This window comes from Heptranchias perlo, chromosome 29 (genome assembly GCF_035084215.1).
Source record: "Heptranchias perlo isolate sHepPer1 chromosome 29, sHepPer1.hap1, whole genome shotgun sequence".
NCBI classification, from domain to species: domain Eukaryota; kingdom Metazoa; phylum Chordata; class Chondrichthyes; order Hexanchiformes; family Hexanchidae; genus Heptranchias; species Heptranchias perlo.
In genome coordinates this window covers 10,144,334-10,205,208 of record NC_090353.1, presented here as the reverse complement: position 1 = coordinate 10,205,208, position 60,875 = coordinate 10,144,334, and the positions used below count along the sequence as shown (strand labels likewise).

Below are 60,875 nucleotides of genomic sequence, written 5' to 3'. Positions count from 1 at the left end.
AGCTGAAGACATGGCTGCCAATGGTGGAGCAAATAAAATCGGGGATGCACAAGAGGCAAGAATTGGAGGAGCTCAGAGATCTCAGAGGGTTGTAGGGCTGGAGGAGATTACATAGATTGGGGGGGGGGGGGGGGATCGATGCCATCGGTGGGATTTGTAAACAAAAGTTAGAATTTTAAAATTGAGGCGTTCCCGGACCGGGAGCCAATGTAGGTCAGTGAGCACCGGGGTGATGGGTGAACGGGACTTGGTGGAGTTCGGATACGGGCAGCAGACATTTGGATTAGCTGAAGTTTATGGAGGGTGGATGATGGGAAGCCAGCCAGGACAGCATTGGAATAGTCTAGAGGTTCAGGAAGGGCAAAGGGACAGGAGGACAGATTATTTGGAGCTTAGGAGGAATAAGAATGGAAATTTAATCTAACCTCACGTATCTGAGAACAAGACTGTTTTAGGTGTCCTGCCCAGAAGTGCGAGACGGGAGAAACAAGAATAATATTCTAAATGGCCACAGTCAGAGGAAACAGACAGGGATCAAGGTCCTTTCTGGCTCTTCTCCAGAGAGTGCAGTGAAGCCTTAGCAAATAATGGTCATCAAGGATGAGCGGTGGGAATAAAGGATTTTGATCCATTGTCTGAATGCATCACGAAAGACCATTTGTTCAACATGGGGCCAGGAAATTCCACTCAGCATTGTTCAAAGCTTAATTGACCTGCAGGAAGAGCCTTAGATTAGGTGTGTCCCTGTTGTTTCACTACTTTGAATTATCAGCTGCTGTTGTCTACCTAGAACTCGATGGGTCCAGTCAGATGGCCATGACATTGGGTGGTGTTTTACAACACAGTTGAGGAGGGAAATGAGCCTGTAAGACACACAAGGGTTTGAGTCCTCACAGTTTTCGCATAACTGATGTGAAACATATCAAATTTTGCAAGGCCACGTTACTGGCAAACAGAACCCTCATTCTAAGAGAATAATTATTTAAATACACTCAAATTTCACCACATTTGGTGAAGCTCAACTCCCAGCTTCCACCTTGCCGGTATAAAGTGGGTGCGTGACAGCTCAAGGATCCTGGCCTGCTTTGGCCTGAAGCAAGGTTTGAGCTGATGGAGGACTGGAGTTTTTTTGTTCACAGTGAGTAATTTATCTACTTTTGCAGTTAATTATTTCCTCAGGGCCTTGTGCGGACTAGCAGTGTAATCAGGGTGGGCAATGACAGGTGGAGGCAGGAAATGGGGGGATTGGACTTGGCAACTGGGTGTCTGCCCAGAAGATGCGACCGTGGGGATTTCCTCTGGGGGCTACGATGGCCAGTAGTCGCATCCACCCCCTGGCAGCCTGAGGTATTAAAAGGAAGTGGGACTGGTGGGATGGGGTTGTCTCCTGGAGCCCTGCCTCCTGAACCCCAACATCCCGTATGCTGTTAAGATACTGGGGGTGGGTGGGTTGCCCACAAGATTGTTCCAGGCTATCTTAATGGCTTGGAACACTCCAATGCTGAAGTTGTGGCCACGATGAGATGGACCCTCCTATAATAGGGGCTGATTTCAAACCGTCTGAGCTTTTGATACTCGGACCAACCAGCTTCACCCCAAAGAGCCTGGCCAATGACATATTTTGCTGTGCTCCCCTCCAGACCACGTCTGAGATGCGCTGATACTGACATGGGTGTCGGTGCCGTAAATTAACTGACCTCAGGAGCTCGGTGGGGTCAGGCTCTTGGGTCAGTGCACAATTCCCATTCCACCATCGTTAGGGTCACGGTTTGGGATTATGGGCCCACTGTATTTTTGTTTCGTTTTGTTTTGGGAACTGTTCCTTTAAATCTAGTCACCGTACATAAACAGTTTTTAAAATGACTGCTATTCATATTCCAGCACCAAGTCTTTGGGGAGCTCAGATATGGTGATTGGGGGAAATGTAATGGAGGTGGTGTACTTGGACTTTCAGAAAGCCTTTGACAAGATATCACAGGAGACTTTTGGAGAAGATTACAGGATAATGGAATAAGGAGAGGTTAGTTAATTGGATTAAAAATGGTTAGAAGGGAGGAAGCAGATTTTAGGAGCTAAGGGCAGTTTCTAAGAGTATTTGGAAGTGGTGTCTCTCAGTGTTCTGTTCTGGGATCACTTCTATAACGCTAGCAGAAAAAAAACCAAAAATCATAATGAGCACATTATCTTGTCTTCAGGAAAACCCGAAGCACTTTAGAACAAATGGACTACAATGAAGTGCAGTTGTTGTTAAGTAGGCAATTTCATAAACTAATTAATGGTTATTTGTTCCTGCCAGGAAATGAAATATTGGAGGTGTCCCAGGTGGATGCCACTGAAAGCTCATCAGATGATAAACTGCAAGGTTTTACGGTTCATCATTATATTTCTGAACTCTGAGATTTGTTTGCTTGTCCGATACCCCTGCCAGATGAGCAGAAATTTCTTCCAATTAAATATTGGGAAGACCGAAACCATTGTCTTCGGTCCTCGCCACAGACTTCGTTCCCCAACCGCTGACTCCATCCCCCTCCTTGGTCACTGTCTGTGGGTGAACCAGACTGTCGTCCTATTTGACCCTGTGCTGAGCTTCCGATCCCATATCTTCTCCGTCACCATAACCGCTGATTTCCACCTCCGTAACATCGCACGACTCCGCCCCCACCTCAGCTCATCTGCAGCTGAAATCCTCAGCCATGCCTTTGATACCTCCAGACTCGACTATTCCAATGCTCTCCTCACCGGCCTCCCATCTACCACCCTCCGGAAACTTGAGCTCATTCAAAACTCTGATGCCCGTGTCCTAACTCGCACCAAGTCCCGTTCACCCTTCACCCCTGTGTTCCCTGACCTACATCGGCTCCCGGTCTGGCAACATCTCGATCTTCAAATTCTCATCCTGGTTTTCATATCCCTCCGTGGCCTTGCCCCTTCCTTTTTCTGTAACTTCCTCCGGTCCTCCAACCCTCCGAGATCTCTGTGCTGCTCCAATTCTGGCCTGTTGCACATCCCCGATTTTAATCGCTCCCCATTTGTGGCCGTGCTTTCAACAGCCTAGGCCTTAAGCTCTGGAATTCTCTCCCGAAACCTCCCAGCCTCTCTACCTCTCTCTCCTCCTTTAAGAGGCTCCTTAAAACCTACCTCTTTGACCAAGCTGTCCTTATATCTCGTTACGTGACTCGGTATCAAATTTTTGTTTGATTACACTCCTGAGAAGCACCATGGGACATTTTACTACTTTAAAAGCACGATATAAATGCAAGTTTTTTTGCTGTTGAGAAGGAAGGATTATGTAAGGCGAGGCTTTTGTTACGTACATTAGGGATGTCAAAACTGTATCCCATGGGCCAGATGTGGCTCCTGAGCCATTGCATTCTAGCACTAGAAGCCCAGGCAAATCAGTCCTATTTGTGCTTACGTTTCTGATTCGCTGTCCCATTTGAGTGAGCTATTTGACTATGATGTGGAGATGCCGGTGATGGACTGGGGTTGACAATTGTAAACAATTTTACAACACCAAGTTATAGTCCAGCAATTTTATTTTAAATTCACAAGCTTTCGGAGGCTTCCCCCTTCGTCAGGTGAACGATGTGAAACTTGACAGTTGGACTTGACAATCCCAATGCTCTCCTGGACGACCTCCCATCCTCCACCCTCCATAAACCTCAGCTCATCCAAAACACCGCTCCCTGTATTATATCCTGCACCAGGTCCCATTCACCAATCGCCCCTGCTCCTGCTGACCTACAGTGGCTCCCTGTCCCCCAAACGCCTCCAATGTAAAATTGGGCTGTCCGGCACCTTAGTGTTTTAGGACAAGTTGTCTCTTGCTGGATGAAGAAAATAAAGAGTCAACAGTTGATTGATAATCATATGGGATCCTGGGCTTTATTAATAGAGGCATAGAATATAAAAGCAAGGAAGTTATGCTAAATCTTTATAAAACACTGGTCAGGCCTCAGCTGGAGTATCGCACTTTAGGAAGGATGTCAAGGCCTTAGAGAGGGTGCAGAAGAGATTTACTAGAATGGTACCAGGGATGAGGGACTTCAGTTATGTGGAGAGATTGGAGAAGCTGGGGTTGTTCTCCTTAGAACAGAGAAGGTTAAGGGAGATTTGATAGAGGTGTTCAAAATCATGAATGGTTTTGATAGAGTAAATAAGGAGAAACTGTTTCCAGTGGCAGAAGGGTCAGTAAGCGGAGGACACAGATTTAAGGTGATTGGCAAAAGAATCAGAAGCAACATGAGGAAACATTTCTTTATGCAGTGAGTTGTTATGATCTGGAACGCACTGCCTGAAAGAGTGGAAGCAGATTCAATAGTATCTTTCAAAAGGGAATTGGATAAATAGTTGAAGGGAAAAAATTTACAGGGCTATGGGGAAAGCGCAGGGGAATGGGACTAATTGGATTGCTCTTTCAAAAAGCTGGCACAGGCACGATGGGCCGAACGTCCTCCTCCTGTGCTCTACCTACTATGATACTATGAAGTGCCAGGATGAGAAAACAAACACTTTTTTTCTACCAAAATGGCTCAGTAATTGCCTGAAGCTCATACCTATACAATTCACTGACCTTTAAAATGATCTCCCACCTCAAGGTCGGCCCCAGCAACCATTCTATGCCAGAAATAGCCTACTCCTGCTCCTATTTTCTGTTTCCCCACCATACCATGCTAGGCCACCCATTACTTCCCACCCAAAAAGAAAGAAGGAAAAGACAGGAAGAGGAGCAGGAGAGATGCACAGGAGAGACTGCAGCAGAAGAAAAACAGCAACATGAATATTACTGACGCAGCTAAGAGAGACTCTATGTTCTCTAACATATCATGTACAATGCCATGGGAGGTCACAATACAAACCAACAGTTTCACTTGACAAAGCTGCAAATTCCAAGAGTGAAACTCAGATAGTTTGTTAATGCAGCAGAGTTACACCGATTGAATTACTGCATTAACCTCACTGTGTGTGTGGTTTTTTTGGACTGGTTAGTAGGCAGTGCAGATGGTGTGGTGTAGGTGCAAAAGAAAGAAACTCAACAGCCATAACTTGCAGGTTAACCAACTGTTCCAGACAGAGCAATAAAGAAGTGTAAGTGGGAGGTTTTCCTGTAACATCAGAAGTTGGGAGCCAGCACAGGCGATCCGAATTGTTCCTGCTCAATTGGGACACTTGTAAGCTACAACGGGGGAGTGGATAGCATGCAGTGCATTGCAGACTGCAACACAGTAAAACACATTTACATTGTGAATTTATTTCATCACCATGTTTTCTCTGGTTCCTATTGCAGCTCAGCAACTCCCTGACCCTTCAGCAAAACTGCTTGGGCCTTCAGCCGAGACGTACACTAAAGCAAACTGTCCATGGACCTTGTGGACAGCTGGACAGTCGATGGCAGTCTGACGAGCAGTGAATTCCAAAGTAGCGCGGTGTCGCGGAACACGGACAACACTTTCAGTCTCAGCAGTTACCTGAGGGTCCCCGGCACTGACTGGAGCAGTGGGAATGTGCACTCCTCCTGTGCAGTTCAACAAGGGACAGCTTCGCACAGCAGTACGCACAATCCGACTGTTAAGATTGAAGTTTTACACATCTGATTTGTAGCAAAAATGAGGTACTGCATAACCGGAGCTCACATCAGAAAATGTTCATTTAGAGATCCAAAACGGAGTCCTTCAAATTAACTTTTTATTCTCTCTTGTATTTTCCATTATTTTCAGGGTTTTTTGCAATATTTTGGGCTCTTGATGCAATTCTGCATTGGAATATTCAGTAACTCCAAAATGGTGGGGGTGGAAAAAATTAATCCATGCAATGGGCTGCTTCTTATTTTTCACACAATCTTCAGTTATAATCTTTATTTACAGAGTCCTACTTGTTGTGTAGCTGTTATCGATCAGTAAATGTCAACCTTCATTCATTCTCTTTCTCTCAGGGCTCACTGGTTTCAGCCTGAAGTAAATGAGTCACTTTGAATAATCCTGTCCAAGTTGGCCCAATGGCCCAGACTGTAGCTGCATTGTCTGCTGTAGGACCTATCATACAGGAAGGTACCAGGTTGGATCCTCGGTCTTCATCGATTCGGCTGATGGTAGTTGAAGTACTTACTTGAGCTCAGCAGAGGGGACAATCACCCAGGGTTCCTGCTCCAGACGGCTAATGGGAAGACAGGTGAGCACAAGATCAGGCTCAGCAGGGATGGGTGGACACTCGCTGCCTTCCTCACACGTAAGTAGCTAGCACTTGGCCAAGATACTTCAACTAGCACCTGTAGAAGAGTCAGCACCTTCAGGGGAGGAAAGGAGGAAAGAAAAGCTTTGTTTAAAAGGGAGAAACAATTAAAAAAAAATTCAACCCAATCTGGAATGCACTGCATATAAAGGTGGTCAAAGCAGATTCAATAGTAACTTTCAAAAGGAAATTGGATATATACTTGAAAATTTGCAAGGTGATGGGCAAAGAACAGCGGAATGGGACTAATTGGCTAGCCCTTACAAAGAGCCAGCACAGATATGATGGGCCAAATGGCCTCCTTCTGTGCTGTATAATTCATTGATTCTATGATGTGTGGAAGGGTGTCACATGCTGGTGTTCCAATGGATTATGCAACACAGTGTGAGACAAAATTTGAAATCCAGAATTCCCTATCTCAGCTGTGGTATCAGGTGAGATTCCAGGTGATTCCCCATAGGGAGGGAAAATCATCTGGATGTTGTCCTGCATTTCCTAGTGGTGGTCTTGCAACGGGGTCACCTGCCTGGCCTGTCAGTGGAGTTAGATACAAGGACGGGCACAAAAAAGATCCCGCTAATGCCTCAGTTGATAAATGTGGTATCGTACAGACCAGAAGGTGCCACGTTCACCCCTTGGTCTATGTCGAGTTAGCTAACCACACCCAGGGTTTTAAAATTGACATCAGCATCCACCGGTTAGGGAGAGGAGAAATCTCTGGGCTTCCTGCCCAAATTGCTATCTGCTGACCCCTGCTGAAAAGCATGTTTATGGACCTTGGGTGAGGACAGATTGGGCTCGGATGGAGTGCCGGTCATGGAACAGACCCAATGCTCACTGCCTAGACTCACAGGGCAGCCGGGTGAGCTCCCTGGCGGGGGCTGCTGTCACCCGTGGAATTAGTACACCAGCATGGGTCAGCGCCTTCAGGACAGGAGGGGAGAAAACTGGGCACAAAGGACCTGAAAAATGGAAAGGGTGAAAAATGACCAAAAATATGTTCTTTTAAATGATTAACTAATTAAAGGCAGAAGAATTTCAAAATTTAATTCACCTTAAAATGAAATGTTTTAATCAATTTTCTGCAGATTGAGTTAAGAATGCTCTGTACCTTTTAATAGAAATTCACAGAAAACATTGGTGCATTGTTATGCACACTCAAGTATTTGAATATAATTGTGATATTGTGGGGTTCCTTCCTATTCCTCTTTTCAGGGCTCTGTGCAAATTCATTTTTGCTCATTTCTTCGCACTGGGTTTCATTCAAACCTACAATTCAGATGGAAAGTTCCCGAACCAGAGAGACCAGGAAAGCTCCAGGTTCACTCCCCGGTCCGCTTTGTTACTCGAGGTCAGTCAGAGAGCTGCAATTGTCCTCAGCCCCCACAAGGTAGGGAAGGGAAGAATCGGTCAGGGTTCCCATTGACAGTCAAACAGCAGTCACTGCTGGAAATGGGTGAGCCTGGATTTAGGGTGTGATGCTTCCTTCCCACGGGGGAGCAGTCTGCCTAAACCCACAGTCTCGAGCACGAGTAATAGCCTCTCGGGTGAGGAATTGGAGAGCAACTGAGGCATGTCCAAGTGCACGCTTTCAGGAGAGAGAAAAGTAAAATCTGTGTTCATATCTCCATGTCAAGCAGGTGGTTAAATTGAATTATATAGAATTTACAGCACAGAAACAGGCCATTTGGCCCAACTGGTTTATGCCGGCGTTTATGCTCCATAAGAGCCTCCTCCCACCCTACTTCATCTAACTCTATCAGCATATTCTTCTATTCCTTTCTCCCTTGTGCACTTGTTTAGCTTCCCCTTAAATCTATTCTATTTGCCTCAACTACTCCATGTGGTAGCGAGTTCCACATTCTAACCACTCTCTGAGTAAAGAAGCGTCTCCTGAATTCCTTATTGGATTTATTAGTGACTATCTTATATTTATGGCCTCTAGTTTTGGACTCCCCCACAAAACAAGTAACAATTCACACTTTTCCACACATCACAGAAAGGGACATCAAAAACCTACTGCAATCATTTGAAATCATTTTACCAGAGATGTGCAAGAATGTGATTAGTGATACAATAATCTAACACCGTTACCGATAGTTTCTGCACTGGGAAAATATAACAAAAAAAGTCCTACAAAAAATGCACTCAAACAATCCATGGCTGGAGTTTTCGTGGGTGCTCACCAGCCATGATTTTACACCCACTCATTTTCATGGGCAGAAAGTTGTGGGTTAACAAGTGAAGTAGCCAAAAACCCCAGCCCACGATTCACCTGCTGCAGTACGAATTCTCCCATTGCCGTAATGCACTCCAACCTGCAGGTGCCCGGGGTGCCGTGCTGCCCGGTGTATACTGCTAGTGCCTTTGTAACAATGCAGCCCCGTGTATATCGTTCGTGCTTATGTACCAACACTGCACTGCGTATATCATTGGTGCCCCATATGCACAATGCTGCCCTGTGTGTACCGATGGTGCCCTGTGTGCTCTGCTGGTGCCCTGTGTACCGATGGTGCCCTGTGCATTCTGCTGGTGCCCTGTGTACACTGCTGGTGCCATGTGTACCGATGGTGCCGTGCGTACTGCTGGTGCCCTGTGTGTACCGATGGTGCCCTGTGTGTACCGATGGTGCCCTGTGCGTTCTGCTGGTGCCCTGTGTACACTGCTGGTGCCCTATGCGTTCTGCTGGTGCCATGTGTACCGATGGTGCCGTGCGTTCTGCTGGTGCCGTGTGTGTACCGATGGTGCCCTGTGCGTTCTGCTGGTGCCCTGTGCGTTCTGCTGGTGCCCTGTGCGTTCTGCTGGTGCCCTGTGTATACTGCTGGTGCCCTGTGCGTTCTGCTGGTGCCCTGTGCGTTCTGCTGGTGCCCTGTGCGTTCTGCTGGTGCCCTGTGCGTTCTGCTGGTGCCCTGTGCGTTCTGCTGGTGCCCTGTGCGTTCTGCTGGTGCCCTGTGCGTTCTGCTGGTGCCCTGTGTATACTGCTGGTGCCCTATGCGTTCTGCTGGTGCCATGTGTACCAATGGTGCCCAGTGCATTCTGCTGGTGCCCTGTGTGTACCGATGGTGCCCTGTGTGCACTGCTGGCGTGTGTATGTCACACATGTGGCCACTTTTTATGTATGAGCCTAAAAAAGTTTCAGCAGGCTATTTGACCCAGTGGGGAAAGAGGGCACCAGAGGCATGCCCAATCCTATCCTCACCCCTATCCACATAGGCACACATCCAACATAGCTTTTGCCAAGGAGGTGTGGGCGGAGCGGACTATCTAAGCTGTGTGGAGTCCCGACCCCTTCCTGTCTATACCGGGCTCTTCTTTCCCTGGACAGCAGCTGAGAATAGGAACTCACCATACAGGAAACAATTTCACACCACACTAATGATCATCTTCATGAGTTTAAAACTTGAGTTACATCTCCTTCCCTCCATGGTATTTTTTCTAATGAATACCATGTTCTCCCTACTAAACAAGCTGATAAAGGTTAAGTTCCCTTTTGCCCTAGCAATTCAACACTAAGGGAGAAACTGAAGTGTTCTTACAATCACAGAGATGAGCAGATTGGGTGCATAGCTTCCTACAATAACACATAACACACTTGATTAGTTGAGTGATTTTTTCTCTCCCCTCCTCTCCTGAAGGCACTGACTTATATAGTGAGCTACAAATTGACAGGCACCAGTAGCTCTCCAGTATCTTACCCGTTGCCATTCTTCACGTTTGATAGACAGTGATTGTCACCAGGCTATTTCAATGTAGGAGTCATCATAGCCGAGCCTGATCCTATCCTCACTCAATATCATTACATAGAATTTACAGCACAGAAACAGGCCAGTCAGCCCAACAGGTCTATCCCGGTTTTGATGCCCCACATCAGCTCCCTCCCACTCTATTTACTTCATCTCACCCTAACAACATATGCTTCTATTCCTTTCTCCGTTATGTACTTATCTGGATTCCCCTTAAATGCATCTATGCTATTCGCCTCAACAACTCCATGTGGTAGTGAGTTCTACATTCACACCACTATTTGAGTAAAGAAGTTTCTCCTGAATTCCTTCCTGGAATAATTAGTGACTAACATATTTATAGCCCCTAGTTTTGGACAGCTCCACAAGTGGAAACACCTTCTCTACGCCTACCTGGTCGACCCCCTTTAATTTTAGAGACCTCTTATCAGGTCAACTCAGTCTTCTCTTCTCGAGAGAAAAGAGCCCATTTAGCGGTGCCCAACCCAAATCCTACATTTACTGGTGCCCACCCCCCCAATTCCACTGTTTACTGGTGCCCTCCCCAATTCACCTATTTACTGGTTGCCCTCCACAATTCCCCCATTTACTGGTTGCCCTCCACAATTCCCCCATTTACTGGTTGCCCTCCACAATTCCCCCATTTACTGGTGCCCTCCCCAATTCCCCCATTTATTCGTGCCCTCCCCAATTCCTCCATTAACTGGTTTCCTCCCCCAAATACTGATGCCCTTCCCCCAATTTCTCCATTTACCGGTGCCCTCCCCAATTTCCCCATTTAACGGTGCCCTGCCCAACTCACCCATATACTGTTGCCCTACCCCCAATTTCTCCATTTACTGTTGCCCTCCCCTTCCCCCATTTATTAGTGCCCTCTCTCAATTCCTCCATTAACTGGTCCCCTCCCCCAAATACTGGTGCCCTTCCTCCAATTTCCCCATTTACTGGTCCCTTCCCAATTTCCCTATTTATTAGTGTCCTCCCCCAATTTCATTTACTGGTGCCCTCCCCAAATTCCCCCTTTTACTGGTGCACTCCCTCAATTTCTCCATTTACTCATGATGTGGAGATGCCGGTGATGGACTGGGGTGGACAAATGTAAGGAATCTTACAACACCAGGTTATAGTCCAACAGTTTTATTTGAAAATCACAAGCTTGTGATGGAATACTCTCCACTTGCTTGGGTGAGTGCAGCACCAACAACACTCAAAAAGCTCGACACCATCCAAGAAAAAGCAGCCCGCTTGATTGGCACGCCATCCACCACCCTAAACATTCACTCCCTTCACCACCGACGCACTGTGGCTTCAGTGTGTATCATCCACAGGATGCACTGCAGCAACTCGCCAAGGCTTCTTCGACAGCACCTCCCAAACCCGCGACCTCTACCACCTAGAAGGACAAGAGCAGCAGGCACTTGGGAACAACACCACCTGCACGTTCCCCTCCAAGTCACACACCATCCCGACTTGGAAATATATCGCATTCCTTCATCGTCGCTGGGTCAAAATCCTGGAACTCCCTTCCTAACAGCACTGTGGGAGAACCGTCACCACACGGACTGCAGCGGTTCAAGAAGGCAGCTCACCACCACCTTCTCGAGGGCAATTAGGGATGGGCAATAAATGCCGGCCTCGCCAGCGACGCCCACATCCCATGAATGAATAAAAAAAAGGAATCCCACACTCACCTGACCACCCAACCTCAAACAGACCATCGTTCGCAGCAAATTACCCAGCTTGCAGGAGAACAGCATCCACGACACCACACAACCCTGCCACGGCAACCTCTGCAAGACATGCCAGATCATCGACACAGATACCACCATCACACGAGAGGACACCACCCACCAGGTACATGGTTCATACTCCTGTGACTCGGCCAACATTGTCTACCTCATACGTTGCAGGAAAGGATGCCCCGGAGCACGGTACATTGGCGAGACCATGCAGACACTGCGACAATGGATGAACGGACACCGCGCAACAGTCGCCAGACAGGAGGGTTCCCTCCCAGTCGGGGAACACTTCAGCAGTCAAGGACATTCAGCCACTGATCTTCGGGTAAGCGTTCTCCAAGGCGGCCTTCGAGACACACGACAACGCAAAATTGTCGAGCAGAAATTGATAGCCAAGTTCCGCACCGATGAGGACAGCCTCAACCGGGATCTTGGGTTCATGTCACGCTACACGTAACCCCACGCGAAAGAGTTATCTGTTTTTAATACAACTGGTCATTCTCTCTTTTTCTCTTCCTTTCGGATGTTTCTCTCTCTCTCTCTGTCTTTGGGTTCTGACCGTTTGTATATTCAGTAGTCCTGTATGTAATGTCTCTCTGTCTGAACACTTTGATTGCCTTGACAACGGGCAGTTGGAAAGATTATCTGTAATCACCAGGCATTGTTTTCTGACTATAAATGCGGTAGCCTTCATGGAATCCCACACTCACCTGACGAAGGAGAAAGCCTCCGAAAGCTTGTGATTTTCAAATAAAACTGTTGGACTATAACCTGGTGTTGGACTATAACCTGGTGTTGTAAGATTCCTTACATTTGTCCATTTACTCATGCCCTCCCCCAATTCTAACATTTACTGCAGCCCTCCCGCTATTTACTGGTGCTCTCTCTCAATTACCCCACTTCCAGGTGCCCTACCCCAATTCTGTCATTTACTGGTCTCCTTCCCTAAATCCCCCATTTACTGGTGTCCTCCCCCAATTCCCAGATTTACTGCAGCACCCCTTAATTTTCCCCCATTTACAGGTGCCCTCCCCCAATTCCCCCATTTACTGGTGCTCTCCCCCAATTCACCCATCTACTGGTGTACTCTTCCAATTCTACTATTTACTATTGGCCTCCCTCAATTACCCCATTTGCTGGTGCTCTCCCCTATTACTGGTGCCCTCCCCCAATTCACCCATCTACTGGTGCCCTCCCTAATTACTGTGCTCTCCCCCAATTACCCCAGTTACTGGTGCCCTCCTGTAATTCCTCCATTTACTGCAGCAATCCCCCAATTCCGCCATTTACTGGTGCCCACCTCCAATTCACCCATCTACTGGTGCCCTCCCTAATTACTGTGCTCTCTCCCAATTACCCCAGTTACTGGTGCCCTCCTGTAATTCCTCCATTTACTGCAGCAATCCCCCAATTCCCCCATTTACTGGTACCCTCCCCCAATTCACCCATTTATTTCTGCCCTCCAACAATTCCCCCATTTACAGGTGCCCTCCCCCAATTGCCCCATTCATGATGCCCTACCATTATTCCCCCATTCATTGATGGCCTCTCCCAATTCCCCTGTTTACTGGTGCCTTCTCCCAATTCGCCATAGACTGATACCCCCTCAATTCTCCCAATTACTGGTGCCCTTCCCCAATTTACTGCTGCCCTTCCTCCAATTTCCCCATTTACTGGTGCCCTTCCCCAATTCCCCTTTACTGGTGCCCTTCCCCAATTCCCCTTTACTGGTGGCCTCCCACAATTCCATTTCATGCTGCCCTCCCCCAATTCCTCCATTTACTGGTGCCCTTCCCCAATTTACTGCTGCTCTTCCTCCAATTCCCCCATTTACTGGTGCCCTCCCCTAATTCCCCCATTTACTGGTGCCCTCCCCTAATTCCCCCATTTACTGGTACCCTCCCAAATTCCCTCATTTGCAGATGCCCTCCCCCACCTCCCTGTTACCGGTGTCCTCCCCAATTCCTCCATTTACGTGCCCTCTCCCAATTCCCCCATTTACTACAGCATTCCCCCAATCCCCCATTTAATGGTGCCATCTCCCAATTCCCCCATTTACTGGTGCCCTCCTCCAATTGCCCTATTTACAGGTGCCCTCTCCCAATTCCCCCATTTATTGGTGTCCCACCCCAATTCCCCCATTTACGTTCCCTCTCCCAATTCCCCAATTTCATGGTGCCATCTCCCAATTCCCCCATTTACCGGTGACCTCCCCATGTTCTCCCTTTTAATGGTGCCTCCCAATTCCCCCATTTACTGGTGTCCTCCCCCAATTCCTCCACTGCCGTGCCCTCTCCCAATTTACCGATTTCTTGATGTCCTCTCCCAATTCCCCCATTTACTGGTACCCTCCCCAAATTGCCCTATTTATGGGTGCCCTCGCCCAATTCCCCCATCTACTGATGCACTCCCAATTCCCCCATTTACTGGCGCCACCCCACAATTGCACTATTTGCAGGTGTCCTCCCCAATTCCCCCATTTATGTTTCCTCTCCCAATTCCCCCATTCACTGGTGCCTCTCCCAATTCACTTGTGCCCTCACCTAATTCCACCACGCACTGGTGCCCTCCCCTAATTTACTGGTGGCCTCTGCCAATCCCCCCCATTCACATGCCCTCCCCCAATTCCGCCATTTGTATGCAGTCTCCCAATTCCCCCAATTACTGGCATCTTTCTCCAATTCCCCCATTTACTGGTATCCGCCCTCTATTCTCCCACTTACTGGTATCCTCCCCCAATTCACCCATTTGTGTGCCCTTCCCCAATTCCCCCATTTACTGGTGTCTTCCCCAAATTCCTCCACTTACTGGTGTCCTCCTCAATTCTCCCATTTACGTGCCCTCTGACAATTCCCCGATTTCTTGATGCCATCTCCCAATTACCCCATTTACTGGTGCCCTCTCCAATTCCCCCGTTTAAATGCACTCTCCCATTTCCCCGATTTCTTGGTGCCCTCTCCCAATTCCCTCTTTTACTGGTGTCCTCCCCAGTTCCCCCATTTACATGCCCTTTCCCAATTCCCCGATTTCTTGGTGCCCTCGACCAATTCCCCAATATACTGGTTCCCCCGTCAATTCCCCATTTTTTGGTGCCCCTATTTACTGATGTCCTCCTCAATTCCCCCATTTACTGGAGACCTCCCCAATTCCCCCATTTACTGGTGTCCTCCCTCAATTTCCGCATTTACTGGTGTCCTCCCTCAATTTCTCCATTTACTGCTGTCCTCCCCAATTCCCCCATTTACTGGTGTCTTCCCCAATTTTCCCACTTACTGGTGTCCTCCCCAATTCCCCCATTTACGTGCCCTCTGCCATTTCCCCAATTTACTGGTGTCCTCCCCAATTCGCCCACTTACGTACCTTCTCCTAATTCCTCGATTTTATGGTGCTATCTCCCAATTCAACCATTTATTGGTGCCCTCCCCCAGTTTCCCCATTTAGTGGTGCCCTTCCCAATTCCCCCATTTACTGGTGTCCTCCCCAATACACCCATTCACTCGTGCCCTTACCCAATGCCCCCATTCACTGATGCACTCTCCCAATTCCCCCATGCACTGGTGCCCTCCCCAAATTTACTGGTGGCCTCTACCAATCCCCTCATTTACATGCCCTCCCCCTATTCTGCCATTTGCATGCAGTCCCCCAATTCCCCCATTTACTGGTATCCACCCTCTATTCTCCCACTTACTGGTATCCTCCTCCAATTCACCCATTTGTGATTTCTTGGTGCCCTCTCCCAATTCCCCCATTTACTGGTGTCCTCCCCAAAACCCCAATTTCTTGGTGCCATCTCCCATTTCCCCCATTTACTGGTGTCCTCCTCGTTTTGTCCCTTTTAATGCTGCCCCCCAATTCCCCCATTTACATGCCCTTTCCCAATTCCCCAATTTCTTGGTCCCCTCTCCCAATTCCCTCATTTACTGGTGTCCTCCCCAGTTCCCCCATTTACATGCCCTCTCCCAATTCCCCGATTTCTTGGTGCCCTCGACAAATTCCCCCAATATACTGGTTCCCCCCGTCAATTCCCCATTTTTTGGTGCCCTCCCGCAATTCCCCCATTTACTGGTGTCATCCCCAATTCCCCTATTTCGTGGTGTCCTCCCCAATTCCCTCGTTTACTGGTGTCCTCCCCAATTCCCCCATTTACTGCTGTCCTCCCCAATTCCCCCATTTACTGCTGTCCTCCCCAATTCCCCCATTTACTGGTGTCTTCCCCAATTTTCCCACTTACTGGTGTCCTCCCCAATTCCCCCATTTACGTGCCCTCTCCCAATTCCCCAATTTACTGGTGTCCTCCCCAATTCCCCCACTTACATGCCGTCTCCTAATTCCCTGATTTTATGGTGCCATCTCCCAATTCAACCATTTACTGGTGCCCTCCCCCAGTTTCCCCATTTAGTGGTGCCCTCCCCCAGTTTCCCCATTTAGTGGTGCCCTCCCCCAATTGCCCTATATGCAGGTGCCCTCTTCCAATTCCCCCATTTACTGGTGCCATCCCACAATTTCTCTATTTCCAGATGTCCTCCCCAATTCCCCCATTTACTGGTGTCCTCCCTCAATTCTCCCATTTACTGGTGTCCTCCCTCAATTCCCCCATTTACTGGTGTCCTCCCTCAATTCCCCCATTTACTGGTGTCCTCCCCCATTTACTGGTGTCCTCTCCAATTCCCCCATTTACGTGCTCTCACCCAATTCCCCAATTTCATGGTGCCATTCCCAATTCGCCCATTTACTGATGCCCTCCTCATATCCTGCCTTTTAATGGTGCCCTGCAATTCCTCCATTGACGTGCCCTCTCACAATTCCCCAATTTCTTGGTGCCCTCTCCCAATTCCCCATCTACTGTTGCCCTCCCAATTCCCCCAATTACTGGTGCCCTCCCCAATTGCCCTATTTACATGCCCTCTCCCAATTCCCCGATTTCATGGTGCCATTTCCTAATTCCCCCATTTACTGGTGCCCTCCCCATATTCTCCCATTAATGGTGCCCCCCAATTCCCCCATTTACTGGTGTCTTCCCCCAATTCCTCCACTGACGTGCCCTCTCGCAATTTCTTGGTGGCATCTCCCAATTCCCCTATTTACAGGTGCCCTCTCCCAATTCCCCCAGTTACTGGTGTCCTCCCTCATTCCGCCATTTACGTGCCCTCTCCCAATTCCCCGATTTCGTGGTGCCCTCTCCCAATTCCCTAATTTCTTGGTGTCCTTCTGCAATTCCCCAAAATACTTGATCCCCCCTCAATTCCCCATTTATTGGTGCCCTCCCGCAATTCCCCCATTTACTGGTGCCCTCCCCAATTCTCTTTACTGATGCCTTCCCCCAATTCCCCCATTTACTGGTGTACTCCCCAATTCCCCCATTTACTGGTGTCCTCCCCAATTCCCCCATTTACTGGTGTCCTCCCCAATTCTCCCATTTACTGGTGTCCTCCCCAATTCTCCCATTTACTGGTGTCCTCCCCAATTCCCCCCTTTATTGGTGTCCTCCCCAATTCCCCCATTTACTGGTGTCCTCCCCAATTCCCCCATTTACTGGTGTCCTCCCCAATTCCCCCATTTACGTGCCCTCTCCCAATTCCCCCATTTACGTGCCCTCTCCCAATTCCCCCAGTTACTGGTGTCCTCCCTCATTCCGCCATTTACGTGCCCTCTCCCAATTCCCCGATTTCGTGGTGCCCTCTCCCAATTCCCTAATTTCTTGGTGTCCTTCTGCAATTCCCCAAAATACTTGATCCCCCCTCAATTCCCCATTTATTGGTGCCCTCCCGCAATTCCCCCATTTACTGGTGCCCTCCCCAATTCTCTTTACTGATGCCTTCCCCCAATTCCTCCATTTACTGGTGTACTCCCCAATTCCCCCGTTTACTGGTGTCCTCCCCAATTCCCCCATTTACTGGTGTCCTCCCCAATTCCCCCATTTACTGGTGTCCTCCCCAATTTCCCCATTTACTGGTGTCCTCCCCAATTCCCCCATTTACTGGTGTCCTCCCCAATTCCCCCATTTACTGGTGTCCTCCCCAATTCCCCCATTTACTGGTGTCCTCCCCAATTCCCCCATTTACTGGTGTCCTCCCCAATTCCCCCATTTACTGGTGTCCTCCCCAATTCCCCCATTTACGTGCCCTCTCCCAATTCCCCCATTTACGTGCCCTCTCCCAATTCCCCCATTTACGTGCCCTCTCCCAATTCCCCCATTTACGTGCCCTCTCCCAATATCACAATTTCTTGGTGACCTCTCCCAATGCCCTCAGTTACTGAAGATGGAACACATACACAATATAAGTATTAAAAGCATGTTCTTACCTGTCACAAGAAGTCCTCAATCAAGGCATGCAGGCTTTTGCCAAATTAGTTGTTAGTGTGGTTCACAGCGTCAGGCTTAGTTAATCCTTTCTACCAGCTCCACTGATAATGTCACTGTTTACTATTTATGCAACAATGTTCAAAAAAATCAATAGAAATAGACAGATTAAACCACAAGAATATTAATCAGAAGCATTGTCAGCGGTTTAATTTTTAAACAGTATTGTAATGGGGAGAGTCCTTCTTTAAGGGGATCTGAATTCTGAAATGTCAGATAATCCTTATTTTAAAGGAAGGTATCTGTACTTACAGATCTCTCTCAGCATCCACACTCCTGTTCACCCTCAATGCTTTAAACCACTGACTAGGAGCAGCCTGGTGGTGGGTATCTTGTGTAGAACTCCCCTCTGTGATATGATGATTTGAGAGTGCCCACTTAAGTTGTCAGGAGGCTCTGCACTCCCAGCTAACACTCTCCTCACTCTAAGCAGAACTTGTTTTCAATAGTGTTGAAAGTTCAAAGGGCATCTAGCATCCATGGATCCGTACCACAACAAGGCCTTCACTAGAGATGGGGAGGAGAAAATAATCTTTAAAATGATGGCAGGCAGTGGCAATGTGAATGCAATGATGTTCATGTTATTTCCTAGATACATTATTTCCCCACTCCAATGACTCCTACTAAGGCTTCACAGGCAGCAGCCACTTTCCAGTAACTTGCTAATGTGGCCACTCCCTCTTTGTGAGACTAGATGTGAGTGTTAGCAAACTATTCAAATAAAGAGGGGCATCACAGCTGACACAATTCTACCTTCACTTGATGTTCATACATGGGTCAACTGTCACTGCATAGCAAATGTCTCACAGCAAAAGCTGATAGTTTATGTAGAAAAGAGCTGGATAAACATCTGGCTGACGGGGTAAGTGTGGTTCTGAGCCACTTGGACTAGGAACTTACCAGGTTCGATCCCTAATCTCAGTGCAGTACTCCAACGGGCTTTAGCAACCCTGGACTGGGGAGGAGAGAAACAGCCAGCGGTCATCTACTGAAAAGTGGACATTGGATGAAGGCATGTTTGGGTTTGGCTGTGATGCCCCCCCTTTCACCACCTAGACATGAAGATTGGCTATATGGACAAGTCCCTTGATAACACCCATAGACCAGTACCCAGCATAAGTCAGTGTGTTCAGGAGCAAGACGGGCAAAGATTACGGGAGAAAGGAAACTTATCAGACTAAAGATCAGTCAAGTACCTTATGGAGCAAGATGGTTCATGGACTGCTAGGGCTATGAATGAGTCATCCATAGAATGTAACAGGCTCAAATTTTACTGGACTACCAATGTACAATTGTTGTTAATTAAATTTAAAAAGAGTTTGGGGATATATAGGTGGGTGTTGCAATGCCATGGCCGGTAAAGCCAAGGCCTGCAATGCCAGTTTGTGATGCCACGATCTGTAATACCATGTTCTCCCTACTAAACAAGCTGATGCGAGGCCAAAAAAGTGAAATGGCACTAACATTTTTACTATCTCTAACTATAAGTAACAGGAATTATGGGGTGCTACAATTAGCTTTAGTAGATTTGAGACCAGGAAGAAAAAATGGTCTTGGAATCCTGCTCCTGGTTACTATTCACTGACCTTTGCTGGCAGAGTGTGTGTATGGGGTTTGAAGAAGAGGGATATCAAGTGAACACAACAGGTTTAGCTGTGTTTCCTTTGACGATCGAAAAACCTGTGCCATTCACTATTCAGCTCATGCATAAAGAATTGACAAGATGAGGCTACAGTTCTACCCTCTGGTACCTCAGGCAAGTATCAAAAACTGCAGGAGGGACAAGAAAGCCATATTTTACTGCAATTTGTCTCAGTTCGGATTCAAGGAATCCGACATCTGTGAGTTGGCTCCTGTGTGTACACTGCTAGATGTGATTCCCTTATCCCAGCAGCAGACTCAGACATGAGCCTATGAGCTACGGGAACGGGATTTGGCAGTGTAATCATTGGGAGCCAGTTTACTGACACTGAAACTCATGGAATTTGAACTAAAAGTATAAAAACAGCATCATTACAAACACAATAACAGCTAATACATTGGCAGCTTAGGAGACACAGTTTTTTAAAATAACAAAGGGATTAGATCCTATCCAGTTGGATAGGTTATGTGAGATGGATAGGATGATAGGCAGAGGAAATAGGCAAAAAACAATCCTTAAGCAGAGTTAGGTTAGATGTTAGGAAGTGACTATTTTCACAGAGGTTTTGCCCTCTGGAAAATTACTGCAGCTTGCAGCAAGTATGGATTCCCTACAGTCTTCCAAAAGGGAGCTGGACAAGTTCCTGGTAAAGGTAGGAAGGCATTTCCAGTGATAGAGGGTAAGCTAAGGGTTAGCTCTGAAAAGAAGAATTTATGGGTTACTGCAGTCTTCTGAAGCTTTGCTTGATTGCCTTAGGGAATTGGAGAGGAATTTCCCAAAGTTTTTCCTGAATTGGCCTAAACTTTTTGCGCCTCCCCAGGAGACTGCCTGACTTGACAGTGGGTGAATGGAGTAGGTGGCTGCACCATTGTGGATGGGGCGCATTTGGTGGACTGTACTCTTTGTATATTCGCAACAATAAAGTTACAGAGCTGGCCTATCAATAACCAATTGTTCTGCATGCTGATGCCGGACTTAATCAAGGTTCTTGGAAATCTTCAATTTGAGCACAGAAGTAGCTGCTGGAATCACAGAATGTTTGGTCTAGGAACAAATGTCATTCCCTATATTTTTTACCCCAATTTGAATCTAATTTTAGGATTTAAAAGGTACACTGAGCAGGAACCCAATTTTCCCTAGAAGTTTAGCTCCCACTTGTGACCATAAAAGGAAAGCTGAAACACACCATCATGAATCTCCCTTTAGAATACTTGAGGATTACAGGGCAATTTAAATGAAACTCCACATTTACTGCCATTTCTTACTTGGTCAACAGTGCATGTGGTGGGACATAATCGAAATAACCACCTGACCATCTAGAAACTTAAAACATTAACATATGAAAGCACCAGAGCTTTGGAACTGAAACCTATGATCCATGACCTGTAGATCATAGAAAGGTTACAGCACGGGAGGCCATTTGGCCCATCGCGTCCGTGCCAGCTCTATGCACGAGCAATCCAGCTAGTCCCACTCCCCCGCCCTATCCCCGTAGTCCTACAAATTTTTTCCTTTCAAGTACTTATCCAGTTCCCTTTTGAAAGCCACGATTGAATCTGCCTCCCCCCACTGGCAGTGCATTCCAGGTCCTAACCACTCGCTACGTAAAAAAGTTTATCCTCATGTCACCTTTGGCTCTTTTGCTAATCACCTTAAATCTATGTCTTCCGATTCTTGACCCCTCCGCCAATGGGAACAGTTTCTCTCTACCTATTCCGTCTAGACCCTTCATGATTTTAAATACCTCTATCAAATCTCCTCGCAACCTTCTCTGTTCCAAGGAGAACAACCCCAGCTTCTCCAGTCTATCCGCATAACTAAAGTCCCCCATCCCTAGAATCATTCTAGTAAATCTCTTCTGCACCCTCTCTAAAGCCTTCACATCTTTCCTAAAGTGCGGTGCCCAGAACTGGATACAATACTCCAGTTGTGGTCGAACCAGTGTTTTATAAAGGTTCGTAGATAGGGAAGCAACTCAAGTCTGAGGCAATGGGCTCCCTCTGTTCTACATTAAATCAATTTAAACAGATGCCCCGCCTGTGAACCAGCTGCAAACTGGCCGTACATTCTTGTGGACAGCACTGATATCTCATTTTTAGCTTGTCAATTAAAAAATGAGGATCTCTAAACATTCGGTGATCTTTACCTGCTGAGTAACCAGAGATCAGGAAAGTACAAGGTTCAATTCCTGCTACGCGCTTAGTTAGCTCGGGCACTGATAAGGGGTTTAAAATACCTTGGTTAGGAACTGGTGGTGGGGGGGCGGGGGGAGACGAGAATCAGCTAGGGTTTCTGCTTCTGATCAATGCCCAGCGATTCCTGCTGGAAGTTACGTAACATGTGAATATCAGGCTCACCATGATGTCCCTGACACTCACTGCCAAGGCTCATGCATGAAGGATGTCCATTTGAGTGAAATAGCTTGCTACTCATATCCCAACAAGGAGCCAGTGCTTTTAGATCAGAGGCAGGGAAAACAGTGGAGAGAGATTTTTTTAAAAACTGATTCTACATAACCCAACTGTGAGATCAGTGTGGTGGTTACTCAGGAGCCGTGTTAGCTTCCCTTCTACAGTTCCTGCCTTCATGCTCACTAACTGTTCCAGAGATTTCATGGAAATGATCATCTGCAGCCTGAAGTACAAGCCCGTGCTGCTGTCAGGAGTCCCTGCCTCAGCTGCTGGCAGTGCACATCGAAAGATTGTGGCACCTCGCCTGCCGGCAGCATAGACCCAAACATCTTTTAAAGCACCTTTTACGACAGCACCTCCCAAACCCGCGACCTCTACCACCTAGAAGGACAAGGGCAGCAGGCACGTGGGAACAACACCACCTGCACATTCCCCTCCAAGTCACACACCATCCCGACTTGGAAATATATTGCCGTTCCTTCATCGTCGCTGGGTCAAAATCCTGGCACTCCCTTCCTAACTTAAGGAGTCTTACAACACCAGGTTATAGTCCAACAGCTTTATTTGAAATCACAAGCTTTCGGAGGCTTCCTCTTTTGTCAGGTGAGCCCTGACGAAGGAGGAAGCCTCCGAAAGCTTGTGATTTCAAATAAAGCTGTTGGACTACAACCTGGTGTTGTAAGACTCCTTACATTTGTCCACCCCAGTCCATCACCGGCATCTCCACATCATCCCTTCCTAACAGCACTGTGGGAGGATCTTCACCACACGGACTGCAGCGGTTCAAGAAGGCGGCTCACCACCACCTTCTCAAGGGCAAATAGGGATGGGCAATAAATGCTGGCCTCGCCAGCGACGCCCACATCCCATGAACAAATCATTTTTAAAAATGAACAAAACATGCTGAACCATGGTGTGAGATTTAGGAGAGGTGACCAAGAGCTTAGTCAAAAAGATGGGCTTTGAGAAGGTTTTTTTAAAAAAAATGACGAGAAAGTGAAGAGGCAGAAAAGTCCAGAAAGTAAGCAGTCCCAAAGCAGCTGAAGGCTCCGCCACCAATGGTGAGACGGTAGGAAGGGTGGATGCATAAAAGAGGCCAGAGTCAGAGAGCTGAAGTGTGAGGGAGGAAGAGGCACAGCTGAAGGAGGTTGTGGAGACAGCGATGAAGTGAGACCATACAGGGATTTGAAGACAAGGGAAAGGATTTTAAATTTAACGCTTTGGGCACAAGGAGCCAATATAAGACTTGTAAAACTGCCTCACACAAGCTGATCAAAAGTCAGAACCAAACATGGTCAAAGAATGTTGTTTGCCTACTTTGCACAAGGCCTCTTCTAAATTTCACATCTCCTTGACACCTGTATATACTGTTCTGGGATCCAAACTCAAAGTAACTGATGTTTTTTAAAAAAAAATTCCTAAATTTTTCTACGTGTTTTTTACATACTAGTTAAAAATTAGTCCAGGTTTGTGCTGTGACATGTTTCAGGTATCAGTAACAATTGTAGAAATTCCTTGGTTAAAGTTCAAGACAGTTCCCCAAGGCTAGTTATTCTGACACCTACATGCCAACGTGTAGCGCTTTTGAGTGTGCAACACAAAAATGGCAGTGTAACACTGCAGCCAAGTCGTGATCTGACCCCAGAACCTGTTAAAGCCGAGCAGAACATGGCCCCCCTCCAGGAGGCCATTCTACCCCACTTGGGATCGGCCCCATTGGGAGTACAACCCCAGTGCTCTGTGAAATGGGTTTTCAAAGTGCTTAGGCCAATTGTCAGACCTGAGTGCAGAATAAAGGCAATCAAAATGGAAAACACAAGTAAAGGTCATTAAAAAGGAACCGGAGCGTTATTTCAAAGAGTATTTATTCCAGTCTACATACTTCAGGCCTGCTGTTTTTCCACTGGACTGTACAGCAATTTTGTGCATTTTTAGTGAAAACGGGACATAAAAACAGTAACTTCTTATAAAAACAATCTGTACAACAAGGTTCCTAAATACCCTAATACAAATCACTCCTATACAGATGACATACAATGCAGAGCGATGATTTTTAAAAATAAAATCATTTTCCTATTGTGCGTTTTTTTGTTGAAATATAAAACACGTGATGTGTTATGCCTGTTTTGGCCGCACTTTTGTTGCAGGTCATCAGACAAATGATGTGGTTTGTCCACCATAACGTGCCTGGATTCTGGATATTAGTCTTTTACTAGAAAGTGTAAACGCCAGAAAGTTGAACTATGCTGAACTTGGCTTAAAACAAAATCCTATTTTAATTCTTTTTAATTAGTTTATTCTTTAGGGGTCAGAAAGCTGTCAAATCCAATCATTCCTGACGTAGTTAAAAATAAATGAGCCAAATTTAAGATTGAGCTCAGAGCATGTGGTCAGCTCATTGGCAAAGGCTCATATGCTACCCAGAAACAAAGATGAAAAGATGGCCCTTCAACAAAAGGTGATTTTTTTTTCTTTTCATCTCATCCATATTTCACATTAGCAGCTCCAATACTGAGGCTCCATGTGCCCGCTTCAAATTACAGGGGACTCCACGTGCCCACTTCTTCAAATTCTGACCCATAGAATATAACATCACTCCTTAGGGACCCTGTTCCCTTTTACAACAACATTCTAACACTCAGCCTCCAGGCCACATAAGATATGAATCTACTGGGCCACAATAGTGTTTCATTTTTAAGTGCCTCATTTATCCACCAATGAGGCAACAGTGGTAAGAACTCCCCTTTCCAATCTTTTAGGGCCACAACATTCAAACTGCTCAAACCAACAAAGAAGTAAGCACTTGAAGAGTATGAACTCAAATCGTCAACTGACCATTCTCTCAACAGATGTGGGCTGATCTGTTCTGCTTCCAGCATTTTCTGTTTTTGTTTCAAATAGAACCCAGTTGCCTGGACTTTTGGCCAGTTTCCAGATGTGGCCCATGAGCCACACTTTTGGCGCCCCTGAACTAGGTCTAACTTAGTATCGAATGATAATTTGGACTTTGGTTGGGCTCTTCTGGCCTCATCCTACCTATTACAATGCAGTACTTTAGAACTGCTGACTCAGGAAAGTGTCCATATTACAGACCATAGGCGAAATGGAGCCCCCAAGCCCCATTAATCCAACCTACAAAACACAGGCAACTATTCTATTTTCTGCTGATTTCATGTTGGCTGGCTTGTCCCGTTTGTAGCCCCGAAGGTTGGAAAAGGGATGTTTTTAGCACTGTTGCCTTAATATTGGATAAATCCTTAATTCTAACACTGATATGTCAGTATCAGCAACTTCAGATACACACAAGTTAACGGAAAGGTGGATTTAAACTTTATAATTGGTCCCCAAAGATTCATGGTGTACACCTTTGTAACTCACAAAGTCAAAGTTTGAACATTTCAAACTAGCTGTGATATGAAATGTTAATGTTTCAGTACTTACGGAAAAAAAAAACTGATTACAGCCTGACTCCTATCATGCCATCCCTAATCATTCATTAGGAACTGAATCTTAAGTCTACCCTTAGCTATGAGGGAAATTAAACAATTGGTCCAAGTTCAACCAATTTGGTCTCCTAAACACACAGGCACAAAACGATGACTCAAGCTAATGAGAAGTACTCACTGATTTTTGATCTGGCACAAAGTACAGTCACACCATCCAGAGGTCAGATTCCTGCTTGATTTGAAACCTGGTTCCAAAACTGAGGCTTCAAGTTTCCAGTTGGTACTTAGATAGTTGACAAGTGGCTCCAGCTGTCTAAACCAAGAGACCATAACTTGCAGTAACTTTCCTGCTTCGTTCCTGGAGGTACTCTTTTCCCCACTGACTGGAATAAAGGTACTGCCAGTTTGGCTCAATTAGCACCCTTGCCTCTGAGTCAGAAGGTTGTGGGCTAAGCACTTAATCTAGGGCAACACCAGTGCTGTACTGACAAAGTGCTGCATTGTCAGAGGTGCAATCTTGCAAATGGGATGTGATACACCAAGGTCCCTCCCCATCTGCTTACTCAAGTGGACATAAAAGATCCCCTGGCAGTATTTGAAGAGGAGGAAGCTCTCCATTGTCCTGGCCAACATTCCTCTCTCAACCATCACCACCAAAAACAGATCATCTGGCCATTCATTCATTTATGGGACCTTGCTTTGCACAAGTTGACTTCCGCATTTATCTATAACATGAATAACTATACTTCAGAAGTGATCCATCGCTTATAAAGCATTTGGGACATTGTTAGGACATGGTACAGTGCTAGATAAATGTAAATTCATTCTTTTACCTGTTCTGAGGCAGATTGTCACCAGCAAAGCATCCTTTATCAATAGGAGACTCCTGCATAATAAACAGACATCACACTTGATCCTGGCACTAATTCAGTTTTGTAATTTCAATATGGACTGTAATAAATCATTCTAAAACAAGGGATAGCCACTCTAATTAATTATTCATTTAAATACTTGTGTTGTGATAGAATTAGATTGGTACTAGGAACTAGATATTGCAGTATATCTCTCAACTACTGTAGCTTTCAAGATGAGTGAACAGGATTTTTTTTTAAGGTACGAATCTGCCTTATGATGATAATTGTCACTTTACAAATATTTTTCCCTCTTGATAACTTGATCTTTGCAAAATCCACAATGGGCCAAAACGTAATCATCAAAGTAGCACACAGCAGTCCTTGTCTCTGCATCTTGAAGTACCTGCTTAATTTCTTAGATAAGCCATTGAACAAGGGAGGGGGGGGGGAACAAAAATAGGCACCCAGATATATTCAGTGGGACTATATCCCTAAAATTAACAAGCACAGCCACAACCAATTATGCAACTTTTAAGACGTAATTGTGATCTTTGGTTGCTAATTGGGCAGCACCACCACAAGACGCACTAGTGGTTGAAGACACAAGATTCCTTCACTGAAATGGCCAGTTTGGATGATTAAGATAGTAACTGAACCAAATAGTCCATGCAGCTCTCCTGACGGCAAATTCCAATTGTAATGATTTGTAATAACAGCACACTGTTCTTGGAGAATCACATTTTTATCAGCTGCCACAGAGCAGTAGGAACCAGGTGAACTCCTCATATTGTAATTCAACACTGTGGCACTCTTGGGCCAGGCATTGGTACATTGATAGTTGTTCCTGCAACAAACGCAAAAACTACATCAGTATCAGTGTAGACTTGTCCTCATTGGTGGATGGAGCTTCTCCTCTCGAGTTGAGCATGGACTCTCCTTGTCATCATCTGGTTCTGAGACACAGATGTCTGCTATTTTGGGAGCACTCTTGCTAGTAGTTGTAAAATGATCAGAGGCTAAATACATGGTGCATCAAGGATCCGCAGGACAGAACGATCTGTACCTGATGTCTAAAGAACCATCTGTTGTTCTGGCGTCATGCTTGCTTCTCTTATGCTTTTCCTCTCTGCGCCCCCTATCATCAACTTTAGCAACACTGATATAATCCATTGATATTCACTCTTAGTGCACAGGGGATGGCACCCAGCAGTAAAACTACAAATCCCATCTCAATGACTTCTTGCCCTCAGCAAGAGGAATTAGAGCTAAAGGCAAACATTGAGCCTGTAGAGCAAGGTTAATGACTCCGAATGAACAGTCACAAATCTGAGGTGACTAAAGTCAAGGAGTTTACCAGTACTTTCCATTTCTCTTCAAACCCTTGAAAATTCTTGTAGGGGTATTCTGACCAGTACAAAGGAGTTGAGACACTGATCATCTATACTTAAGAAACTGCAAACTTTCCACAAATACTCAAACTCGAAGTACAAGTTCATTCATTGAAATCACTAGGCAGAACGGAAGATAAAAAGTGCTGCACTACGTTCCACAGGAAACTATGGACGTATTATTGTGGCACATTAGTTTGTGGGAAAGAGAATATTGCATGGTAGGTCTGAGTGATGTTAAATTCTCCGCAGCAAATCTATAAAGGGGTAAGTGCATATTCATCCTGCGATGGAATGGACTATGTACATTAGACTCATCCTGTATTGAGACAAGTTAGAAATGCTGGCTGCATTTCTCTGAAATGGAAAGTCACACCTGGCATGGAGTCAGACAGGGTTACTGAAAATCATTGTAGGCCAGTTTAGTGGCATGCAATGTCCATGAAACCACAGCTGAAAACACTGCATTGTTTAAAGTAAAGCATCTGCTACTGCAGTCAGACCTGTGCTTGGTTACTTCAATTAAATAGTCAATTAATTCAGATTAAAGTTTTATCATTTATATTATGTACCTGAATTGAACAGCCTGATGAAAGCTATTTTAAAGGTTCAATTTTGAGGGAAAAAAAACTGCAGATGGAGGAAGCAGTGTCCTTAAAAGCAACTGAAGTTTAGGATTGCCCCTGGTATGATTAATTCATTGATTCCCCAATGTAAATTTAATTCCTACTTAAGCTTCACCAACCAATTTTCCAGACTTCGCTGCATTTAATTAAATATATCAATAGTAGTAGAGGAAACACCAAAGTGTTTTGTAAGAATATTTAGACACAAGTGTGTGTTATGGCTAATCACAAGCATAAGGCCCAAAACTGATCCATGAAAATCTGAGTGAAACACCAGTAATATAATGGCATTAGTGCAAATATGGTCAAGTGGTGGGGCCATTACGTGACACTTCACTGAACCACTCTGGTATTGGAGTAAAGTTCACGTCGATGGGAACAAAATTCTCAAAAAACATTTAGAAATGCTTTCTATTTTAAACCCTTTAGTTTAACCCTTTTAGGCAACTTAAGACAGCCATGTGATACACAATTTAATTCCATCTTTAAAACCTGAAAAAAAAATCATGAATACTATTTTTCCTTCAGAAACTGTGTAGAAAAGCAAATCAAGAGTTCAGTCAGACTCGTCTTTTAAAACAGAATCAAACATAATTTAATATTGGTGAGAAAATAAATTAAGTACAAAAATGTTTAATAACTTAAAACAGCCTTCTGGCTTCGTAGCAAACTAAAATAAAGCAACAGTATTTAAACATTTACATCCACCAACTCACAGTACACATCAAGCCCAGGCACATCTACCTTGCCGGGAACTATACCTTGTACTGCATTAATGAAAAATAACTCCTACTAGCTGCCATGCAATACTTAACTCTTCAAAAAAAAGGAAATAAATGTAACATACAACTTTAAAATACATTACACCCTCCCCTTCCTTTTGGCTACATCTCAAAACTGATGACTGTGATTTCCCAGGGTACTCCGGACAAATATCCAATCTCTTTTGTACCACTTTTCCAATCCCCGGAACATTCCCAGTTCTGTTGTGCTTCTTGCAGTCTCACTCTGGAACGACTCCGTTTTTCAGTACTTGTGGTGCTGAATATTCACGTTAGTAGCATTATCAGATACAAGGTACTTCTACTTGCAGTGGCTATCACATGGTCTGATGTCATGTATATTAGGGTACTAAATTATGGAATCTCCCACCATGCTTGTACTGTCCAGCTCCAGAGCTTTTGTTCAAGCTGTACTAAGGTACAGCAGATTCAGCATGAATATTTGTGCCACCTTAACACTTCTGAAGATTCTTAAAAGTAATCCTTTCAGATTTTAGCCTCATTTACATTACAGCATTTCAGTCCGGTTTGTAACTTGGCTCAAGTTCAAAAGTAACCATCTGAACAGTGCAAATTTATCCCCATGTCCATTGGGTGCAAAACACTTGGGGGCCAATTTAAAAACTGTCAAAGGTGTACATGCATCTGAATCAGGCTGTAAACAGCGAGATTCAAATCCCCATTTGTCTTCTTGCCCCGTCGCACATGCCAATGCATGCATCAGAACTCATGGTACTGTACCACACATGTACCGGTTAAGGCAAAGCATAAATTAGTGTGGTTAATTTTAACTCAACCAATACGTTCAGAATTCAATCCGAAACTATAAAAATGGGCTAGGTGGTTTTTTTTTGCAACTTCAGTGTAATCATTCAGACTTCTCAAACAGGTTTCTTGTAAAAAAAAAGTTAATTTGAGCACCCTATGTGCTGTTTCTACAAAAAACAAAGTTGTCTGTAAACAGCTATAATCTAGAACTGAATATTAGTGCAAAACAAAAGCTAAACTGTCGACCATCATATGTATTTTACAGAAGTTTGGCAGTTGACCAAAATGGTAAATTAAGGTTCATCCTTTGAAGTCCAGGCCCTGTTGCATTTCTGGTGTTTCAGCTAGAAAATCCACCTACCCCTCAAATTGAAATACATCCCCTTATCCAATTAGTTACACTACACTGCACCTCCATTCTTCTTCAGCTTCAACAATTTAATAAAATATAGTAGCAAAGCAAAACAAAAAGTAGTGCCCAAATGAACACATTCCCCAGATGAGATCACTGTGCCACAAATGTCAATGATTTAAAGTATTTAGGATAAGGAAATTACAAGTCAACTTTGCCTAACCTTAACCGTCATTTAGAACAAACGTCACAAGACTGGACATTAGTGTATCATTGTGCACATTAAAAGGGGGAACACAGATATTCAAAGCTGTTAAAGGAATACTCTTTTAAAGTGCTGTTTGTTTCCTCTATAAAAAAGAGGTATGTTTGAAATTTAAGAGATCCTTCATGAAAAAGGCAGTTCAAAATAAACCACAAACTAAACTGGGCACCTTCTACAGTGAATACAAAGCATTTATACCTGTTGGAGATACAAGGATTGTATAAGAAACAATTTTTGCAGCATTTAACACCTTGTACCTTCAGCAGGTCATGGGGTTAGAACTGATGTTCAGTTTGAATTTTGACTTCAAGAAGTTTTGTGTGTGTGCACAAATTACACACACACATAAATAAAAAGGCATTGAACAAACAGGTTGCTGCATTTCTGTTGACTCCAGGTGTTGGATTCAAGTAAGTGCATGATGCCTACTGCATTCTACATCATATCATTCTGAGACTCCCATTAACAGCTATACAAGCACAACCCAGAGAACAAAAACTAGTTGAGACAACATCAAATCTAAAAGTATTCTGTAGATAACACTACGACTGAATATCCATACTTTTGGTCACAGTAATATTTAATATATAAATTTTTTTTTTTTAAAATGAGGCAACCAAAATAAATGAAAGGCCCAGCGCTGCTGCCAATCTAGCTAGTTGGTCAGGAAACTGCATACATCACCTCAGCCTGTCTCTGACTCTCTGCGTTATTTCTTGGGGTGGTGCTAATAACTATCACTTGGTCCCGTTTTCATTCCCAATATTAGTGTGGTGGGCATGTGAAGCCTTTACTGCCTTTCTTTTCCTTTTTGTGGGTGTTGGGGAGAAGGATTACAAAGATCTACTGGCACTGCCTCCACTTTAGCTATTGGAGGCTTTTAATATCCACTGGTCCTGTCTCCATTCCAGCTGCTTGGTTGGGGATCTAACATCTACTGTTATTGTTCTTTTCAAAAAACTAGCTGTTAATAATTACAGGCCCGGCTTGATATCCACCTCTATATACCTTCCCCTTGTTAAAAAAATCTATCACTCCAAGGTACATTAAAAAACAAAGAATTCAGGTAGGCCAACACCCATTTATTTCATTTTGGGACCAGGAAGAACTTCCCTTTGTACATGGGCCAGGCTCTCTCCCTTCCCTCCTCCTTCCCAAGCTCTCAAATTAATACCCTTTTCAATCACTACCCTTTGTGGCAAATTCAGATTGTTCTTCGATAACAACTCAACACAGGTTTAAATCCATCAAATGTTGAGTGCACAAAGCAGTGACTTTAGACAGCTGGTCTCTTTATATAAAAAGACTGTCTTCATACATGTTTTAACAGGCACCCAGATAATGAAATGCAAAACCAACCAACCACTATTTCCTCAGGATAACAGGGAACAAAGAACACCTCCATTAATGCTTTCCTTTTTTGTTTCCGCCAAAAGCATGTTACACATCACAGCATGGAACAAGTACATTTGACAGTTAAGATGGAGTTAGAATTTGAAAATACAACCAAACTGAAAACTTATCAAAAATGACATCTATTGCAGACTAAACAGCTTTACTTTAAGATATAAATTGATTTATTTGAAATGCTAAAAAAAAGTTACGTTTCAGAATGGGTGGCTAGATTCTTCAAGGGGGATAAAAATAATTCATACCACTAGTACAGCAAAAGCCACTGAGCACTATCCAACTGCTCTAATAAAATCTGCCTAATAACTGGGTCAGAAGTAGTCTCTTTTTTTCCATGCCAGTTTTACAACCCTCCTTTCCTGAAGGAGTTGAAGCCTTACTGATATGGTGTGTGTCTTCCAGTAACTTCCCTAAGTGGCCATTACTCATGTGAGCCTTATCAGTGGGCTATTTTACTTGGGGGGGGGGGGGGGGGGGGGCAAAGGCAGAGAAAGGATCATCATAGCCAAGTACAATCCTATCTTCATCTAACATCCACTTCCAGCAGGGGCTTCTGCATTGGGACCAGGAGTGGGAACCACGCCTGATTTTCCCTAACTCGAGCGCCAAGGCCAATTGTTGTGCACCAACCATTGCCCTGGCTGAGACCAGCTAATTCAGCACAGACCAGGCGCCTTCCTCATCTGTATGGCTCAGCTACTCATTGGATAAATTCGCTGGGCTGCTGACTGATCTATAACAAGCCCCTTGATGAAGTAAGAACTTGATAACTATCTCCCCACATTGCTGAAAGTAACAAATGTAACCTAGTTTAGATCTCGAACATGGTAAAGAAAGTGGAAAACTATCCCACACAGGACGTACTGCAGATGCAAATAAACCTGAAGGGCTGTTCACTGGAATTCAGAGATCTAGAAACAATAGTCAAACTGATACCATCCAAGACCAATGTTACTTTGATTGCACCCCCCAGTTAAACTTCCTGACAACTGGAAACAGACTTAATGCCCTAACAACATGTAAGGATGCAGTGAACTAAATAATTACAGACTGCTTCAGTTTCCAAGCAGCATTCTAATTTTGAGGTCTGCACGGTTTTCAGCCTGTCCTTTTCCAAAACAAATCCCTAAAATTCAGTAACTAGTTTTCAAATTGAGTATTTTATAAACATGAACAATACTGACATGACCTACACATTCGCTTTTGTGTAGGGGTGGGGGCGTCTGAGAGTTGAAAATTTAACGAAGCATTTGCCTTAGAGGTGACCAGCCTAATCTTCAAATGGGCAACCTGGAGGAATTGAACTCCAGAACACACGTGAGTAGCATTATAGATCCAACTGGCAGCATGACTTTACCAACATTCCTCAGCTTTGGTGCAGTTCTTTTACACCAGATTACAACTAGGAATTACCACAAGGAATCCAGCAATTTGAAGCTGTGTTTTCACAGATTCTGTCAAGACAGCCTGGTTATCCAAGCCAATCGGTTAATCTGCAAGTGGTAACATTCAGCTGTCACTAACCCAACTTTACTGGTACAGTTGCATTCATTAACATATATCTTAAGGACCCCAGTCCAAGTGTTTGAACCTAAATCATTGATGCCTAATTATAACATTGGGAATCAGAGCTATATTATAGTGGGGGATTAGCAGTCATTTGTGGCTAATGTATGGGTGCAAAACAGAGGAAGATTGACTATAAATTGTGGCTCCTCAAAACATATTTTACAGCACTTCCCTAAGAATCAATAATAGCACAAAACAGTTTGGAGAGAACCAATCTAGAAAAGTGCCATGAATAGTGAAGGGAATCATTTCAATTGGTCCAAGGTAGCTCAGACATCACCCTTGTCCTTCTGATTATGTCACTAATTAAGTACAAGAAACCATCATTTCTCCATGTCACATGCTTTATGGTTGAACATTAGAATAAATTATGTTCACACTGGAAGCATGCTTTTTTCTTTGGGCGGGGGGAAGAGAAGACAAAGAAAATACATGGCAGGGAACAAATTTTTGCAGCATTAAGGAGGAGCAAAGCGCATCCTGAAATCTTACCTTAGGTAAAAGATGTACAATGGGGGATGGAGGGGGAAAAAAAGAAATATGGAATTAAGTGCAGCAGTGTTGTTGATAAACTAACCTGTCCTGTGCTGCATATCTGTCCAACTATTTTGGGAATTCAAGTACTGATAGAGAGGAGAATTATCAAAAAAAGACTGTAAAGATTTCTAAGCCAGAGAAAAACCCTTTACAGCTACACTTTTACTTTGTTATCCTGTAATCACAGTGTAAGTGGTACAGATAACTATAGAGGCTTTGCAACATTGGAATAACCAGTTAGAACAGTAATAAATTAGGAGTGCTGACGCATATAGATATCCCTGCAAATTGATATAATCCAGGAATCAATGTGGCTCGTAAGCAAAATTAAAATAGTGAATCATACCCTTTTACAAAAAGACAACTGATCTGTTATGAACCACTATCAGGAGATGCACCCCAGGGTCTAGTTCTTCAGTTTAACTTCACTTGTTTTTGCTTTAAATATGGAAAATAATTTAGTGTCCTATTGGGATAAAGCATCAATGCTTCCCCCCACCCCTCCCAAACATAACAAAACTGTGGGCACAAAACAAGACAGTATAGCCCAGAGGGTGACTAGCTGCGGCTGTGTCGGATATCCTTTAACTGCAGCTAGAGCTGTATCTAATTCAGTTTATATTTTTGAAAAAAAGTGCAGCGGAGTTGGTTTTCATAACGTCACATCTTAGAAGCTAACATGGCATTAGCCAGAAGCCAATTCATATTCACCAGATGCTGTGCAGTAAATAAACAGGGTGTGTGAATTATGGATGAAGATAGATGCAAGTTAAATCCATTTGATTTAAGGCCAGGCTGTACTGAGCTCTCAAGTGTGTCAGATTGGAGGACATGGAGCAACGATTATAACTCGTGTCCAACCAGTAATTCACCATCAGTCCTCAAGCCACACAAAAGAAATTAATTGTTGACCACTCACTTGTCAGTGAGTATAATTATTGACTTGTCATTACAGGCAAATTGGCCTAGAAATCCATGAAAACATTTCAGGTATCAAAAGCTTTATCACTTCAACCACACACATATGCCAAAAGCAACTTTTGCCACATATCTTTGTGGCAAAGAGGTATAGTGCAGAGTATTACAAAGGCCTAGCCAAAATCATTCTTCTTACAAACTAAACCTGATCTCGCCAGAAAATGTATGCTCTCAAACAAATGCACAAACTGTCAGCCAGATTCTCTCTTCACAACTGGGTTCCCTTGCTGAATATGGTTGAGTAACTGCAGGCATTTAGTTGGCTGAATAGTAAATCAGTTTGCACTAGTGAATAATTAGCTCTGAACCAAATTTAAAAAGGCAGATTGTGGTGGCAGTCTACATACATGCACAAAGACAATCCAACTGCTTTGTTATTCTCCTCCAGCAAACTATTCTTAATTACTTCAGATACAAATTACTTCTCAAACGTTACTCGTGGTGTGGAAAACAGTCCTTCTATTTTCTACCACAATGTAATTGATATTCAGGCAATAGCATTAAAGCAAAATCTGAAATGTCACTGTCATCAGCTTGTTATCTGAATAAGAGTGAACTGCATCTAGTACTGGAGACTGCAACGTACTGGGCAAAGTTAGGAGGAAAAGGGCCTGCAATGAGAAATCAGAGAACCATAAATCAGTCTCTATTAATCTGATGCCTGACTGCCCTCAGCTCCCAGAAATTGTAGTACCTTCCCTACAATTTGTAAAGGTCCAAATTATATTTGCACATGAAAAATTAAGTGTGTTTTTCCACAGCTCCTTCCTCCAGGAGTTTTGAAGTACTAGGGAGCTGGGGGATGAGAAAAGGAGCTCAGCTGAAAGTCCACAACAGTTTAATTATCAATATTTTGAGATACCCTAACTTCTTTCCTGTATAAATTGAAGAAATAATACTCAAAAATTCCATTCTGGTGTTTAAACACACCAGTGTGTTTGGCACAAAGATAAAGGTTAAAAGCAATGCTACATTTGGTGTCAGTTCCCTTTGCCAAAGGTTTGAGACTAAGCCTGACTGTGCGTTTACTGTGGGTTTAAGAAGTTTAGCTTCTCCAAACCACTTCTTAGCACTATCCATAATCATGTGCTAACATAAGCAATAAAATTTCTCTTCCCTCCATGCAACCTGCCCTCACTCAAACAGGACCAGTGGATTTGTGTCTGCATTTAATTCTGACAAAGATTTAAAAGCCGGCTACAGCTATCTGTCTACTGAAGGTTCGTCTGGTTAATTTATTTAAAAGCTCACCAGTTGGCATACAAAACTTTCCACTCAAAATCCCCTGCTAGCACTCCTGTAAAAAGTTTGTTTATAAAAATAGATGCTCTGTGAAGCCCACTTCAGCATAAGGTGTAAAACTCTTTGGCAGGGTACCTAAAGATCAGGTGCCTGTCTGCACACTGGCCCCTCAATTCCTACCCCAAATTGTAAAATAAAAATTTGAAGCGCTAAACAGCAAATGAACTTTAAAACTGAAAAAAAAACAAAAACAAAACAAAATTGGAGCAAAACAAAACAAATTTAATGATCATAAATGCAAAAGTAAAATCAAGTCAAACAAAACAAAGGAAACAAAATGAAAAGAAATTATATAATAACAGAACATTAACGAAGTTCAAAGGCAGTTTGAAAAAACTTTTAGATTAGTCTTCTTTAAATCTATTTTAACAAAGCTTTGTGTCGACAGCTAACCTGCATGAAAAAAAACATTAAGTACTTTCTATTCTGATGCATTATCCCAGCTTAGCGTGTCAATTATGCAAAAAACAAAAAAGTTTTTTTTTTAAAAAAAAGAAATGCAATGGAGTTCACTAGATGGGGTGCAACAAACCTACATACGTTCAAAGCTTTGAACCTCCAGGATGATATTACAAGTAGAATTAATCCTGTAATACATCATAACTTCCCAACCGACATGCTCCTTTCACATAGAAATTTGGCAAATGTGTTAAAGCCACCTGCTCCATTCTTGTACTGTATACTGTAAATGCTTCATTATTGAAAACGATTGGCTCACAGTTATACTTTTGTCAGGAATTAAAATTTGAAAAAGTTTTGCACCTACTACCATATTTCATGAGAACGGAGGACAAAGAAGGCGCCATTTACACTATCTACAGTAAAATGTAAATCACAACCATGGCTCAAGAGTCTGGATGAACTTAATACTAAACATATTAATTTTATGGGCATAAATCAAGCATATTTTAATTCAAAAAGGTTTACTAATGAGTGAAGCCTGTGCTAACAAGTAGTGCATTATGAAATTGCTTTCCCAAACGTAAGTAGGTTTGAACCAAGAGCTGCCAGTTACACAACTGGTTATATTAAAATGGAATGACTATTGCAATTTAAAGCGATATTATTCCAAATCCAGAGAACTACTATATGGTTCAGCATTTTGCCCTCCTTTTTTGGGTGGATGGGAAGAAAGGAGGGAAATATGGAAGGAAAGGTATCAAACATTTGAACATTTCATGTTAGTTGCATCCCAGAGTACTAGTAATATAAAAAAAATCCTTTTCACTTATTCTTCTAGAATGGTAGACAAAACACTTCTGTCACAACAATAAGAGTTGTTTTACACTAGTGGACTTATTCACCTTTCAGCAGTGTATTTCTAATCAAATGCTTACAAACGCGCACAAGCTTTAAATTACGCCTTGTGTGACTTGCTGGTTTTGAAGGAGACCTGGAGGATTTTGTCTCCGAGGCGATAGCCATTCAGGCTAGCAATGGCCATGGCAGCCTCCTCATAGTTTGTCATGGTTACAAAGCCGAACCCTTTGCATTTGTTGGTGTTGAAGTCGCGTATAACTTTGACATTGGTCACGGCTCCGAATGGGCCAAACATCTGCCACAGGATCCCCTCATCTGCGTCTTGGCCCAGGTTGTAGATGAAGATGCACCAGCCAGATGGATTGTGACCACCAACGTTCACACCCGACAAACTACTCATATTGTCAACACTCATCGGCGAAAACCTAACAAACAAACAAAGAAAATTAACTCAAGAAGTCGGTGCCAAAGGCTTCAAAAGTGACAAAAACAAATAGAAATTAGTAAAAACCCCCCCTTCCAAAAAATAAAAAGACAATAAAAATCTCACTACTGGGGAGAAGGGACACTAATGATGTTAAGCCAGTGATTTAATCTTAGAACAACTGATCCATACACATTTATAGACCAATGCAGACATTAACAAACTTCATCCTTAGCACAAGTCTACCACTTGAAACTGTCGCGAAGCATTTTATGGTATTGTAAAGCCTTACACTGTAGCCCAACACAACTCTTTATCGTGCACTTTTACACTACGAGTACAGCTAAACAAGGGTTACCAAGTTGCCCTCTGTCTGCTGCATTCCACATGTAAACAAGTTTAACTCCCTTACCGCAACAGCTTTTTAGACCCGTTGGGACAAGGGAGCAGCTTTAGCAATGTAAACACAGGGAACTGGCTCATGGGCTCCACTTTCCTGCAATCTGAACTACAAAAGCACCAAACATAAAAGCATCAAAACTGCTATCTAAAAATTTGAAGCTACATAATATTGGTGAAAGTGTCTAAAACTAAAATCCTGCAATTTTCTTGCAGGCTTCCTTGCAAAGGCAACATCTGAACAAACCCAAAGAGACGAGGCGGACTTGTAGCAGACAGAAATTCCTGACACCAGACATTTTTGACAAGGCAAATAAGAAAGCACTTTCAAATGCCAAATGCAAATCAAAAACCATGACATCAATTTTGGAATAAATAGTGCATTTCTAAACATTTTAAAATCTAAATCTTATGGTGCAAACCTCCAGTCCAAATTCAGCCCACCTCACAATTTCAAATGGCCTGCCAAGCAGCTCCTAATCAGAAAAAAATACTGCTAGCAGAAACAACTGATCTGTCAATGGAGACCTGAACTATCAGACAGCAGTGCTAGCATTCACACTAGGCTGGCACACACCCCCCAACTAGTTCTTTTCTCCCATCCAGTCAGGACGTGCAGTATTATGATTTTTTGAGGCATGTCCTCGCTGAAAGGGTAAAACGTCACCAGGGGCAGTAGGCATGTCAGCCTGCTGCACCCGCTGTGTCCATTTGGTATTTTTAATTCCTCATCGGAAGATTAACTGATTATGCCAGCTGCTTTTTTCCATAAGTGAGCCCTTTGTACTCACAGTCCTTACTCATATGTGGCTCTTGTTGGAAGCGAAAGGGAGAGTTGGAATTAGGGCTTGGTCAACCTACCTCACACTATCCAAAATAGCCGCTAAAGGCTCAGGCGGGGCCACTGAGCCCAAGGATGCTGCCATCTAACAGTGCCCTCTCCTCACCACCACAAAAGGTGACGCTACTCTTAGACTGCCGCTCTTCCCGAGCATACAGCACTCTCCAACATTCTTCCCCAAGCTCCAGGCTCAGTAGCAAATGATGTCGCCTCTCCCCTTCTCCATGGTTGCAGAGGCAAGCAAAACAGACAGGTAAAAATAATGGCGGTGGGGGGGGGGCGGGGCGGAGAAGAGAGAGGGAGATAGGCATGGCATGGTCTCAGAACTCCAAAAGATACAAAATATATTGGGGACTGAAGTGGTGTTGAATGATGATTCCACCTAAATCAGAATGGATTTAATCGTATGTACATCATTTGATAGTTGTGAAGAATGGATCTGGCCCACTAGTCCAAATATTTGGACACCTATTCCCTCACAAGATACTGCAGTATTAAGTGACCCGAGATGAATCAGCCTTTCTGGATATGCCTATCTTGTTTCCAGCACTCACTTTCAAAGGGAACAAAGAGCTAATGACAGAAATATATCATTACGATTAACCAAAATCCAATTAATCATTTGTTAATGAAGGTCCAAATTGGTGCTCAGTGAACAGCAGGTTAAATAATGAATGGCCAAACACATCAATTGCCCCAGTTGCAAAATTCAGGATTAAGTCTGAAAGAATCTACAATAAATTCTAACAGGGAAACAGTGGCAAAACAATGCCTCAGCCTCTAGTAGTCCAGGAGGATTAAAGTCATTTTTTTGGGTATTGAATGAATCATTGTATGAGGTAATCTTGAAGTAAAGACGGTTGAAATCCACAAAACGTCAAGTGGTCTTTCATGTTACTCCTCGCTTCCTCCCCATCGACATAAAAAAGCAATTCAGAATTAGCACCTGTGTGAGTGATGGTAACACACCTGAATCTCTGTGCCTGATGGTGCAATGGTCCTGGAAACCGCCTTGCTGGTGAATGGTATAGCTGTGCCAGCAGGGATGCATTTGTTTTCTGGTTAGGATTGGCTGCAAGTTTTACCGTAATTGGCTCAACAGCACCAGGTGGTTTGTGCCCGTTCAGATTGTTAATAGCTTCATCAGCTTCGGATTTCCTGTCAAAACGAATAAAAGCCACTCCTCTGGACATACCTAAAAACAGACGAGAATCACCAGCAAACGTTTCGCTACCGAGACAAGAACAATCGAAAAAAGCCAACTAGTGTGCCAGCGATCTATTTAAGATCGGTCTATGAAATGCAGCCTGTTTATTTGATCTGGAAATTACCATTGAGTTACATTCTATTGATGCTTAAAAGAAACACATTTAAAATGTAGTATTTAGAGTGACTGTAATTACTGGAAATAACTCCATACAAGTACCTGGAAAATAATTAGCATAAAAGCAGTCAGTATTTACCATAGGTCAAAGTTGCTGGATGGAATATTGCTATTTTACCAGTTTAAAAGTATCAGATAAATTGCCAGTCCCACTGTGATTCCATACAAGAATGCAATATAGAATTTAACCGGTGTGCCATAAATCTTGGACGAATTACTGTAGAACCATATTCCAACAAGCAGTCAACACCTTTAGGAAGATATGGGGAAAAAAAATCTAAACCAAAGCATGAGCATTTTGAAGATTGTGACTTAATTTGAAAAAATGTAACCCACCCAGAGAATGTGTATGTGATTGGGCTGTTGGCACCATCAAATAAACTCATTACAAATAACATTTGATGGCTTAACATATAAAAATGTATTAAACAATAAGGAAACTGATCTGCAGTCAGGGGAAACAGTAGTACCAGAGGAACCACTGCCTTTAGAAGGATGAGGAGAAAAAGAGACAAAAAAAGTTAGTCAGTCTTCCCAGTTCCCAAAGATGGTTGGAAAGGTGCAAGCCACAGAAGCTTTATGTTTTGACCACTTAAGATGAAGCAAATTAATGGAGGTGCACACTAGACCAGATTAGAAAGGTCCACTTTTATGCAGCCAGGCAAAAGCTCAGAGACAATATCCCAAAGTTACAAATATCACCTATGTGCACATTTACATGTATTCCTTTTATCGTTAATGAAAATGTAAAAATTACCCACCCGTGACTTGGTCAACGAGGACACGAGATGTAATGATGCGGCCATAGCGTCCAAAAAGCTGCTCTAAATCCTTTTGAGTCATCGTCTTTGGCAGCCCGCTCACATACAGGTTTGCATCCTTAATGCTATCAGAGCTCGGCCGGGCATATGAAACCTTTCAAACAAAATCATGTCCATTGCTGGGATTAGCAGTTTACACAAGTCTCCTCTACACTGGGAGACCAAACGCAGATTGGGTGATCGCTTTGCTGAACATCTCCGTTCAGTCCGCAAGCGTGGCCCTGAGCGTCCAATTTTAATTCTCCGTCCCACTTCCACCTCTTTGTCCTCGGTTCCAAAGCTCAACAAAAGCTCATGGGACAGCACCTCATCTTTCGATTAGGCATTTTACAACCTTAATTTCCATACTTCAGATCATAACCAATACTCCCATTTTTTTTGGACAGCAGGTGCTGGTAATGGTTCTGATGTTACCATTTATGCCTCCTCTGGACCTATCGTTTGTTTCTTTACTTGTCTCATTAACACCCCCTTTTACCGTGCACCATCATCCCTTTTGTCATTTAACCACTCATGTCCTCCACCCTTTATTCTTTTCTCCCCTTCCCCAACACCCTTTCCCTGGCTCTGTACTTGCTTAAAAACTGTTAAATCTCTAACTTCTTCCAGTTCTGACAAAAGGTCATCGACCTGAAACATTAACTCTATTTCTCTCTCCACAGATGCTGCCTGACCTTCAAGCATTTTCTGTTTTTATTTCAGATTTCCAGCATCCATAGTATTTTGCTTTAGCGTTACCAAAGCATAATGTTGGGCATGTGAATCACTTGTATGTCTACTTCAGTTGTGAAAGAAAGATTTCATCCTGAACTTAGAATGTATCTGGCGAGCACATTTTGTGTTTTAAAACACTAGGTTCCAGTGTTAGTAGTAATGGCGGAAGTAATTTGCGATCACTTAAGAGCACCACAAAACAAGCAACATTGAAGCATGTTCGCTTCAAGTGGAATTTTCTATAGGTTTTGGTACCAATACTTTAAATAAACATGATAACAACATTGACTAGTAGGGACTTTGCAGACATAATCATTGATTTAATCATCAATGTTAACATTTGCTGGAGAGTATCTTTCTAGATCATTTCACTTGTTTCGATGATATATGCCCTGCTGTACAGCACACAACCCCTTTTCTCCCTAAATGTATACCCTTTATGATCCCAGGGCCCACATGTGCTGAGTCTGCTGGTACAGACAGTATATTCCAAGGAGGTGCACAAAAGCAATCTGAAGACTAGGCATCCAGTTTTTCCTTTGACTTCAAGGAAGGACCTCACCTCCAATCAAAACTTCAACTGCACTATTGCAGGGAGGCTGGGAAGCCTGTTGCTGCAAATTAATGCTTCAACACCCACCAACAATTTCATTTATAAACAACCAAATCAACATGAGATCTGAACCTCATCAGTGGTGAAATTTTGTACAACACATCTACAACCTAACATTCAAGCTTGAAGAAAGATTGTCCAGCATGGAATGAAGCCAAACATTCCAGGAAGATACCGTGTTTGACCAAGTTATTTGATCCCAACTAGGGCAGAAGCAGGTTACCATAACTGACTTCAACTCCTCTGGGTTAGGCCGAGGACAAAGCACCCATGGAACAACACAAGTCAACAACTTCAAAGGGGGGTAGCTGGGGGAAGGAGGAGATGGAAGATTTAAATCTCTACATATACCAAAACATGCACAATGTTATTATACTAGGACCCTTACCTTTATAGTTTTTGACTGCAGCCTCAGACCATTGAGTGTGTTGATAGCTCTCTCTGCATCTTTGGCGTCCACATAATTCACAAAACCATATCCGAGGCTGTGTCCTATTTAAAAGGAAGTGTTTGGTCAGCAACATCTCAGTTACTAACTCCCCAGAAGGGAGAACTCTTAATTTCTCATACTCCAGTTTCTATTTACACTGTAATTTGCATAGGACCCAAAGTTTTGTCAGCTGTATTAAGTGAAAGTAACTATTTACAGAAACAAGTGCAGAAATAAAAGTATTGCTAGTTATAAATTTCTTAAAAACTCTCCATTCCACTTTGTGTCAATATTTGCAAGGCGCACTCTGCACGTAAAATCCCCATCCCAAAATCCAGCCCCAGTTTCTCTCAACCCAGAGCTGACACACGTACCAAAGTCACATTAACAGAATGAAGCAGCTCCCTCATGTAATGCCAGAACTTCTATAAAAAGCCAGCCTGGCCGTGGATCAGTAGTTGAAAGACAACGCACCACCTGCTCCCTTAAGATCCCCTGTGCAAATTTTTCTTTTGCCAACATGTGCAGCATACAAATGAAACCGTGATCAAAACCAGCAATATATGTTTAACGCTACAAGTTGTCCAAATTCATTATATTGATTGAAGAAGGCAAGTCTGATTACTAGTCATCCAATTTCATACCAAACAAAAAAAACTGCAGAATAAACCCGACTAGGCACAAAAGCAGCATTGGCCAGTCCATCCTGTGGAGGACACATTTACTGGAAAGGAGGTGGCACTAAGAAAACACTCAAACATACAAACTGTATTTTCCTGAAACTCATATAACTAGGTAACAATTTCATTCATGTAAAGATCACATGGGAATGATAATTACATCATGACTGTAAAACAAAGTAGAGCCCTAACAGGAAGCAGTTTTAATTCAAAGCCATTTCAATTCAGGTAAGATGTGCTACCTAAATAGGGTACAATACCTGTATGTGGGCATTATTTTTAAAACTTATTTTCCATTAGCTTCTACTGAAATATTTTGAGAGCCATTTTCACTTGGTTATTAAGGATCCCATTCTACATTTCCTAATGTCCAGCTCATAGTAACACTGGTAGAATGCTGGATGGATACTGCAACAGACCACCCCTGGCCAAAAAGTGGTACATAATGTGAAAAGGAAAGGGATGGAAGCTCATCATTTCATGAAGGCACCAGTCAAACTGAGTCACGACAACAAGGGAACAGTGACTACAGAAAAAGAGAAAACTTACAACTACTCAAAAGGTAACAAAAAGGAATATCCATCAGTCTATTCAGGGAGCAAATATGGGCAGAAGACAACTGGCTGGGAAGTACAATAACCGAAAGCATGAGGGACTACACTTTACACATTTCTGGAATTAAACAATCAGCACTATTTCAAACTTCCTTCCTCACCATAGAAATCTACTATAGGAACTCAGCACCACCAATCACTTTGGCACATACAAAAATTGAGGAAAAGGCAAAAGGAATGAGCGCAACAGGTGAGGTGCTCTGAACTTATTCAAAAACCATTCAAGTTTGCTATATCGGCACATCTTCCCATCACTTTAAGAAACTAAGCAATAAGTAATTAATTGTCTCCAAACATCACAAATTTTGATATAAGGCTCTATATAAATACAAGTGCTTAGTATAATTATTATTACTCCTGGTGGATTCTATAAAAGGTCAGTTAATCTACCTTAGTGTCTCAGAAGGCTCAGTGGCTTTGTGCGCTGCATGGTTTGGTACTGAGCACAGCACCTCTTCCCCCCACACTCCTCCATGTCAGCTTCGATCACTAGTCCATCCAGGGGAGGGCACAGTTTACATTAATTGTTTTCCTGTAAACCCACCCCCCCGAAATTGCCCAAATGAACATCAGGAATGACAGGAACAGACTTGACCATGATCCCTGTTCTCCCCTCTCCCAACAGTTGAACAGTCCACCAACAGTCTGTCTATGCTCACATATGAAGTATGGTCAATTGGGTGAAATATCCAGCACATTTTTAAACATAGACTTTTGTCATTGGTTCCCAATTATTTCATGTCTACAAATTAGTGTGGGATAGTTAAGAATTAAATTGTTTCAGGATTAGGATTTCTCCAAACTTATACATGAATCTATTGTCCCATTTAAGTACCAACACTATATACAGCAAATATTTACATATATAGATGTTTGCATTTAAATTAAAAATATGGGCTTAAAAAAGGCAAAGACATGTTTCAATTCAAATACATTACAGATGCTGTTCATCTCACATATGGGCATATAAGTCCTAATAAAATTAAAGATTAAAAATTAAAATTAATTTAACACGATGCACAAGGATTAAAACCGTAAAGGCATCCAAATGCTGTTTTCCATTTGAAAGGGAGATGTAGCAAAGTTAGGATAAGAAATATTTACTTGGATAACTTTGGAATTTCTTGCATTGAAAGCATGTAGCAGATCCTGGACAGCTCCTACCAATGGCTGAGTGGGTAAATAAGCAGGGTGGAACGTCACAACAGACTAAGTTGTCTTGGGTCCGTTACGAGAACGTCAGATAAGGCGCTGGGATGGGGAGGAAAGAGGCGTTACAACTGGCCTCAGCAACCTCGGGAGAAGGAAAGAAAGTCAGCTAGGCTTTCCACTCTGATTTTCAATCCTCTTTTCATCTGACACTTGCACATGCACACTAGGGTCATTAGAGTGGTCAATTTCTCTCCCTCCCAAGCAAGGAATACAGGAGCCCAATTGTTGTTTCCCACTGGAGCCTCAGTGGAAGGCAGCTAACACGACGTGTCACAGGTGGGAGGAGATAAATTCACCGTAGCTGGTAAGTGCCTGCATGCTTTGGTATCCATTTCTCTGCCTTATGAATCATGTTGGGACGAAGCTGCTGCATCTGCTGAAAAGGGAGACCAGATCATTGCCACACACCTCTAAGACAACACTGGCAGAGGCCTTCAGTTCACCTTACCAGCAAAGGTGAGGGATTCAAATGGATCTAGGAGTGAGAGAGAAAAATCTCCTTCACTGGAGCTACCCTTATAAAATATGTAGATTGCAGAGAACAAGGTCAGAAAATTGCTTATTCCACCCCAAAATTCTGTCCCCTTTCCTCTCCCCAAAGGCTACTCATCCTGTGGCACAGTTGTAGAGGCAGTGCTGGCATTCTAGCCCCATACCCAAAATGTATTCTTCATATTTTGAGGCTGGCCAGCAATCAGAGGTCTTTTGGGAGGGGTGGAAATAAAAAAAGAGAAAGAGAAGCATCACAGATGAGGCTGATCATGTCTGTTTGCAGTGAGCACACTCGCAGTTTCAGCAGAGGTCAATGGACAGCAAGCCAAAACATCGTTCCCTTCCCTGACACCAGGATAGAGATCAAACTTGGACTCCAGGTCTGTATGCTTCAGGACCACACCAAACAACACATATACCCATTGAAGAATTAAAACCGCCTTAAATAAACCATAACTGTGCTACATGAAGATAGATGGAAATAGTGTAGCTATGACAGAAACAAGCAGGGTACTAAATTCAACATCCATCATAAAAATAATTAACTGCCCTTAGTGATTAACGGACCAAGTCTGAAAGGTACTTTAAGGTACACAGCATTAGAGGTGCTTTTGCTTTTCATGGTTATACTGCTTTTTAAACCCAGCCTCACAAACAGCAAATGTGCAGATCCAGCACCCAAGATTTGCATTATTAAAACTGACTACCTTATGCAGAAGACAGGATCGTAATGCACATTTTCATGTGTGTACAATGCTGTCGGAACATAGAAGCTTTACACATCTCCCTTTGTTGGCGGCACTATAAAAAGCACCTAATGTGTTAACCACCATTCCATACTCTGTATTCTTTTGAAAGTTGGTTATTTGTACTCCAGAATTGTTAGGTGGAACAATCTTGCCTTTCTACAAGTCTATTTGGAAGCACTAGCATAGTATCTGACCAATTTTAGCAAAATATTCAGTGAGGTGGTATTCATTACAGATACCATCTAACATAGAATGTTTATTGAAGAGTAACTTTAGGGAGAATGGAGAGGGGAGGGGAAACATGCTTACAATACTGAAAAGTCCTGTTTAAACCTGAAAACCTAATCTGGGTTACGCCATGAACTTGCAAAAGCTATGTTTACACTGATAATGTGCCTTCAGCACAGTATGGCAGTGCTCCTACTATCAATAGCAACTAATATAAACTAAGGCAAGCTCCAAACCTCGACGGCCACTGGCACCCCACTTTGAATGGAGCAGAAAACAGACTTGTGGAAAACACAGGGCTATATCTATTGGCTCTCCAATAACACATAGGTGCATTTAAAAGGGGGTAGCAGTACTCAAGACATCATAAGTTTCCAGTCCAACTTCCAGCAATAGTGTAAAAGTGGCTTTAGTTATCAACACACTAATCAGGAGCTACTAATATAGATCCAAAAATGTTAACTAAATGGAACCACAAGGCTCTAGATATAAAGGCCTTTATTAACTAATTGCCAAGGATGGAAAACCAACAAGCCTTAACCACAGTATAAGAATTGCAACAAGAGTAAATTGGTTTACAAATTGAAAGTTTCAAATTGTCTACATTGTACTTCCAATTACTGGAAAAATTAATTAAACTTTTCTCCAGTAAATGAAGTCAAACATTTGAAAACCAAACAGCGAGAGAGGAAAAGAGATACTGAGGCCAATGAAACCACCCATACCACCATCCTTGCTGAGATCTGCTAATACCATCAAGGAACAAATTCTTGATGCTGTGTACAGCTCAGTTCCAAACTGACAGTAAAGAAATTTTCCAAAATTTTGCAAGATTCAAGAATCAAAATCACACAGTAAAGAGGCGCTGTACGAAACACTTTATATTCTCTCTCATTCAGTCTCACCTCTACATCTAAAAGTGATGTCTTCCTACGGACAGCTACCATGAATGAAAAATGGCATCAAAATCATGCAACTACTGAATCGGCAGAAATCTATAGAATAGTGCAAGTCCTCCGCATTTTAAAATGAAGAAATAAGCAAAAGCAGAGTATTCCACAATAGCCACTTTGGCACCCTTGTTCGTCACACCTTGGTATCACCTAAAGGTACTTATTTCTCAGTCTTGCTTTTATAGCCTGTACTTAAATACTCTATCACAGCACAGCAACTATACTGAACCCCCAAAATAATGGTACATCTTTCACTGTAGAATGATAGTGGGCTCCACATATGGCAGATGCAGTTTGTCTGGGCAACTGGGTAAACTAGATATACCACATCCCAATGCGCTGAAAATGAATGCACGGTTTATCATTTACTCTGGACAGAATTATCTGTCCAGAGATACCGATGACACATCTCCCCGTCCCACTTGTTTTAGAGCTCTCCAGCACTCATTTGCCAGCAGCAACACCCGTCTTGAAACAAGGAACAATTGTTTATAACGGACAAAACAATACTGCACCAGTCTGTTGACTTGCATTCTACAACTCATTACCATCTACAAGTGCAACCATATCCCACAAGAAAATGAGCCAGTGGTAATCCCCCAAAAAACAGGTTTTTGAGATGCGAGTGGCAGCATCATATCAATTTATGCTACTTCCCACTTAACTAGATGGGAAATGGATCACATTCGGCCAGGCTTGATGCAATATTCCAGGAACTGGCTCCAAGTTCCAGGAAATTCAGAAGAAAAGAATATTAATCCAAGCGGCTACCAGAGATTTGCTTACAAATATTATCTAAGAATAAAAAAGCAGCAATGGCTGCAGCTTTACCTTAAAGGTCCTTACCTGCGACCTTGTCGCGGATGAGCTTGGCAGACTCCACCTCGCCTATGCTTCCAAAAAGGCTTCGCAGCTCATCCTGCGTCATGTTCTGAGGCAGGTAGTTGACAATTAAGTTGGTTCTTGCATTGTCATCCCCATGATCCTTGCATTCCTCAGCCATGAGATCAAGCTCTACTTGGTAACCGTTACTGTAGCAAGATTGATCGTTTGACATTTCACAAAAGAGCTCACCTGTGAAAAGAATAAAGCATGCAAATACATCACATAGTCTGGGAAAGAGGCAACCCATAAACCAAGATCCCCAGAACCAACAATACCAGTGAACTGGAAGAGCTGCAAACAATGCAATGATGTATACCAAGCCCTGGATCAAATATGAGTGGAATTTTATTCTGATGTCAGAACTTTCTTTTTCAGTCAGTTGTAATGGTGAGAAGAATGTAATCTGCATACCACGAACATTTGAACAGTGAAAAAATAATCAGCACCACAACTATAGATTTCCAAACCCAGCTGGTAACTGGAGAGCGCATTTTGAACTGAAGAACACTAGGGTGAAGTACTGTTGGTTACAGGATCTTCACTGTTGGTATTGGAGATTATGAATTAAGCACATCATACACGTGACATATTGGCTTAAGTGCAATTTCCCCAGCCACATCCTCTAAATAAGACAACTGACAACATTGGTTTTCTCTTGTGCATCGATTTACAACAGACAATTCAAGGGAAATTGATCAGAAGCGCCAAACCAAGTAATCCTTTTGTTGGAAGCCATATATAAAAAAAATTCTTAGCAAGTGGTATGTCATAGTAAAGTAATTTATAGTTTCTTTAGTGAGCTACATTTAATTGTCTTTAGTGACCTACACTTTAAACTACTAAACCCTTCTGAAAACAATGTTATTTATCCTACATTATATTATCTTGCTAAAAAAAAGTCTACATTTCATGGAGACGAAACTACAGTTCAGAAAAGGGTACCAAGAAAAAAAACTTTACATTATTTTCTCCAGCTATTCAACAATATAAATTACTTACCTGAGGTCCAGTAGATGCAAAACCTGAAGTGCTATGGGACAGAATTTATATTACACTACTAGAACAGAATTACCAGGTCAGGCTATTTGTGGCTTATAAATCCCATCGCACAGTTCCTTGTGCATCCTCTACATCTAAACATTCTGCAAAGCTGACAACAAATACATGCGAGGGTGAAAGATATTGGACCACAACCAAATGAAAAAGGGAGTGAAAAAAAGTGATAACCAGAGAAATAAACCAGAACTGAAATATATAGTCTTGGTTTATTTTGTTCATCACTGCTGCCATCCACCACTGCCCTTTCTCCTTCACCCCAACAAGGATTTCTTCACTTTTCCACAACTAATCCACTGTGAATGCCCAACAAAAAGCTGGGTAGCATTTATCCTTTTAATAGCCCTTCCCTCCTCAAACTTTCATTTTTCTACTTGCCCAAATGGAAGGGTCACCCAATGAAAGATGCAAATACTGATCAAAGGCCAGGACCCACTTGGTGGTCCAAGCTCACTAGAACAACTCCATCGTCTAACCAGCCCTTCCAATTACTTTCACATTCAACTCCCTTCCCCTCCCACTCTTTTACCTTTCAGTAATTTATTTTGAACTAGCTTAATTTCTCTTCAGTTCTGTGCCAAACTGATCCTTAAAATATCTCCACAAAAATTACTTTTAGCACAAAACTGAACAATGAAGTACAGGACATTACTTTAAAATTTGAAATATGCGCATTTCAAAAGTGAAGAGGAAGCTCCAATTTTTGATGCTGTTGTTTTTGTTTTGACACATGACGGTATAAGCAAGTGCTCTCTTTGGGGAAATTTAGGATCAAATTTAAAATAATCACAGTGCAATTAAATACATTTTAAAGCAGCTTCAGAAGAGGAAAATTAACAAAATAATAATTTATATAATAATCCAGACCATAAATCCATTTGTCATTAGGATCCCAGAAATAACGTTTTGGTAAAAATTGCCCTCTAATGTTCTCCCTGCCAGCTCCCAGCCACCACCCTCCAAAAGAACTCCAAACTTTTTCAAAACTCAGCTGCCTGTATCCTGTTCCCACTCACCTGTCATTGCTGCCCTCTCTGACCTATACTGGCACCCTGCTACCCAACAGATTGAATTTAAAATCCTTGTCTTCAGCCCTATATCTATCTCTGCAACCGCTACCATCCTTACATCCTCTTCCACACCCTCCAATCCTCTGACGTTGGCCTTTTGTGCATTCTCCACCTATTTCATCCAAATGGCAGCAGAGCCTTCAGCTACCTCAACCATACTCTCGGTACTCCCTTCTTAAACCTCACCATTTCTTTTTCCACCTTAAAAAAAATTCATTAAAACCTAGCATTCAGCCCTCCTAACTCTCTCACCATGGCTCATTGTATGTTCCCTTGTTATAAAATAGCATTTTGTTTTTATTTCAGATTTCAGGATTTACAGGTTTTTCTTTTTAATTTAACAGAGAACAGCAAGATGATGAACAGAGCCACTAAACGGAGAACCATTTTAAAAGACTCCAGTCTCTCACCCGTGCCAACTTCACACTGCAAAAGCAAGACCCTGGCTTTGTACACTCAGTTTGCTGCAACTTTACCTGTCAAATCAGCACAAGTGAAAAGATTCCTACACCTCAAGCATTTTAAAGAGAAGTGTGTTTGGAGTGGTCAGTGAAGCGCATTGTTGAATGCAACACCAGCTGGTTACTGCATATTCAACACACTCTGGCATTCTAAACATTTAGAACTCTCATTTTAAACAGTTCAAAATGCTTCCGATGAAGCTCCCTGATTTGACGGGTACATTAGCAGCAGGCAACAAAGTTGATTTTACCATCTAAAATTAGCGTGGGGACCAAGCGTTACTTAACTGGCTCACTGTTCACCATCTCAGTGATTTCAACTGTCTCAAAACCTGGACTCAACAGGAGGTGGAAAAGTGTATTTTCTTGCTGGTGCAGTCACTCAGGCTTAACACCTGGGGTGTAATGATTAACCCTGGTGGCTTTGATTTACAGTTGTCTGCTTAGAACAATGCACTAATGTGTGCACTTAAATGACTGAATTGGCCACCAGAATCTAAAGATCCGTGCTTCAAACCAGTGTGCATCCAACCAGATTAACACTGCATTAATAAAAAAGGCTTGAATTTATATAGCACTTTTGAAGTGTAGTCACTGTTGTAATGTAGAAAACGTGGCAGCCGATTTGCGCATAGCAAGCTCCTACAAACAGCAATGAAATAAACTCCTTTTTTTTGTGATTTTGGTTGAGAGATAAATGTGGGCCAGGACACCGGGAGAACTCCCCTGCTCTTCTTCAAAATAGTGCCATGGGATCTTTTACATCCACCTGAGACACCAGACGGTGCCGTCTTTCTCATCCGAAAGCCGGCAGCTCCGAGAGTGCAGCACTGAAGTGTCAGCCTAGATTTTGTGCTCAAGTCTCTGGAATGTGACTTGAACTCAATCTCCTGACTCAGAGGCAAGAGTACGACCAACTGAGCCATGGCTGGCACCTTTTAATGGCAAAAGAATCAGGATCCTGAAACAGTGTGCATTTAATTTATGTGCACTAAGTCACAAAAAAGTCCCCCAGTGGAAATGGCAGAATTTCTACACTGCTCCAGCTTAGTGTGCTTCATTATATTCATTAACAAGCAACAGAAATTCTGAAATTTGACCCAAGTACAAGCTTTGGGTATCAGCACAGCAGCCACTCTTAAAATGAATTTACAGATATCCAAAAAGTCCATTGGGTTTAATGAATTAAAATTTTGTAGACAACAGAAGGAGTAAGTAGAAAAAGTCAAAATCACATCAAATTTACAGCCAAGTCCCCAGAAAACATTCAACTATCAAAATACAGTAGATCATCTGATCACATAATTTAGGCTGATGCTCCAATGCAGTACTGAAGGACTGCTGCATAGTTGAAGGCCCCATCCACTGTTCAAGTGAACATTTGAGATTCAATGGCTCACTCAGTGGCCTAGCTAACATTCCACCCTCAACCACCACTATCAAAGTCATGTAAATTGGTCATTCATCTCATTCCTGTTTATGGGATCTTGTTGTATATAAAATGGCTGCCACATTTTCCAATATGAGCACATTGCACTTCATACTAATTGATTTGTATGGGAAGCCCCTGGAGAAGTTTGTGAGAACTGTGATGAAGCCCAAATACCAAATGCACGTCTTTGTTGCATTCAGTTCTTACCAAAATGAAATGAATACAAACCAAACACCATTCTTTGACAGTTCTATCACTGAACCAGACAACCAGAGTTGGACTGTGGAAAATGAGTGCAGCATTAAGTTGGAATTTCACCATTTCAAAACAGCTTTTTAACAGCAAAGTGCAAACGTGGACATTGTGCACTCAAGTGCTACTTGGAAGAAAAACAAGTGTAGTTGAAACATTACACTATTATATACATTTATATTTGTGAACTGGATGACTGCAGATAAAGGGGAAAAACAAAAAAAAAATCAGATTGAACAAGGAACAGGTGAAGCATGCTTCATCTACCTTTACTTGGTAAACAATTTGTGCCAATATATCCATTCAAGCATGTAAAACCTCTGCGATCAGTTGCACCTTACTGAAGGTGGAAGTTTGGGAAATAACCAACTGCTGGGAGGTAAAATATTGGGGGAAATCAATGGTTGGAAAATTTAAAGTTTGTTTGATGGACGTGGGAATTATGAGGCATATATTTAATTAGCATTTTAAAATGCATTACAAATATTTGGAGTTTGTTACAGTTCAGATTATTTTTTCCCTAAATGTTTAAGGTTTAGGATTTAATTTTGTGCTTAATGAGTTTAAAGGGCTTTGTGCAATGAAATGTTTGAGTGTTGGATACAAAAGCTGCTGGCCCGGGTGTGGGCGCATTGTTCTGTTGGATGCAGTGGCGCGCTCCCCCATCCACTTTTATTCCCATTGAAACCAAGCGGTCGGGACTGGAGCCGCCGGGACCTCAACATCCTGCCCGCCGGAGGTCTCAGCCTTTACCCTACCGCCTCCATCTTACAACCGTCGCATTTTAAAAAATGGCCTACCCCACCGGCGTACATCCTCGGCCTCGATTTATGATTTGCTGAACCGCTTCCTTTTCGCTGTTAGAAAGCCCCGAACTTTAATCTCTCTCTTCCCGCTCAAACCCAACAAATCCGGGCCTTCCCTCCCCTCCCACACCGCGGCCTTTCCTACCGGCTTCTGCTGTGCCACCCCTCTATCTCACGGGTAACCAGATCACTCCAAGCTCGAGGCGTAGCTTGTGGCAGCGCAGGCCCCAATGCCGCATGGCCTGGGCCTGTTTCCCGGTTCAATGTCGGGTTTTATTTTCTTTCTCTCTAACAAATCTGCACTTACTCTGTCTGAGCCCCGCAATCGGTACGGGGTGAGGGTGCCGGGCGGCGCTGGCGTTTCTCCGGGACTCGAGCTGAGGAGGAGGAGGAGGGGGGAGGGGGGGAAAACCGGGCAGAGAAGAGACGCGAAAAAAAAAAATCCGTTAAAATCAAACAAAGTCAACCCCGCGCTCAGCCGCCTACGCGCGCACCATCAGCGAGCGAAAGACCGCCCCGCGCTACTCTATTGGATAAAACGACTATCCATCACACAGCTATCCCGCCCATGGAATCACGCTATTGGCTGTAATTAACGTCAATCATACCTCCCGCCGGGATCGAGCCTTTGTACGCCATTACTATTGGTCTAAAGAGCAGTCGAGTGTGGCTATCTTGTGCACGGCGTCCACGCCCATATCGGTATATTTGGGGAGGGGCGAGTCCTCAGCACCAGAGTTCTTTGTCAATCGTTGTTTCAATGTAAGGAATCGTACACCACCAGGTTATAGTCCAACTGTTTTATTTGAAAAATCACAAGGTTTTGGAGGCTTTCTCCTTCGCTACCCCAATTGTTGTTTAGAGTGGGGTTTGTGGCTCTTTTGAAGTTGGGAGTAGTTAGTTTGTGGTAGTAGTTCGCTCTGAGGTGAGTGTTAATATGGCTGTATGCTGAGAACCTAATTGAAATATCGCCTAACTTACCTCAAGTTACTTCATGATGTTGTAGAGTAGCTTATTTGTTTATATTGAAGTTAAAACCAGGTGTATTTGAGATTTTATTTTGTTGTTACTTGTCCCTGGTATGTAATGTGTCCTGCCCGTCCTGTTAGAGGCTGTTCGTGCTTTAAGATCACTTGGAGAACTCTCTGGAGCTACTGATATGTGTCTGGGTGGTGATGCTTACCAGAAATCTTCTGCAATATGTGGGACTGTAAGATATTGACACCAATTTCAAAATTGGTAAGTTAAAAATTTACTGATGTGCACTTTTTTAGTTTGGGTAGAATGTCAGGAATGGCCTCCTTCTAGATACTACTTGTTCTTGACCTATTTGTAGTAGGCTTTCCTAGGATAGTGTTGATTTTTTTTTACTCTTGTTTAACCAGTATTTTAAAATACTGTGCCTACTTCTTGTAAACTTTTACTATAAATTCCTGTGTCCCTATTTATAATAGAAATTGCCTATGTAAGCTTGTGACAGGAGAATCTATTTGGTTAGAATTAAGGAACAATAGAGGAGCTATTCTGCTACTGGGTGTGTATTATAGACCACCAAATAGTGGGAAGGAGATAGAGGAGCAAATTACAGAAAATGTGAAAACTATAGAGCAGTGATAATGGGGGACTTCAATTAGCCCAATATAAACTGGGATAGTAACAGTGTAAAGGGCAAAGAAGGGGAGGAATTCCTGAAATGTATACAAGATAACTTTTTTTAAAGTGTGGAAGGAAGTAGTGCTGGTTCTTGTTCTGGGGAATGAAGTGGTGCATGTCTCAGTGGGGAGCATTTGGGGAATGGTGATCATAATATCATTAGGTTTAGAATAGTTATGGAAAAGGACAAGGAACAATCAAATGTGAAAATACTTAACTGGAGGAGGGCTAATTTCAGTGAGTTAAAAAGGGATCTTGCTGTGCTGGATTGGAATCAGAAATTGGTAGGCAAAACAGTAATTGAACAATGGGAGGCCTTTTAAGGAGATGATGATTTGTGTGCAGGGTAGGCACATCCCCACAAGGGGGAAAAGAAGGGTATCCAGAGCTGCCTTTATAACTAAAGATAGAGATTAAAATGAAACAGGACCTTGTGACACATATAAGGTTCATAATACAGTAGAGAACCAGGCTGAATACAGAGAAGATCTAAAAAAAAGGGAATATGGGGCAGAGAGTATGAGAATAGATTAGCGTCTAACATATAAAAAGGAACCCAAAAACACTAAAGGAAGGGTGGGGCTGATTAAGGACAAAAACAGAGATCAGCTTGTGGAGCATAGCTGAGGTACTAAATGAATACTTCACATTGGTCTTCACTGGCAGCATCCTCTTCTCTCTAATGTTGCAGTAGAGAAGGAGGAGGTAGTAGTGTTACTGGATAGGGAAGGGAAAAAAAAGGTCCTTTTAAAAGGTTTGCAGTACTCAAAGTAGAAAAGTCATCTGGTCTGATGGGATGCATCCTAGGTTACTGGGGGAAGTAAGAGTAGAAATTGTGGAGGCTCTGGCCACAATCTTCTAATCCCTCCTTAGATATTGGGGTAGTGCCAGAGGACTAGAGGATTGCAAATGTCACACCCCTGTTCAAAAAAGGGGAGAGGGATAAACCTGGCAACTATAAGCCAGTCAGCCTAATGTCGGTGAGTGGGGAAACTTTGAGACAATAGTCCAGGACAAAAATAATTGGCACTTGGAAAAGTGTGGGCATAAATATCAGCATAGATTTGTTAAAGGCAAATCATATTTGACTAACTTGATTGAATTCTTTGATGTAATGGAGAGGGTTGATGAGGGTAGTGTGGTTGATGTTGTATATGGCCTTTCAAAAGGCATTTGATAAAGTACCACATAATAGATGTAAGCAAAATTAAAGCCCATGGGATTAAAGGGACAGTAGCAGCATGGATACAAAATTGGCTAAGGGACAGAAAGCAGTATTGAACAGTTGTTTTTCAGACTGGAGGGAAGTACACAATGGTATTTCCCAGGGTTTGGTATTAGAGCCATTGCTCCTTTGATTATATGTTAATGACCTGGACTTGGGTATACAGGGCATCATTTCAAAGTTTGCAGATGACACAAGACTTGGGGAATGTAGTAAACCATGTGGAGGATAGTAACAACAGACTGGTGAAATGGGCAGAGAAGTGTGAAGTGATACATTTTTGGTAGGAAAAATGAGGAGAGGCAATATAAACTAAATAAATGGTACAATTTTAAAGGGGGTACAGAGACATGGGGGTATATGTACACAAATCTTTGAAGGTGGCAGGTGAGAAGGCTGTTTCTCTAAAAATAAAAAGCAGATGGAATCCTGGGCTTTATTAAGAGGCATAGAATACAAAGCAAGGAATTATGCTAATTTTTTTATAAAACACTGATCAGGCCTCAGCTGGGCACCACACATTAGGAAGGATGTCAAGGCCTTGGAGAGGGTGCAGAAGAGATTTACTAGAATGGTACCAGGGATGAGGGACTTCTGTTATGTGGAGAGACTTGAGAAGGTAGGATTGACCTCCTTTAGAATAGAGACGGTTAAGAGGTAGAGATGTTCAAAATCATGACTGGTTTTGATAGAGTAGATAGGGAGAAACTGTTTCCAGTGGCAGAAGGGTCAGTAATCAGAGGACACAGATTTAAGGTGATTAGCAAAAGAAACAGGCAACATGAGGAAACTTTTTTTTAATGCAAAGCTGTTATGGTCTGGAATGCATTGCCTATAAGGGTGGTGGCAGCAGATTCAATAATTGTTTTCAAAAGGGAATTGGATAAATAATTGAAAAGGAAAATATTTCATGGCTGTGGGAAAGAGCAGGGGAGTGGGATTAATTGGATAATTCTTTCAATGAGCTGGCACATTGGGCCAAATGGCTGTAGCATACAATGATATTCGCATCTATTCTCTTTTTTCCCCCCCTTGTAAAGGCACGAGCAGCATCATCACTGGCAGGAGGGTGTAATTACAGCATGTCTAGTTTAAAGCAATTGTTATTATAAATGCAGACATAGGAATTTATAGTGGAAAGAGCTGACTGAAAGTGAAAGCAGATGTGAGGGCCCTTGCATCTGCTGGTGCCCTCCATTGCTGACCCTGCCAGAGTTTTTGGGTCAGGGGGTGGGCACCTAATTTGCATGGAGGAAGTGGGGACAGACCCCACTGTAGGTACATCTCTGCATATGGCTGCTATGGGGGTGAGTGGGGGAGGGGTGGTGCCCAACACCCCCACCCCACCCCCCCAGACTGCAGCCATGTCCCTACGGGCTGATGAAGATTGTGTAATTACACCCTGACAAGTTTACATAGGTGTAACTCATTATAAATCTGGATGTAAGAATTTATAATAGGATGGGGGGGAAAGCAAAAGTTGACACAAAGTGTACAGAAACGTAAGAACAGGAAGTCAAGATATGCAGATCCTTTGCTGCGTTGTACTAAATATAGTATGGATTGCCCTTGGTAGACTCCTGGTCTCTCCAAGAAGAAAAATACCATGCTTAGACTATATTTCAGTCTAAGCTAAGAATTGTTTATTATCTTGTACAAGTTAAAACAGTAGCTACAATTGGAAAACAGAACTTCACTTTCACCGGTACATTAACCTGTTTTGAGTCCAAGATAAATCATTTTGTGTTTTAATGGTTTTTCCAGGATTCTTAAAATATATTTTTTTTAAATATATGCACATGGCTTTGTGCTTAATGAGTGTTCAGAGTGAACTGAAGGTGAGCAGCCAAATGAGGGTCTCAATGCAAAAAGAAGCCTTTCATGTCACAGGTGGGTCTTATCCTTGCTCTAGGTTTTTTTTTATTCCTCTGTGTTTTAGATCACTGATTAGTGAATTCCAACTCCCTGCATTTGAGAGCAGCTTCATTAGTAAGCTTTTGGTAATGTGCTCAGAATAACAAACAGAAAAACTGTTTCCATGAATTATTTTGGTTAATGGAATTATCACTGCCTCCACAGGTTCTCTCTCCTGTCTGACAATTGGCAGAGCATCACATCAGACATTTTATGTTTTAAAGTGTTACAGGAATTTATTTAACAAATAAATAACAGAATAATCTGTTTTATTAAAGTACTATCATTTATATATGCAATGTTTCTTGTATTTCTTACTGCTGCAAGAACTGTGCTGGTCTGAATTATATCTCTTGGAAGTTCCAGACTGACACAGATTTGACCAGTTGCACCTCTTTAAATATTCCTGAAAACAGTTAATGGGACTTCCCTGAATTTGAATAACTGCCAATCACATTCAAAAGTAACTAGCTGTCATATACTTAGCTGAGCCAGTCTCACAATCTATGCTGATTTGACAGTATCTTGACTCAAGATTAGTAGACAACTGAGAGTATTTTGATGAGGTAACAGAGGGTAGATGGAAGCAATGCAGTTGATGTGGTGAATATAGACTTTCAAAAGGCGTTTGATAAAGTGCAGCACTGTAGTCTTAGCATTAAGATTGTGGCCTATGGAATAAAGGGGGCAGTAGCAACATGGATATAGAATTGGCTAAGGGACAGGAAACAGAGTAGTGGTGAATGGTTGGTTCTGGAGGGAGGTGTATCCCAGGGGTCAGTGCTGGGACCACTGCTTTTCTTGATTTATCAATGACTTGGGTGTACAGGGCACAATTTCAAAATTTGCAGATGATACAAAGCTTGGAAGGATAGTAAATGACTTCAAGAGGATATAGACAGGCTGGTGGCATAGGTGGACACGTGGTAGATGAAATTTAATGCAGAAAAATGCAGTGATACATTTTGGTAGGAAGAATGAGGAAAGGCAATATAAACTAGAGAGCACAACTGTAAAAGGGGAACAGGAACAGAGATCTGGGAGCATATGTGCATTAAATGTTGAAGGTGGCAGGGCAGGTTGAGAAGGTGGTTTTTAAAAAAAAAAAGCATATGTGATCCTGTGCTTTAAAAATAGAGGTAAGAAGTCATGATGAACCTTTATAGAACACTGGTTCAGCCACAACTGGAGTATTATGTCCAGTTCTGGGCACCACACTTTAGGAAAGATGATAGAGGCTTAGAGAGGGTGCAGAAGAGGTTTACTAGAATGATTCCAGGGATGAGTGCTTTAGTTACGTGGATAGACTGGAGAAGCTGGGGTTGTTCTCCTTGGAACAGAGATGGTTGAAAGGAGATATTCAAAGTCATGAAGGGTTCAGACAGAGTAGATAGAAACTGTTCCCATTGGTGGAAGGGTCAAGAACCAGAGGACATAGATTTAAGGTGATTGGCAAAAGAACCAAAGGTGACATGAGGGGCAAAGCTTTTTTTACACAGCAAGTGGTTAGGATCTGGACTGCACTGCCTGAGGGGGTGGTAGAGGCAGATTCAATCATGGCCTTGAAAAGGGAATTGGATAAGTACTTGAAAGGAAAAAAATTGCAGGGCAGGAGAATGGGACTAGCTGGATTGCTCTGGCATAGAGCTGGCATGGACTTGATGGGCTGAATGACCTCGTTCCGTGCTGTAACCTTTCTATGATTCTAACTGGTAAAACTTGCAATATTTTGTATCCGGTTAAGCTTGGGGTGAGATTCTAACGGAACCTCTACAAAGCCAAAACAAGACACAAGCTTTTTTTGTCCCTCTTTCTCCTTCCTTCCTCCCCCCCCCCCCCCCCCCCCCAAATCTTCCTATATATTCATCAGTGTTGTTGATGTTGTGCTAGTAAAGATTGAATTTGC

At 43.0% G+C, this 60,875-nt stretch overlaps 1 protein-coding gene across 1 annotated transcript; it reads right to left on the bottom strand.

Annotated features, from left to right (window-relative positions):
• Positions 1 to 29,007: 29,007 nt before the first annotated feature.
• Positions 29,008 to 54,629, bottom strand: LOC137299385 (ELAV-like protein 1). Its single transcript, XM_067968089.1, has 6 exons — positions 54,485 to 54,629; positions 49,062 to 49,289; positions 43,246 to 43,349; positions 41,471 to 41,624; positions 40,295 to 40,520; positions 29,008 to 38,086 (listed from the first exon to the last, which is right to left on the bottom strand). The coding sequence occupies exons 2-6, from the start codon at positions 49,270 to 49,272 to the stop codon at positions 37,759 to 37,761; spliced, it is 1,023 nt and encodes a 340-aa protein (XP_067824190.1). The 5' UTR covers positions 49,273 to 49,289; positions 54,485 to 54,629; the 3' UTR covers positions 29,008 to 37,758.
• Between the last annotated feature and the right edge of the window lie 6,246 nt (positions 54,630 to 60,875).

Coding starts and splice junctions, on each gene's coding strand:
- LOC137299385 (XM_067968089.1), bottom strand. CDS start 49,272: ATGTCAAACGATCAATCTTGCTACAGTAACGGTTACCAAGTAGAGCTT. Junction 41,625..43,245: donor TGCAGTCAAAAACTATAAAG/GTAAGGGTCCTA, acceptor TTTGTTTGAAAG/GTTTCATATGCCCGGCCGAG. Junction 40,521..41,470: donor CCTCGTTGACCAAGTCACGG/GTGGGTAATTTT, acceptor GTCTGTTTTTAG/GTATGTCCAGAGGAGTGGCT.